The sequence below is a fragment of the Helianthus annuus genome, chromosome 3 (genome assembly GCF_002127325.2).
Source record: "Helianthus annuus cultivar XRQ/B chromosome 3, HanXRQr2.0-SUNRISE, whole genome shotgun sequence".
In the NCBI taxonomy this organism is placed as follows: Eukaryota; Viridiplantae; Streptophyta; class Magnoliopsida; order Asterales; family Asteraceae; genus Helianthus; species Helianthus annuus.
This window is the reverse complement of record NC_035435.2, coordinates 153,961,504-154,033,592: the sequence shown is the minus strand read 5'-3', so window position 1 is coordinate 154,033,592 and position 72,089 is coordinate 153,961,504. Positions and strand designations below refer to the sequence as shown.

Sequence of the window (72,089 nt, the reverse complement as noted above, 5' to 3'; positions counted from 1 at the left end):
AACATGACATACAGTTCGAAGGATCTCGAAACATATCCTTCGATTCGAAGGATCAACTTTCGGTTCGAAGGATCTCGAAACATATCCTTCGACCAAGGACCCTATCCTTCGACATCTTTCGGCCCAGTCTTTCTAATGGGCTTGGCCCATTCTTGTGATACGATTTAAATACGTGAATGCATGTAAGTCGACAGTTAGTTTCAAAAACCCTAGTTCTATCGTGTGTGTGTGACGGCAGCCTTGTGACTTCGTGACCCTCAAAAATCGATCGGAATTACTTCCTTGTTCATTGTGGTTAGTGCAAATCATTATCCGATTACGTGTTTTAAAACATTTATTTGAATGTTGTTCTTGCGTGTCGTTTGTGATGATTATTGGTATTTGATAATTATTGACATCATAGTATTCGGCCATTGTATTCTTTTTGGTTCAATGACATCGTGTGCAATATTCCTTGATATTATGTTTGCAAGATGTTGTTTGTATGTTGATCGGATATGGATGTTAATCGGATGTGTATGTTAATCGGATCTGTTGTGATGATATTTAACGATAATGTCTTGTGGATCGGCTATGATATTATGCAATTCGGAATCTTTATTGTTTATGGAACCGGAACATAATATGATTAAGTGTTATTATTGTTCATGTGGTTAAATTAGGGTTCATGAGATTTAATATGAAACTCCCTGTTTGATCGATTCTGAAGTAACTGAATACTTGAATTTGTGTTAATTGATAATCGGATAAACTTGGAAACTGTGTGTAAACGTAACTGTTATTTGTCGAAAGATATTAGTTATTCGAAACATAGTTGTGACCGAAAGATACATGTCCTTCGAACCATAGTAGTGTTGACCGAAGGATAGCTTTGACCGAACCATAGTAGTGTTGACCGAAGGATAGCTTTGACCGAAAGATGACATTGGTTCGAAAACATAACATTCGGTCCGAATGATAACTGTGATAACTGTTTGTCGAAAGATCACTAATGTGTCGAAAGATAACCATGAATCGTAAGATGATAACTGTGTATCGAAAGACGTGTCGAAACATGATTGTGATAATTGTGATAATTGTTAGACCGAAGGATGAGCAATGTATCGAAGGATGGGTAATGTGAATCGAATGATAGTTGATGATTAAATGTGAAATGATACGTGTTGTGCCGTTATGCAAACTGACTGTTATGTGATACCTGATTTATGCATGATATTGGCTATCAAGCACTATGTGACATTAGATTGCATGCGTATCATTGCGAACATGAACTGATTTGTTATACGTGCATACAATAGGACGTGATTAATTACTTGTGAGTGCATAACCTAGCATACCGAGCAAACCAAGGTGAGTTCACACTCTTACCAAGGCATGGGATTCCCGGGGTGTTGGGAATGGGATTGAAAGGATAAGGTTGAATAGATACACTACTGACACTATGACTAGACTACCATATTACTATCCTCGGATGTGAAGGATACTTATACTGATCACTATTCTCGGTTGTGAAGGATACTTATACTGATCACTATCCTCGGTTGTGAAGGATACTTATACTGATCACTATCCTCGGTTGTGAAGGATACTTATACTGATCACTATCCTCGGATGTGCAGGATACCTATACTGATCACTATCCTCGGTTGTGAAGGATACTTATAGATACGATAGTCTAGTGGTTATACAACATGGGAAGCCCCCACCAATAGAACGTACTAACGGCCCAGTAGAGCCACCTGTTACATACGAACTTACTATTACGCATTTACTTTCTGTGAACTCGCTCAACTAGTTTGTTGATCATTCTGTTACATGCCTTGCAGATCGTTAGGTACTTGGAGCTTGCACTGGAGAAGCGGGTCGTTGTGGGCAAGGATCGTGGTTTCTACGATGAAACTATTATGACATTTAAAACTATTAACTATTGTTGGTTTATTTACTATGCTTCCGCTACACTTTAAAACTGTGGTTATGTTTTGAACACCTATCATAATGAATGGATGGTTTACATTTATTTTACTTAATATTAATTACATGTTCAATATGATTGGTGGCTTGATCCTGGTCAGTCACGCTCCCAAGCGGTGATACTCCGCGTGTGGATTTTGGGGGTGTGACAATTGTAAGCAGGGACTTAAAGTGATAGAGTTTCGTTTAGCATGGCTAGTTGTGATTTATAAATAATATCCAAACGTATCTCCCCCGGAGATAGTAATTACCCAATCTGTTTTCCCCCGGAGTAATGGGTCAAAAGTGTTTTCCCAAAGTTGGTAGTTTGTTCGTGTCCCTTCGCGGGACGCATGCTTTTAGTGTGTGAACTCACCTTGGGTTGCTCGGCAGATTAGGTTACTTGTCAAACACGTTGGTCACCACGTCCTAACATGGTTACCGGTATAGGTCAGGTTTGGTGTACAAGCAATCACGTAAAAATCTACACTTAACTAACACGTTGCATGCATGCAATTAGACGGTGGGTTATTGGGCCGGCCCTAACATTTACACAGTCAAACAGCAACACATAGTCCAGTCAACAGGTAGCCCATGTTACACACATTATGGCCCAATAACCAAAGTGGACAGCCCAGTCGCAACCAGGTGGTCTCGAGTCGCAACCATGAGGTTTCGGCTTGTCACGCTGTGGTTGCGAGTCGTAACCGCGTGGTCTCGAGTTGTCATGCTGTGGTTGCGAGTCGCAACCGTCGTAGTTTCGAGTTGTCACGCTATGGTTGCGAGTCGCAACCGTGTGGTTTCGAGTTATCACGCTGTGGTTGCGAGTCGCAACTGTGTGGTTGCGAGTCGTAATGCTGTCCTTTTCATGTTCACGTGCAGATTCAGATACATCAGTCCAATTTGTACTATGTAATCAGGCCCAAATCAAGTAATAGCCAATAAGGTTTCACTAACACTTTTCCTAATCTGACCATTAGTAAAAATATATCAAACTTTGCCCTTTTTGAAATCTTCAAACCATATTCAACAAGTTCATCACAAGTTCATAGTTTTCTAGGGTTTTCATCTTAACATAATCATACATTTCTATGAGCCAAAATCACATATTTTAGCAAGATCATCATGCAAGAACAAGAAAACATACACTTTGTGACTTTAAACATAACTCGGTTGGCCCTAATCATTCTTAAACCACTATTCTTTAGCCACTTAAACATGTTATCAAGCTTCCATACATAAGGGTTTACACATATAGTCAAACTTCACAAATCATCCTAAAATCATGCATAACACTCTAAGCAAGCACTTTCTAGTTCATTCATCACACATAAATTCTATACACAAAAATAGAACACTAACCGGTTATGAAGAAGGAGCCGAAACAAAGGAAGGGAACCGAGAAAGTAAAGTGTCCGAATGATGATGATCTTGTCCGAGATTCCTTGACCGAGATCCTAGCTTGAACCGAAAGTTGGAAGAGAATGGGAGGTTGCTTAGGGTTTTCTAGTGAGAGAGACTAGAAGAAGTGTGGGTGTGTTTGTGTAACAAATGAGGGAAATGGGGAAAGGTTGGGATTTTATACAAGGTTCAAAAATAAGCTAAGGGGTTTCGGCCCAAACCGGTTACGGCCCAAGAGGCCCACTCGAAACCGAGTGGCCCACTCGCAACCGAGTGGTTGCGAGTCATGGTCTCGACTCACATACATATATATATAATACATACATACAACACATATCATGCAAAAGGTCACGTTTCCATTTAATAACATATATATACACAAAAATATTACAAGGTGTTCGTTCGGAAAAACCTAGAGTGTCACATCAGATATACCGACGTTGGGAGATGGAACCCCAGATTTGGACGGAGTTGGTGTGTTGAAGGTAAGGAACTCAGGTGTGCTCCCCAGAGTCGAGAAAGATGTTGGTATAGCCACATGAGCTTGGCCACTACCCGGGGTGGAAGTGTTTGGAATCTGATTTACTTCTCCCGGAGATCCACTTTCAGACATGGTGACTTTAAGTGAAGAGAGCTACACTACTAGGTCTTTTTTTGGAAGAAATAGCGGCGTAGCCCCACGGTGGGCGCCAACTTGTTGATGCAACAAACACGAGACCAAAGATAGTAGCTGAGTTGGTTAGGCAAAAAGGTTGAAGGGTTTAACCTTGCCTAACGCAGGTCACGGGGTCCCCCCACGTTTGCAAGACGTGGAAGGAGGTTTACTAGTTCGTAGTTGTTGTTTGCTGAAGATTCTTTCTCTGAGATGTTCTCAGATCCAGAAGTGAGAGCAAACGGAATGTGTGTGGTGGATGTGAAAAGGAGTGACTTGTACGTAAGCAAGTCCTCCACACGAATGACCAGAGATTAGAGAATCTGAGCTGATCAGGGGATGTCTTCTGGAGTAAATGAAGTGTCTTTTTATAAGGGAAGACATCTCCCAAAGTAGCATGTACAAGACTAGTAATCATGCTTGCAGTGGAGGGTTTCCCCTTTTGGGGGTTGAAGGCTTTTGACCCCTGGGTAATAGCGTGCATTGTGCAGACCTGCTTTGCTTTTGCGGCCGTGGGTTGGTGAAGCAAGCTCCGGATGTGATTGGCCACTGTTTCCTCCTCGCTTTTCCCATCTTACCGCTTTTTAACCATTGAACCGTTTAACCATTTAAGCATTTGCATATTTAGTCACTTTATTTAGTCTTGGGCTACCCCCGTCATCAATTACAAAACTACAAAACCTAGGTATATATAAGTTATCAACAAAAAATGAAGAAACCTTTAACCAAACACCAAGTATAAGTAAAAGTTACATTTAAAACAAAACACTTTGTTGAAATATTGATGATATCCACACCATACCCACCACTCAAAAAAGGATTTTTGTATATAACTTGCCAAAATTGTACGTCAAAAGTTGTGTTTCTCACATTAGATTCTACTAAAGTGATCCCCCAACAATTATATTTCCTGTTTTTTTTTTTTTTTTCACATGCGTCACTATTAGTAATTCACTTACTTTTTACTATATAAAGTATAACATTTAGTTTTTTTTAACACGACTTTCTTGTGTTTTGGCCACCGCACTTTCCATATTGAAGAGTCTCGTTGCTTCACTCCAGTCAGACTATGTTATCTTAATCGGACTCATAGCTTCAAAGTTTGGCTTGGACATTCCCTCAAGAAACCATACCACCGGCTGCCACTGGACAGTCGTTGTGTCACCCCAAGAGCAGAACTCTCTGGCGTAACACATGGCGGGTCGAAAACCCGGATGGGCTCGGGATTCGAATTGACAACCTCGCACAAGGCATAACTCAAATTCTTCATTGTCTTAATCCATCAAAAGTGATACAAATAGATATCGAACTTAGGTCTCCATCGAAGAAACCAAGCTCCAACCACTAAACCACATACGTACAACATTTGGTTAATAAAAGGTTCATTCTTAGTTTTTTACCTTAACAACTTATCATATTAATCATTCGAAATCATTTTAACAAAAAGTAAAATCATCTAGCTTTTAATAATTGCATATAAAAAAAGCTTAATAATCTCCATTAGCTAAGAGCATCTATAATGGGCGTCAACAAAGACCATTCGTTAGTCAGTCTAAGAGACACGACATCTTACCGCGATCAATGTGAAGGAGAGAGGATGGGCCACCATCTGTGGGATCAATGCATCCGTTAGAGACTATATGACGAGAAGAAGAAAATGAGACGCAGTTGTGTACACTTGTGTGATACTGTGGCCTGTCCCAGACATCGCCAACATAACTTTAAGAATCCATCAAAGATACTCAAATATCATTGTTCATTGATCAGCGGTACATGTTAGGCATCTCGTAAAATTCAACCCCGTGGTGTCGTAATAAAAAATTACCCCTCGTGGATTGTAATGGTTCTAGAGCTTGAACATTTTACCCGGCCAAAGGCCAATATTCAATGTGTGCCAACGTACTTAACAATGAGAAGTTGACCTTTTTTTCATAGTAAGTAGTAACCCTTTGTGATATAACGACTGTGTTTCTATTTTTCTTTTATTTCTACAAACTTATTATTATCCATATATCAATCGATATTTCGTGTTTCTATTTTTCTTTTATTTCTACAAACTTATTATATCCGTATATCAATCGATATTATTTCTTTACTTATTAGATATTTTATGCTTACAACTTTATTGAAAGAATATTTTAATACCTTTGATGAAGGGGTTGTCACAAATTATATTCCAATTTTCTTTATAAACCCACAAGTTTCATTTAAGCCTTTTGTATTACCCTATTTTTAAGTTTTCTTTTGTTGTCTCCCACGATTTCATTCTTCATACTTTAGTTTTCGGAAGGAAAGAAAAAGTGATTCCATTTAACCAAACACAATGAAGGTAATACTAAATGGGTAAAAATCAAATAAAAATGGGTTTCAACATACATAATACCTTTAACATAAAAAGTGGAGGATTTTTTTTTTTTTTTTGAAATTTTTTCCCTATTATTTAAGAATGATGTTTAATTACGAAACGTAAAAAAAATCGTGATTTTACGGTAGTAGAGTAATTTTTTTTTTTTTTTTTTGGATTTTGGAACTAAATTACATACTTAATAAGTAGTGAAAAAAAAAATAAAAAAAAAATTCATTCTTCACTTCTTACATTAAGGATATTTTGTATGACTAGTGGGTTAACCCGCGCGTTGCAGCGGGAGCTTCTTTATTGTAATCAATTTTACAAATGGCCGTAGTCTTATGTTTATTGCTCTCGAGACATGGTTTCATCGCATTTTCTGTAATATGTCACTAATATTGAGATATATCACAGGAGTTTTAGGCTTTTAATCTGCATCTTTGATGGATAATTGTTTAAAAGAAACATAATACTTGATATACTCTTATTTAATATATCCAATGGGAAAAACATATGTTCCCATCTTTTCTCTTTCTTCATCTATTGTGTTCATGAAGATAAGAACAACACAAGAGTTCTTATTATGGTAAAACCAAATAACACATGAACCATGGATTCTCTAAATATGAATTTTACACAAACCCTCTTTACCAACCAACTCTACAACATCCATATCCCAACCTGAAAGGGTATGGTCCCAGATCTCGCGTCAGCATTAACCACGAGTGACCATTACCCTTATCAAAACCCCCACTAGCTAACAACCTACTTGTGCCCATGCGGGAACGCATCGGCACAAGGGTTGAATCCAATCTATCTAGTAACGAAGGAGGACTTACATGGAACATGAGAACGGTAGAGTGATGCGACATAGCATCACATCTGGTGTATGAAAACGGAAGTATTCACAGCGATGCGGCATCGCACCGCATCCAGTGAACACTTCTATCAATACAGGAAAGCCTTACCTTAGGCATAGAAGAAGATGAACGTAGCGGTGCGGCTGACACCGCGCCGTACGGGCATTTTCGTCACGACAAGGGATGCAGGCAAGACGACGATATGGCTAGCACCGCATCTCGCGTATTCCTTGATCACAAGTAGGAGACGCGGTAACTTCAGATGTTACCGCACGTAGCGATGCGGCTTGCACCGCATCCTATGCACTCAAGCAAGTGGTACTGACACCACAGTGCAAGTGGCACCAATGGCAGTTACCTGTCAGAGCTACGTAAGCAATGGACTGACGTGGCGTAACCTCCATAACCGACAAGCCTGACACACCTGAAAAGGTGCAGCACGTCGTCAGTCCATCCATCATCATCCTCCTTCACTCCTCGGCTATAAATACCAACCCCAAACCAGGTTTGAGGTATCTCTTCACAACTCTCTCACTACTATTACTATCTTACTTTGCTTCCCAAGCAAACTACTGATTCTCACGCCGGAGAGTGGTAACAAGGAGCACCCCCCACCCCATCCTCCTTGTTACGAGTCACGGCTTGTTTCCTTGTGCAGGAGATCAACCACCGGTGATCCAGCCAGCGATCCTCGAGAGGAAGGGATTAACCCTTCTTGACGAGACCAGTGTGTTAACCCTGCCCGGTTAACCATTGTTTCATCATTGGCGCCCACCGCTACTCTTTGCATTTTCTAAACCATCCTTTTTCCTCTCTCACGATCATGACTGATCACCAAAACAACACTGCGGATAACCAAAATCCTCCAATCCCAAACCCGGTAGGGGTCAATGCCTCGACCTCCCAACCCGGACACATCGGCACGTCCACACAAAGGAGCCCCTCCTTTATGTTCGGACATGACTTATCACAGTTCCCATCTGTGATCCCACGAGGCATGACCATTCATGCCTGGTACGAGCAGCAGGCAGCCACGCTGACCGCAGCATACAACCGCGCTTGTACTGAAGCGAATATACGAGCTGGGCTTCCCCCAGCACCGCACACCCCTGTTGAGCGTATTTTACAATACGACGGCAGGATACATTCACGCCCGGCTTCAAGAAGCCGACGTGAAGAACGGGGATCGTCTTACTGTTCGGTCCACACCCTCAACGAGGACGATTCCTCATACGGGTCCCACACCAGAGGACCGGTACATACCCGCCTTAGCCCCCATGGCGAGGACTGGAGGCGATCAACCTCCAGACGCGGCCCAGGCATTCAGAGCCGATTGGGCCCACAACCATACACCGAAGGGTACGGTCATACCGACCCTGACGACCATAGCTACCGCGGTGATTCGCATGACACCAGTAGCAGACCGGGAGGACGCAACTATGTTCCTCCAAGTCACCCCCGCAACACATACCTCAGGGCGGCAAAGCGCCCTGCGAACGAGCCATACAGGCCAAAGGCAGCGGCCGAAAATTCCAAGTTCGGCACGCGGATTGCCAACGCCCATGTCACCACGACAAAGTTCCCATTCAACGTTGGGAAATACAGTGGTTCGACCGACCCGGACGACCACATGAACATCTTCATGGGCGCGGGTATCAACGGCCAGTGGGATGAACCCACTTGGTGTAATTTTTTCCCCTAGACCCTTACGGGCATGGCCAGGGCATGGTTCGATTCTTTGCCAGTGGGATCACTGGATTCATTCGAGGACTTGCGTACCAAGTTCCTCGCCCATTTTTGCCAGCAGCGACGCCACGAACGAGATTCGTTGGACGTCATGAACATCTGGCGAAGGGACGACGAATCGCTGGAAGCATTCGTCGTCCGATATAATAAAGAGTTCCTGGAGATAGGTGACGTGGCAGACCAAATGGCACGAAACCACTTCATCCGGGCCGTCAAAGACAGAGAGATGATCATGACCATCTCTGGCAAGGAGGGCTTGCCCAAAAAATGGGAAGATGTCATGACCGCGGTCAAGACATACGCCCAGACACAGCGGTCACTTGAACCGCATGTGACAAAGGCAAAGCCCCAAGCCGAAACATCCCACCAAGGGTCCAAGCGTAACAATAAACGCAACCGGGACGTTGGAAATCGCGATATTTCCAAACCATACTTCCCGCGAACCAACACGTTCGACCCAAAGAACTACAACCCCGCCCGAGACAGTCGGGCGTCAAAAAAAGAATCTCGGGACCGCAACTGGACCGAGATCACCATGTCGCCAAGTGAGGTCCTCCTTGCGGACCCACAGTTCTTGCGACCGGCCCAACCAATGAAGTCCAAGAAAAATCAGGACCTCACACTCTACTGTGAGTACCACAAGGACTCGGGCCACACCACCAACAACTGCATCAGTCTCCGACTGGAGATTGAGCGCGCCTTAAAAAAGGGGAAACTGCAACATCTTTTGCCAGGTGGGCAAAAACCCACCAAGCGCATTACCCCCCATGGCGAAGGTACCTCCTCCGGGAAGAGAACCATGCACGTGGCCTCCACCCACATGATCCACGGAGGCAAGGGCAGGCCGCGAAAAGCGGCAAGAAGGCCGGAATGTGACTGGAAAGACGAGCAAGTCGTCTTTCCAAGAGTCCGAGGCGGACCGCGCGATAGGCGCGCCGTCGTCATTTCAGGCCAACTGGCACACTACTGCACCGAGCGTATATTCATCGACCCGGGCAGTACATCTGATATAATCTACGAACAATGCTTCAACCAGTTCGACCAGGAGGACAAAGATCGGTTGCAAGCAGTAGATTACCCGTTAACCGGGTTCGCAGGGGAAACTGTCTTTCCCCTAGGCCAGATTACTTTCCCTGTGCGTCTTTCCAGCGGAAACCGCACAAGGACAGAAGAGGTAAACTTCATGGTTTTACCTCACACCTCCAGATATGACGTACTCCTCGGAAGAGAATCCCAAGGAGAGTTCAATATGATTACGTCGGTCCCCCACTCTGCGGTTGGTTTCCCAACCGAATCGGGGGTCGCGATAATCTACGCCCGCAGGGACGTCATGATGTCGGACGAAGTACGTCCGACCAAGGTCGCAAGGCCCACTCCCAACGACCAACCAGAAAAGTGGGTTCTCAACGCGAGATACCCAGAACAAAAGGTCACATTGGGTCACGCCTTATCCCCGACCACCAAGGCGCAACTGAAGCAGCTTCTCTTCAGGAACCAAGACATCTTCGCGTGGACACCCGCAGACATGACCGGGGTCCCACGTGATATTGCGCAACATCACTTGAATACCATGCCAGGTATTAAGCCAGTGATCCAAGGCCAACGCCACCTTGGGTCAGCTAAAAATCAGGCGATGCAAGAGCAGATCGAAGAACTGCTCTCCGCAGGCATCCTGCGGGAAGTCAAATACCAGACGTGGTTATCCAATCCAGTCATGGTAGAAAAACCGTCCGGGGGCTGGCGCATGTGCGTCGATTACAAAGACCTTAACAAAGCCTGCCCCAAGGACTGTTACGCGCTTCCAGAAATCGACGAAAAAGTCGATAATCTCGCACCATTCAGGTGGAAGTGTTTCCTCGATTGCTACAAAGGGTACCATCAAGTACAAATGGCAATCGAGGATGAAGACAAAACGGCATTCCGGACTCCCACCGGAAATTACTGCTACACAAAAATGTCGTTTGGGTTGCGCAACGCGGGCTCAACCTACCAAAAGTTGATGAACGACACTTTCCGCGGCCAAATAAGCAAAAGTGTCGAAATCTACATGGACGACCTGGTCGTCATGAGCATGGAAGAGGATACCATGCTCACAGATATTGAAAGAACATTCCAAACTCTGCGCAGCGTTAACATAAAGCTCAATCCAGGAAAATGCTCGTTTGGAATGGAAGAGGGCAAATTCCTTGGGTTCATCATCACTAAAGATGGATTCAAGGTAAACCCGGAGAAAGTCCAGGCGATCGAGCGCATGCCATCGCCTTCATCGATGAAGGATATGCAAAGGCTAGCCGGCAGGCTAGCGGCACTTAACAGATTCTTAGCCAACCACGCAGCTAAGTCTTATCCGTTCATCAAGACCCTGCGGAGCTGTTCAAAGAAAGAACAATTCCAGTGGACCGCAGAGGCTGAACAGGCCTTCCGGGAAATGAAGGAGTGTTTGATACAACTCCCAACTCTAACCGCACCACGCAAGGATGAGCCACTCATCTTATACCTATCCGCCGCGGATAACGCGGTGGGTGCGGTATTAATAGTGGAGCGAAAGGGGGTTCAAACACCCATCTATTACATCAGCAAGATGCTCAACGACCCAGAGACGAGATACTCAATAATGGAGAAATTGGTGCTAGCATTAGTGCACGCTTCAAGACGGTTGCGACGCTACTTCGTAAACCACGTCATCACAGTGCTAACCAATTACAGGATCGGCCCGATCCTATCCAAACCCGACATATCTGGGAGATTAGCGAAATGGGCAATCGAGCTGGGCGCGCACACGATACACTATAAACCGCGCCCCGCGATTAAAGGCCAGATCTTAGCTGATTTCGCTGCCGAAGTACCGGTGAATCGCATCCAAGAATGCGAAGAAGCACAAACTCCTGCACCAACGCCACCCTCCTCAGAGACATGGGCACTCTTCACAGATGGTGCCTCCAACGACGAAGGGGCGGGTGCAGGTCTGCGACTCGTCAGCCCTGACGGCCAAGAACTTACATATGCAATCCGCCTCGAATTCAAAAGCACAAACAACGAGGCAGAATATGAGGCTCTGTTAGCGGGGCTACGTCTAGCAGTCAAAATCGGCGTGCAACATTTGGAAGCACACGTCGACTCTTTGTTAGTTGCAGGCCAAGTACGCGGCGACTATGCCGCAAAGGGGGATATCATGATCCTCTACCTCGAGCAAGTCCTGCAACTAAAATCCAAATTCGCTTCGTTCAATATTCGCCATATTAATCGAAGCGAAAACAAGTCCGCAGATGCACTATCGAAGCTTGCATCTACCAGCTTCCAACACTTGGCAAAGGAGATACGCATCGAAATCCTGCAAAATCCTTCGGTACCCCTGCGCCAAGTCAACGTCATTCAATACGGTTCAACAACATGGATGACACCTATTATCGCATATCTACAGTCAGGTGTGACTCCCGAAAGCAAATCAGAAGCACGCAAACTACAATACAAAGCGTGCCATTATCAAATGGGAGACGGTATCTTATACCGCAAATCATACCTCGGGCCACTACTACGATGCGTCAACCCCCAGGATGCCACATACCTCATTCGAGAGATACACGAGGGCATATGTGGCATACATGCTGGCCCACGCATGGTAGTGGCCAAAATCATGAATGCCGGGTATTACTGGCCCGGCATGCACCTGGACGCCGTCAAAGAGTTGCGCAAGTGCATCGACTGTCAACGTCATGCTCCAAAAACCTTGCGGCCAAAAAACAACTTAGTCCCCGTCACAACCGCATGGCCCTTTCAGAAATGGGCAATTGACGTGGTGGGACCTTTCCCTGACGCTCCAGGCGCGGTTAAATTTATCATAGTAGCGGTGATCCCCGCGGAAGTAGGTCTCCCCTCTCCTAGAATGTTGGCTATTGAAAAACTAGACAACAACATGGAACGCGTGATCGATTTGGACCTCTTGGAAGAAAGGCGCGAAAACGCTGCCATCAACGAGGCCAAATATAAATCCAAACTTGAAAAGTACTACAACGCGCGCGTCCGCGTTTGTACTTTCAACCCAGGAGACCACGTCCTACGCGACAATGAGGCATCTAATGCCGAGCGCCCAGGCAAACTCGCCCCCAAGTGGGAAGGACCCTACCTCATCAAAGAGGTCTTAGGGAAAGGCGCGTACAAATTGCAAACACTAGAAGGCGAACCTATCGCACGCACATGGAATGCACAACAGCTTCGACGCTGTTATATGTAAGCCATGTTCTTACATTTCTCTATGTAACCTATCGGGCCGCAGGCCATTTGCAAATAAATAAATACGCAATTTTATACATTATTGTTTGTTATTACTATTACAAATGCGTGTTCCACTTTGCGGTATCCCAAAAACAGATTGGCAAAATCTTCATTCGCGATACCCATACAAAGTGGTAACCACACACAAATATTGTAATAGGCCAGCAAAAGGCAAAAAGACTTGCATGTTTATCCGGCCGGATAAACAAGTTTTTGTTAAACACTTACACAATTCCTGAGCCCAAAAAGGCAAACAATGGAATTGACGCGGACTCATACGACAAAGGTATGGAGTACACTTGACCCCATTCACAAATGGGTAGAGTTCCGGATATATTAGCTTTTACAAAGCTTAAGCAATTCTAAAACCCTCACACGGTAAATAACAGAATTGATGCGTACTCATACAACAAAAGTATGGAGTATACTTGACCCCGTTCATAAATGGGTAAAGTTACGCATACATACGTTCAGACATGCAAGAATTAAAAACACTTGTACAAACTGAACAAAGAAACTTTTTATTCAAAAAATTCAAGCACCTACATGATGCTTAAATGAATTTACATAAAGTTCCTATTCTATACAAGAGGAATAAAAAAGGAGGCACAATAGCCAACCTAAACCCTATTTTGTACCGCTGGTTCCCGCATCTCCTCCGGCACCACCAGCAGGTTCTTCCTCTTCCGCATCCGGATAAAGCATCCGCAAGCGGTCAACATAGTCCGCAACCTCCAAACAATCGTCCAGTTCCCCTACACAGGCAAGGGGCGTATCATAAAAGGAGGCTACGGCCGCTTTCAGGCGACCTTCGGTGTCCACATCACGGAACCCGGATCCCTTATCAGTATAACCGCCTGCGGATAATACATTGATATGCCCAATGCAGCGGTTATAACCAGCTTTAAAGCCAGCATCGCGCGCACGTTCCTTAACCAGGTCCAAACCAGATGCGGTCTCAGGGGCATTCATGATAGCCTCAACAATCTGCAATAAAAGGATCATAAGTCTTGAATACTAATCCAAGCAAATGTAAAGGCAACGGATACTTACACGCGCGATGCCGTGAGTCCGCAACCACTCACGGTCAGCCTCTAGCTGGTTAAAAGAGGACACCAAGGCATCCTTGGCCTCAGCAGCGGCGTCAGCCCGCTTCTCCGCAACAGACACGCGGGCAGTAAGGTCTGTAACCGCGACCTCCCGGGCCTGAACCTCAGCCTGTTACAAAAACAGCAAACAGTTCACTCGATAAATATTTTCAAAACAATAAAGGAAATATACAACAGAGGTAACGAAACATACCTGAAGGCTGGAAACAACCTTATCCAAACGAATGCGCTCCGCATGCGCCTCTTCAAGAGCCTTGGAAGAACGGCTCTCCTTCTCTGCGGCCTCTTCAAGGGCCTTTGAGGCACGAGCCCCGACTTCTTTGGCCTCTTCAAGCGCCTTCAGGGCGTCGGCCTTCGCCTGCAGCGCTTTAACAGAAATGGCCTCAGCCGCAGCTTTCTCCTGGCTCAAGGTAGCGTTCGCTGCCTTGGCATTTGTCAACTCCTGCCGAGCATGAAACAGAATGTCATTCTGTTTAGCCCAAGATGCATTCCACTTCTTGCGCTCATTGGACATTTTTTCATTCCAACTCTTGCGCTCATCAGCAAGAAGTTTAGCAAGGGTACGCACCTGTTTCAGCTGGGCAGCGGCAGCCCATTCAGAAGTCTGCTTCTGCTTCTCAAAAGCAGCCTTGTCCTTCTCGAGCTGCTCCGCACCCGCACGAGCAGCCTCGACCAACTTCTCCGCCTCGGCCCGCATGCGAGCAGCTTCTTCCTCGCGGCGGCCCAGCACCTTATAATCTTCCAAAATGGCATTTGCCACAATGGAAGTCCCTACCAGCATTGATGAGAGCTGGTTTATACGCAGCTCTCGGGGTGCGGCACGGGAACGCTCGACTTCAAAAGGGGTGCCCAGACCACCCAGAATCTCCTTGCATGCCGCAGGGCCATTCGAAATATCGTCCCCCTGCATAACAGTCCAGGGGGGTCGGTGATACACCATACTGCGACCCTGGGAGTATGTGCGGTAGTAATACTCCAATTCAGACTCCCCAGGCTGAATTGGAGGCCCGTCATAACCCGCACCACCAGCAGACGAGCCGCTACCCTTCTCACCAGCAGGAGACTTCTGCGGCTCAGCATCCTGCTGCCGCACCTCAGCATCAGACTTCTGCTTACCGGCATCGGAAAACCTCAAGTCCAATCCATCACCCTCATTAGGAGAGATCAGATTGTCCGAGGAATCCACAGTGTCAAAAATCTGGTCAGCAGTCGTTTCCACCGTCTTCTCCAAGGGGGATCGCGAACCGGCCCAACCAAAGGTACCGTAGGCTCCTGGGGCACGACAGTCTCCTTCGATACCCCCGCACCCGCAGCAGCGGTATGCGGAGGAGACGCAGGGAAGTCAAAGAAAGAATACCCCGCATCTCGGGATTCTGCAACACAAAGAGCATTAATGAGTATTCCCACCTATTGTACATACAAAACAAGGAAAAGGGATATACTTACCAGCAGCAACTGCAGGTTTCTTTTGCGCCGGAGCGACTCTCTTGGTCTGCAGTCTCCGACGTTTCGGTTCACCACCACCAGCAGCCCTCTGCTCTGGTCCCCGTTTCTCTCCAACAACGGGGGGAACCACAGCAGTTCCACCCGCAGCCGCACCACTACCTATAACACCCAAACCCTCAAGGGTGTCAGATACTACGACGTAATCGGTATATCCCCGAGAACAAGATCGATAGGTACCTGCGGCTTCAGAAACTGAAGAAGGGGCAGCTGAGCCTTCAGCACTCCCCTTGCCACGACCCCGCACGGTCTTCTTCACAGTTTTCTTCTCCACAGTCTTTTTGGGGACACGTTTCTCAAACTTCCCCAAATCCGCAAGGATACCTGGATTGACACAATCAACAAAACCAGTCAAAAAGATAAACTGAAAAAACTAATGTCACATACGACATACCTCTTGCGTCTCCCGGAACCGGGGCATCCAGCACCGCACGCGACGGTACGCGGAAGTTGCTAAGAATTTCAAGGTTGAAGCCTTTCTTCAGCTCAACCGCAATCAGTTCAACCTGGCCCTTGAAATCGGGCTCAAACATTCTCCACAAGCCAACCGCATCCGCTGATACATGCATGGAGGTTACTACAAAGGTTTAGGAAGTAAGGAAAATAACAAAGTGTAAAGAACTTACCACCACCCTGTTCCCGCAAAACGGGCCTTTCCTTCCTATCTGGTCTCGAGAGCATCATCCGCAATATCCACAGTTGATCATTATCCAACTTCTTGAGTTCAATAGGCCGCAGCCTAGAGAACCAGTCCACGGTCTTTGCGGTAGCAACAGGAATATCTTCATCAGAAACTCCAACGTTGACATTCCTGAAGGACATGGTAGCATAGACCGCACAGGCTTTCACATAGAAGAACCTCTTCTTCCAGCCTGTCACACCCTTAGGGGGCGTCATCAACTTCAGACTCCCATGCCGTTGAGTAAACGAGAAAAAACCGGTGTTCACCGTCAACTGGTAGAATTGCCGGAAATTTTCCACTGTAATGGGCAAGCCATGGGCACGGAATGTGTATTCAAAGTTCCTAATTCGGAACATTCCGAAAGGACTAAGTTGGGAGATATGGAGATGATAATACTCCAATACCTCCGCAACAAACACCGTCACCGGCAACCTAAGGTTGCCGTCGTTGAAAAAATCAGCCCACAAGGTTATGTAACCGGCCGGAGCATCGGCACCGGTGTCCCCCACTTGTGGGTAGGTAGCATCCCAATCTTTGGCCATCTGCACAGTGGCCATCAGGGTTTTAAAACCACCCTTTGACCACTTCAACACCGGTAACCCACCACCGGGAACGTCAACGTCATCATCTTCGTCTTCATCAGCCGATACTACCGGCTGTTCAGGGTTTTCACCCTCCACATTGTGTGGATTTGATGGTTCAGCCATCAGAAAATATCAGAGATATGAAGGAACGTGAGTAGAAAAACCAAAACCCTCACTGGAACTTCAAGGAATTTCGTCGGAGAAGACAAAGAACAAGTTTTCTCTCACCGGCAAATTTTTGAAATTTCAAACAAGTGAGGGGAAACCACGAACGGTTTCCCCTTATATACCCATCGCAATTAATGCGGGGGGAGAAAACAAATCATCACGTTCAAAAAGCGCGAATCATATGACACCACGTGTCGAGCGCCGTTTCCGCTGACGGTTATCACGCGCGCGTGGCCGCCCACGCGCCTGACACAAGAGACGTTTACACTCTTCGCTACAGTGCATTTAATACCTCGGGCAGTGCAAACGTCCTTTCATTTCAGCACATGCCAGGAAGATCTCACCAACTTCCACCAACTCACACGTGAGATCAGCCACGTATGCAACAAAAAGCGACTACATTATCCAATTATAAGCGGCATGCGGTTTCTCTGGTATACCGCACCATAACCCATACCGCATGTCGTTTTTTAACATACCCCTAAAAATAGGTAAAAATATATATCTCTACACTATAAGGGGGTATAATACCTATCCGCACTACCCACGAGCACACGTGGAATATGCGGACATGACACACACGAGCCCGTTCAGGTGTGTCAGATGCTCAGAACCAGCGTTGTCCGTTGGACTGAACCGCATCTCAGATACAGGGGAACCGCATTGCCTTCATTCTCTTCAAGCTTCAAATCCCTCCTGTCCGGTTCACAACCGCAGAGGGTACATGAACACCTTCTTTAACAAAAGGAAGGAAGGGAATGCACGCGAACGCACATCAGCAACCCTGTCTCCTGAACCTTCAAGAGCTACATCCGAGCAACACACCCGCTTCGAGCGAATGTGGTAATGCAAAACCACAGACACTCACGAGGAGCTACGGACATAACCATAGCTTCCGCAGAGTGGTTGCTACGGAAGAGCCAAGCTCACTCCACATCACCAAGCAATGCTACTTCAAGGCAAACTCGCTATTGGAGGGGGAAGGTAAGTGGCTACAAAACGAACGCAGATAAGCACTCTAACCGAGCCCTCGTCGCACAACAAGCGTCCGAACAGCGGTAACAAGTCTGCTTATGACTTTGTTTGCCCGACTATGGGCCGCATAGAATAAACAATGGTGGGCATACCCTTGCCTATGACCATGTTTATTTACCCATAGTACGAATATACATTGTTCGACCAAACATGGCCAACAATGACGCAACGAGGTAACCGCAAAGAACGTGCGGTTACTAGAGAGCTATGACGACAAACACGAAAACCCAACAAAAAAGGGATCGTCGTCTCATAACTAGATGCTGAACATAGAGCTTGAGCAAAGCACTTGCAAGCATCAACAACTTTTGATCCCAGTCTCAAAGATTGGTCCAAAAGTTTCTTTTCTTCTTCATGCACCAATTCAACAATTGGTATGAAGAAAAGACCACCTTTAAAGGATGGGAAACCTCCACATACCTTCAAACCACCATCTCAGAGGTTGGTTCGAAGTTTGTGCAGCATTACTAACAAGGTCTCCAAGAGACCTTCGGCACAACAACAGGTGGCAAACCACCTGGTGACATAAATCGGCTGAGAATCTCGCATCAGACGAAGATTCCTTCACCGATACGGAAGAGGCGTCAGATGACCCTTCCAGACCTCCAACTTGATTTACATACAGAAAAGACCACACATGGTCTAGGATCTTCTCCAGACTCCAAACTACCTTCCAAACACCATAGTCCAGTACTCCTCCCACATACAACTTGTATGTGGCAGCAACACTAGACTGGGGGGACTTGAAGGGGTATGGTCCCAGATCTCGCATCAGCATTAACCACGAGTGACCATTACCCTTATCAAAACCCCCACTAGCTAACAACCTACTTGTGCCCATGCGGGAACGCATCGGCACAAGGGTTGAATCCAATCTATCTAGTAACGAAGGAGGACTTACATGGAACATGAGAACGGTAGAGTGATGCGACATAGCATCACATCTGGTGTATGAAAACGGAAGTATTCACAGCGATGCGGCATCGCACCGCATCCAGTGAACACTTCTATCAATACAGGAAAGCCTTACCTTAGGCATAGAAGAAGATGAACGTAGCGGTGCGGCTGACACCGCGCCGTACGGGCATTTTCGTCACGACAAAGGATGCAGGCAAGACGACGATGCGGCTAGCACCGCATCTCGCGTATTCCTTGATCACAAGTAGGAGACGCGGTAACTTCAGATGTTACCGCACGTAGCGATGCGGCTTGCACCGCATCCTATGCACTCAAGCAAGTGGTACTGACACCACAGTGCAAGTGGCACCAATGGCAGTTACCTGTCAGAGCTACGTAAGCAATGGACTGACGTGGCGTAACCTCCATAACCGACAAGCCTGACACACCTGAAAAGGTGCAGCACGTCGTCAGTCCATCCATCATCATCCTCCTTCACTCCTCGGCTATAAATACCAACCCCAAACCAGGTTTGAGGTATCTCTTCACAACTCTCTCACTACTATTACTATCTTACTTTGCTTCCCAAGCAAACTACTGATTCTCACGCCGGAGAGTGGTAACAAGGAGCACCCCCCACCCCATCCTCCTTGTTACGAGTCACGGCTTGTTTCCTTGTGCAGGAGATCAACCACCGGTGATCCAGCCAGCGATCCTCGAGAGGAAGGGATTAACCCTTCTTGACGAGACCAGTGTGTTAACCCTGCCCGGTTAACCATTGTTTCATCACAACCTGATTGCAAAATTTTGCCATTATAGGAGGCTTCCATCTCTTACTGCAAAAATAGTGAATTGTTACTTTAGGTACAATTGCAATATACAAATTAATAAAAGTTAGCTAGATGGAAAAAAAATCAACATGTCAAAAATTTCCAAAGCGCATTTTCTAAGGTACTAAATCTTTTTATTGTAATCGTAGAGCGTTTATAACTTTCTGATTTTAAAGGCGGACCAAAACGATGCCAGGTCAACTCAACCATATCCCAACCCGATTGAGCCCTCCAGTTCGACACATGTACTAAATCCTATATGTACTGATCCCCATTCCGAAGCATTAATAGACAATTGTCATTACCTTGAGCGATGGCTGGAAGAATGATTCTTTAAAGTATCTGATGTACATACCAGTTGAGGTTCTTTCCCATACTGGCGTCAATCCACAAACAATAAAATACATTTTTCTAATTTATTAACGCGGAAAATAGTATTTAAGAAAATGTTCGGTTTAGGATAACATGCGTCAATATTATAATACCGGGTGTATCATGCATGGATGACAAACTTCATTCATGTTTCAAAACAGATGAGATCCGTAAAATATATTCAATTTAATTATTCACTTGTATGAAGAGCTTTAAATCTGTAAGGAAATAATAAGTTGAAGGAATTATGATATTCTGAGAAGCATACCTTTCTCATGTGTGTATGGTTGTGACTCATCTAATTGAATACATGATGAGGGTGACAACTATGGTTGTGACTCCTCTCAAGAAAATAAGAAACGAAAGAAGGCAATGGTACACTGGAGAAACCAGGAGCAATGATGGTGGTTTGCATAGCTTACGAGAGAGAAGTCGTAAGATCGAAATTTGAGATCCACCAAATGATTTCCTTACGGGTACTTATAGCCACCATGCATGTGAATTTGAACTCTAGATGTATCTGTCAATGATGGCCATTGGACACTATATTTATCTTTCAATGATGGCCAAAGGTTTGATTGTTTCCAAATTTAATTAATTCGGTCAGTTACGAAACATTTGAATTTTTTTTTGTTATCACTACGTCTTTACATTGAATACTATATTTATTGTATTTATTTGCCAATTATGGTCATCGGTTTAACCATTTCGAAATTCAATTGGGTCAATTGGCTAGGAAACCATCCATTAGACAATTCTTTGAATTCTTTTACATTATCATTATGTCTATACTTATTTATCAATTTAATTGTATTTAACAACACTTCAATTATAAATTTATATTTATCAATTAAATACCTATGTAGAAAGACCATTTTACCCGCTTGCTTACCCCATTGAGATCCACCAAATGATTTCCTTCAATTATAAACTTATTACACGGATTCCTTCAATTTCATTTTAGGCATCTTTTAATTAAACAAACATTTCTGATTATTATTACTCTTTTTTTTGAAAAGAAAACTTCATTCATAAAAACAGACCACTCGAAACCGAGCGGCAACCCCCAATTACATATTTACAAAATTACACCAATCGCCCCAAACTATACTTCTATTTTTCGACCTATTTTTATACCAAACAAAACCCAACGATCTAACCTCACTAAAAACCTCATTGCAATTAAACCGCCTACCGGAAAAAGGTAAATCATTCCTAGCCTTCCAAATGCTCCAACAAGCAAGAATAGCAATACCGTGAAACCCTTCCTTGCTGTTGTCGTCCAAACCAACCCAATTATGAATCTCTAAAACATCGCGAAAAGAGAAGAAGACCAACGGAGGAATCTTACACCAAACTTGAATCTTTTGCCAAATGACCGACGAAACACTGCAAGAAGTGAAAAGGTGGTCCACAGATTCCACTCCCATATGACACAACGGACAGCTGCTATCCTCCACCGAAATATTCCTCCTAATTAGCGCCTCTCTGGTAGGAATACGATCCTGTTCTGCTCTCCAAGCAAAGAGGTTGCACTTCTTAGGAAGCCATCTACTCCAATTCCAAACGAACCGAGTGCTGAAATCCTTACTTAACTCGAAAGTTCTTTTGACCGCTCCGATCGAGAACCCATCCGAACCCGCCCCCTCCCAGCTCCATCCGTGACCGACAACGAAAAAGAATGAAGTAAATTACACAGGCGACTCCACTCCGCAAGCTCCGCATTCGAATCCGGAATCGACCTCCATTCCCATCTACCACTCGGATTAGATAACGACCTCACTATACGATCCTTAACCTTACACGATTTGTGAGATTCCAGCCTAAACAAATTGGGGAACTCCTCCTTTAAAGGCTTCGAAAGTAACCATGGATCCAACCAGAACATAATTTCCAGACCGTCCCCAACCTTACCACGCATGAGATTTTTTAAAGAAGCTCCATCCCCCAATTGGCTCGAACAGACCTTATGAATGTTTTTCCACACTCCGGAAATAGAGGACCGAATCGGTAAAAATTCCCAACACCGGCGATGACGATGAATGGCAGAAATCACCTTCACCCAAAAACTGTTCTTCTCAGTCTTGAATCTCCATCCCCATTTGACTAGAAGAGCTTTATTTATGATGTCGAGACTGCACAAACCTAACCCTCCGGCACGAACCGGCGAAGCCACGCGCTCCCAAGCCACCCAATGAAGCTTAGAACCCTCTCTAGATCCACCCCAAAGAAATCTCTTGATTATTTTTTCAAGATCTTTAATCACCTTAACCGGGGCCTTAAAAAGGGAAAAGAAATAGCTCGGAAGACTCTCAAGAACAGCTTTAATAAGAGTCACTCTACCTCCTAAAGACAGCACCGAAGCTTTCCATAACGACAATCTGGATTCAAAGATCTCGAAGACTGGCCTCCAATTGCAGATCCGATTCATATTTGCCCCCACAGTAATCCCAAGATATCTGAAAGGAAAAGTGTCGACTTTGCACCCAACCCGCTCCGCCACCATCTCCAAATCACTAGCATCAACCCCCACTCCATACAAATTGGATTTATTAACATTCATTTTCAACCCCGAACAAATGTAGAAAACCCTTAAGATCCGGATCACAGCGAGGACATTTTCTTCGGACCACTCTCCCAAAATAATGGCGTCATCGGCGTAAAAAAGGTGAGAAACACACGGCCCACCATTAGGCAGAGAAATACCTTTAAAAATGCCCGCCCCCACCGCTTTATTAATGAAAAGAGAGAGCGCTTCCATAACCACCAAAAATAAAAACGGGGACAAAGGATCGCCTTGCCTCATCCCTTTAAAGCAAGGGAAATCAAAGGTAGGAGCCCCGTTAACTAGAACCGAAGCTCTAGCCGAAGACAAAACGCCACTGACCCAACTACACCACCGCGGAGGGAACCCCAACTGCTCCAAGACACCAACCACGAAATTCCAATTCACGTTGCCGTACGCCTTTTCGAAATCAATCTTCAGGACAAAAGCAGGCTTTTTCTCTTTTTTCAACCAAGAATATATCTCATTCACCACCAACGGCCCATCCAAGATGAACTTGTTTTTGAGGAAAGCTGATTGCGAGTCCGAGATAACACTCCCAAGAACCAACTTCATCCTATTCGCTAAAATCTTAGATATCACCTTGTTCACAACTCCCACCAAACTAATAGGCCGATAATCACCTAAACCGCTAGGGTCTTTTTTCTTAGGAATAAGGGCAATAAATGAACCCGCACAGCCACGGTTAATTCTCCCTGAAGAATAAAACTCATCCAAAATACTCCAAAAATCCGACTCAAAAACACTCCAAAAATGCTTGAAGAATCAAAAATTAAAACCATCGGGGCCAGGGGCCCTATCCGAACCACACTCGAACACAGCCCTCCTTATTTCGCCACTCCCAAACTCCTCAACTAAAAGAGCCCCAAGAGAGTCTGGCAACCTCCTCTCACTATCCAAACTGAAAGACGGTCTAACTATGGCCTTCTCTTTGAACTTATCCCTGAAAAACTCAAAGACATACTTTTTAATGCGGTTGGGCTTATCACACCAAGCACCGTTAATAATCATCCCAAAAATACCATTCCTAGCCTTCCTGCTATTAACCATCGAGTGAAAATACTTAGAGTTCTCATCCCCGTCCCTGATCCATCTATCTCGCGACCTTTGCTTTAAATCCTTCGTCTTATTGTCTTCAAACTCTCTGATAATTCTCTTGGCTTCAGACATAGCCCAATCCTCCTCTTCAATTAAATCCCTCTCCTCTAAAATCCGCTCCAACCCTTCCAGCTCGACCCTCGCCGTAGCAATCTCACCCTCCACTCCTTGATACGGTCTCTTATAAATTTGAGTTTTTTACATAACATAACATCAGGAGGCCCCTCCCCTCTAAACGACGCAGCCGCATTACAAACAACCTCCTCATACCCTGCCCGACCAATCCAAGAGTTGAAGACACGAAAAGGCTTAGGGCCAAAATTAGAGCTTTTAATGGATAATAACAAAGGACAATGGTCAGAAAACAAATTGGACAGAGCCCGCAGACAAGCATCAGTCCATTTGTTGAAGAAATCGGCACTGACTAAGAACCTGTCAATCTTGCTCATTTTCCTCCCAGAGGCCACCCATCTCGTGTACTGTCTGTCCTGCATCTTATATTCCAGAAGGCCAGCATTAAAAATGAAAGAGTTAAAGTTACTAGCACAACGGGGTTTAAACATTGAATTCTTCCACTCCTCCGGGAATCTGACCGCATTAAAATCACCAGCTAAAACAAATAAACCAGAAAGACCAGACACAATCCCCTCCAATTTATCCCAAAGCGCTTTTTTCGCTGATATGCCTTGCGGGGCATAAACGTTAATGAAACTAAACGGATCCCCACTCCCCTTCAACACCCCTTCAATCAACAGAAAATTCCTATCCTTGACACAGCCAGAGACCGAGAAGACCGAGGGATCCCATAAACAAACTAAACCGCCCGACTGTCCCGACGATCCCACATAATCCGACTCGAAGCCCCTATCCCCCCATATCTTAGCAAGAGACACATCTTCCACCACAGACAGTTTAGACTCCTGAATCGCGATGAAATTAACCCCGAATTTCGACCGAATATCTCTCAACCATCTAGCCTTCACATCTCCCCCCCAAACCTCTAATGTTAATGGAAATAAAATTCATTGGAGAACAACATTAATACCTTCACCGATGATGGAATCCGTGACCAGCTGCTCTTTATCCTTTAAGTCAACACCGAGCATCGCCCCCACCCTTACAGTAGCCGCCACTTCATCGACCAGTCTGCAACCCGAGACAACTTCGTCAGCCATATTAGGAACCACTGGATCCAAGACATCCTCACATGCCGGCTGCCCATGAGAACACGAGGCCCTCCTATTCAAATCCAAAGAAGCTCCTCCATCCGAAGCAGTACAGACGTCCGCAAAAGGGACCTCCACGGGCGTCACTTTTTGGAAAGGGTATGGGCCCTTACTAATAAGATCGTCCAACCCAAACAAATCTCTCTTCTCCATATGGGCTCTGGAGCGCTTTTTGGGCCTGAGTTCAAGAGAGGAGCCCACTGGGGACACACTCTTTTTTCCTTTTCTACTTTTAAAAAGCCTGGGCCCACCTACCTTTATCTGATTGGCCTTGGAGCTTTGGCAGACAAACATAGGAGACACCGCCGCCGAAGAATTAACATCCTCATCACCAACCCCAAAAAAGGTATCATGTGTCTCTTTCCCAACGTTATCGGAAATAGGAACGTCACCCATGGCCTCATCCACCTGTTCGACTTCCTTAACGTGACTGTTCAAACCCGAGATCTCCTTCTCCTCCTCCGGTGAACTCTCCTTCTCCGCCTCCGATGACCCGAGGTCTACCTTTGACCTACTCAAGCAATCCGGCACCCAAACTTCATCTTCCTCCATAACCCAAACCCTAAAAGATTTGTCTTTCCACCTGAGACACAAAAACTCCTTAATTCTGGCATCATTGCCCGCTAAAACTGCCACCCGATTGAACGACAGGTCTGACTCCTCCCCCACATCCTTAGGAACATACAGAATTTTCCCATATGCTTCCCCAATCTTCCTGAGAATCTCCGAATCAGCGAGATGTAAAGGAAGCCCTTGAACCCGGATCCAAGCAATCCTTTCAACCGCTAGAATCTGACCCTCCCATAAATCGAGATTAGAGAACCAAGGTCCCCAGAGCTTATTATTCTGCAAAAAAGACTCGGCTTCCTCCATGCTCTCGAAAGACACCATGATCGACAACCCACCTAAGTATTGAATTTTCACGAACTTCACCTTACCAATACTCAAAAGACGGTCAAAATAGACAAGCGTGTCCAAATCCACCGTACGACCAACAACAGCTTTGCGATGTAAATCCACACACCCACTAACGTCTTCAGGAACCGACACCACCTTTTCCGACGAACTACCTTCCACTCTAATCTCCGACGCCGTAGCACCATGTCCGACCACATCCCTGAACGACCTACCCCCCCCCCCTCAAACCAAAGGATTTCGGTCCATCATGACTAAAGGAGCCAACACCTTGTCCCACAGTCGTTTTCAACCTCTCCGACTCCCCATCTTCGTTCATTTTCCTCTCTGGCTCCCTTTCGATACCATTATTCTCTACCGCAAATCTGGCTATATTGACAATCAGCTTACAACCTCCCATGTTGACCCCGTTTATCTTCTTTACCAACTCCTTCCAATCTCTAACATACTTGAAGGATACAAAACCAAACCTATTGCCAGCCTTGTCTCTCTTCTTGGCCACATAACTAATAGAAAAAATGAATGAAGTTAACCCAATAGACTAAAATGGCAACGGTGAAACCTTTTTGGAACCACAGACGAAAAATAAAACCTTTAGACTAAACTGCCAAAATGACCCAAACCACAGGAACTAAAATGACATTTAACTCAAAAACAAATAAAAAGTTATTTTTCTCTAAAAAATAAAATTTAGAAAATATGTAATATATAATCTAATCTAAATATTTTTTTTTTGAACGGCTAGGAACGACGTCCCAACCACCGTGTCACTGGGCGCTGTGGCCAAGGTCGACTACTCGACCGCCACCAGCCCCTTGGCTCTCCCAGATGCGCGGAAACTCGACCTCCACCCGCCCGAAGGCACGACAGTGGAATAACCGGTAAAACCTCGCCTCCCATCCAAGACGAACCGGCGCCACCCGTATTCGCCCTTCATCTGGATGCTGCAGAAAATAATGGGGAGAGTGGGAGTCGAACCTGGGTCACAAGGAACACCAAGTTTTTCCCCAACCACTCCACCACTAACTCATTGGCAATATAGCTTAACAATTTATTAATATAGCCTAACATCTTTTTAAATTATACGTCATACATGATAGGTTAATTTGCATTACAAAATAAGGGAAAATAAATTTTAGGGTTATAAAAATATGTTTTCAGTGTTTAAATATACGATGTAAAAATAATTACAAAGCTTCCTTTAGAATTGATGATAAATACTTTAGAAGCAGGTTGAGTATTGATTAATATGAGCAAAAGATTGCAAGTTTGTGAGATGATTATTATGTACATCTACTTGTCTAATTATGTTATGCAAACAAATAGTTTTCATTGTTCAAATCGTGTAATACACGAGACTTTAATCTAGTACTTCATATATATATATAAATATATATATATATATATATATATAGGGTAGGTTAACATACAAAAGGGCTTATCATACTTCACGTACGCTACGCTTCCAACCGTCCGATCAGGGGAATAATCACGCTTTGGACATGTAATCACGCATGGGGGTTAGTTTTTTTGGGAAAATCACGCATGGAACCAAAAATAACGCACGTTATTTTGCTCAAAAATGTAATTACGCACGTTATATCCTTTGTCGCGTACGATAATGTAGGATAAGGCCTTTTGTACATTATACTTATTTTATATATATATATATATATATGTTGTCAAAGACGCAAGGCGCAGGCGAGGCGCATCGAGTGATTGTAGACAGATTAACAAAATCTGCTCATTTCTTACCAATGAAGGAAACTTTCAGTATGGAACAGTTAGCCAATCTATATGTAAATGAAATAGTTTCATTACATGGAATTCCTTTATCTATTGTGTCTGATAGAGACAGCCGTTTTACTTCTCATTTTTGGACAAGTTTCCAAAAGCAATGGGAACCAGATTAAATCTAAGCACAATTTATCATCCTCAAACGGACGGACAAAGTGAAAAGACAATTCAGACAATGGAAGACATGCTTAGAGCCTGTGTAATTGATTTTGGAGGAAATTGGGACGATCTCTTACCTTTAATAGAATTTTCTTACAACAACAGTTATCATACTAGCATCAATGTTGCACCATTTGAAGCACTTTATGGACGAAAATGCCGAACACCAGTGTGTTGGGTAGAGATTGGAGAAAAACAACTGTTCGGACCTGAAATTGTGCAAGAAACAATGGACAAAATTATTCAAGTCAAGGAAAGACTGAAAGCAGCACGAGATCGTCAAAAGAGTTATGCAGACAACAGGCGAAAACCATTGGAATTTCAAGTTGGAGAGAAGATTTTGTTAAAAGTTTCTCTATGGAAAGGAGTTGTCAGATTCATTAAAAGAGGAAAGCTAAGCCCAAGGTATGTTGGACATTTTGAAATTATCAGAAGAATAGGACCAGTAGCATATCAGCTACAATTGCCAGAGGAAATGACAGGAATACATGACGAATTTCATGTATGTAACCTCAAGAAATGCTTAGCAGATGAATCATTGATAATACCTCTTCAAGATATAGAGGTAAATGAGAAACTTAAGTTTGTAGAAAAATTGATTCAGATCGAAGATAGAAAGATTAAGAATCTCATACACAAGAGATTAGTTCTGTTCAAAGTGAAATGGGATTCAAAGAGAGGACCAGAATACACCTGGGAGTTGGAATCTGAAATGCAAAGGAAGTATCCACACCTATTCTAGTGAATCTCGAGGACGAGAATTAAAACAAGGTGGGGAGGGTATAACAACCCTCGAAAACGCCTTAAATAAACCCGTATATTCGTAACCGAAACCGTATAACATTATTTTTATTAAAAATCAAATAAAATAATGTTTTTATGTCGCTCGCGGGCCGCAACAGGATCAAAGGGGTGTGTCGCGGGGCGCGACATGCCCATTTCTTGGCGGACACCCAACATGCCACGTGGCATAACACGTGCGGAACCTAGGGCAAACTCAGCAACCCTAGCTGTAGCTAGGGGTGCTCTCGCGGGGCGCGACAAGAGCAAAGGGAGGCTGTCGTGGGGCGCGACGGACTCCGTTTTCACGTATAAAAATAGTAGTTAAGGCACTTTCAATCCTCGTTCAGTTTTCTTTTCTCTGTCTCTATAATAGCTCGAGAATACCAGTTAAAATACCCCCTAAAACATGAAGCTCTGCTCCGTTGTAAGTATTTTAACCCCCGATCACTAGTTCGTTACCCTACTCGATTGATTTAGGACCCACCAACGCATGTCGAGGCTCTGCCTGACTAAGTTCGTTGGGGTTCTGTCTCGTGTTGTATGGCTAATGTGATTTGGGTTATTTTACTAACACATGTGCATTGTATGTTTTTAATAGAAACTCAAGAAAATAATCAAGAAATATTGCCAGGAAGCCCGTAGAAATACCTAAGTTTATAATGTGAGTCATTCTCTTTTTCTCACAGTTTGTGAGCCAATATTTCAGATGTTTTACAAAACCTTAAATGTTTATCAATTATAATTACGAGGATTAAGTCTTTGTATTCTACAATTGCTGCCAGTATTATGGGGTTTGTATACAGTACTTGATAACCTTCACAATTGGGCACGGGTATCCAATGTGTGATATGACCTTAGTCACAGATCCGTCGAGTGACAAGTACTGAACGAGTAATTGGGTAGATATAAACATTGTAATCGCCCTTAATATTGTAATGTTATAACAACTGATGCCTTTATAAATTGGAATGTACTCGCCAGTATTTCTTGCTGATAAAATATTTTTAAAACGCGTTTCAGGTAACTTGATGTGAAAGCTATAAGAAGCCAGCTATGGAGCACTGAAGGCTTAAAGAAAGTGGCTATAAAGTTACCTAAATAAAAAGTTTATGTTTTCAACAATTAGGGTCTATCCCTATAAAGATGTTATGAATAAAACATAGGTTTTATCCCATTTGTTTATTATAAAAGTTTGGTTTTTCGAAACTCTGAAATATATTTTCTAATTACGATCCTGATGTCTCATTTCCGCTGCCAAATTAATAAACACCGATACCACCGACTGTTGCTCGCGGCTCCCGCTCCCGAGGTGGGGTCGGGGGTTGCGACGTTATATACGTCATTTAAGATCATGTAGCTAATAGTTAGTAGCAAAAGTTTAGGACTTATATGTTGTATGTTTTGGGTGTGTGAATAAAAGTTTCAAAAGGTGGTTAATACTTTGTCCCACATTGGTGGGGAACAAAGTGAGTGGTTGTTTATAAGGTAAAGCATTTACTACTTTATTGTAGCTTTATGACATGTTTTACCACAAGTCCTTCCCACGCGTAGGGGGGGGGGTGCAAAAATGAGTTTCTGAATTGCAATTTGGTTGAACTTGTACGTGCCCGCGCTTGATGTTTTGTAAAATCTATATAAATATTATAAGGGGTTATTGGACACCAAATGAATATAGCTACCGCTTGTTGTTTTATTATTTAAGCTCATCAAGTAGTATATATAATCATATATTAAACCTGTCACTTGTGAGTGGCCCAAAGCTCATTTGCGATTGAATAACTGCACATGATGAAATCCGGGTATATACCTCAAATCTCAACGATCAGATACAGATTGCTTATTTAATGTAACTAGTCTAGTCTTTAAATTTTAAAATTCATCTGGAACCATTTAATGTTTAATTAATGGGTGGAGATGCAACTGAGATAACTAATCACGTGTTAATCTTATGTGATTGTACAATATCTATATGAGCAGAAATCAGTGGTTGGTGTGATTTATCCCCCGTCTGTTGCAATACTGTTGCTGATTTGGTGTAAATTAATGTTTAACTAGTAAATTTCTCCCGCACGTTGTCGCGTCATCGAAACGTAAATTAACTCAAATTTATATCGTCTAATGAAAACGTATTATATTTGACTGCACACGTTTCCGAACAAAATTTACGTCAAAACGTACACAAACTGAAAACACATATAAAAATAAGCATGAAAACGTATTACATTTAATACGACAGAATTTACGTCGAAGTGTAAACCAACTTGAGTTTATATCGACACGTACATACACAAAAATAAGCACTTAAGACTTGAGGGTGTCAAAATGACATTTCATAAAGTTTTTAGAAAGGTAAGAGGGTCTAAGTCTAAAAACTAAAAGTGAAAGGGTTAAAGTAAAAAAAAAAGACCAAAAAAAAAATGTTATTTTAGTGCGATATGATGGACGCTACATTAACCTTCAAGTTGTTCTTTAATATTATTGGTAATGGTAATGGTAATTAGTGGGTGGAGATGAGACTAAAATAACTAATCACCCATCTCATGTGATTCTACAAAATCTATATGAACAAAAATCAATGCTTGGTGTAATGTATCCCCTCCCTGTTGCAATACGGTTGCTGATTTGGTGTAATTTAATGTTTAATTAATAGGTGGAGATGCGACCAAAATAACTAATCACCTATTGATCTCATGTGATTCTCCAAAATCTATATGAACATAAATCAGTACTCGGTGTAATCTATCCTCTCCCCGTTGCAATACAATTGCTGGTTTATTAGCCATCCCTAGTCAAACGTCTCATTCCACACTACATAAAAGGTCCTGTGACTATCTTCTTGATTACTTGTTGGTGTATATGGAGAGCTCAGAATGATAAAACTTTCAACATCAACGCAACATCTACCTACATCTAAGATAATTAAAGAAATCAAGTCATATTGATTCCTATGGATAAAAAAGAGAACGAAACTCCCATGATTAGAATGATCAACATGGTGTCACTCAACTTTGTTAATCTCATGATCTCTTGCAATAATTGTACACTTGACTCTAGCTCCTGGTCGATTTTTTTTAATCGAAACAACCAATTAATTTAAAAATACAAATGGTAACTTAACTGTTACAAATACTTGTTGCGTGTTTACTTGCCACTCTTACGTAATTTTTCTATCACAGCAATATAACGTGGTAATTTATTATAAAAAATAATTTCATCCAATCAGAATTTGCAACATTGACCTGAGATCAAGATAATAGATCTCGAATGGCACGGCATGGACCTAGTATATCGCAAAATAGCATGGTTTAGCGAAACATTAGCGACCAAACCACTTGTTATCTATTTTTTGAGATAAAAATTGTGAGATTGTGTCTAATATTATAAATTTGAACAAACTAGTATTAAGCACCCCCCGCGTTGCGGCGGGGACGAGCACTAATGGTACACTACTGTCAACGACCACCGACACTAAAGTTGCGGTGTTAATGCGAAGAAATTAAACCGAAACGTAAAACATAGAATAAAATAACTAAGTTGATCTAGGACTCGCGCGTTACGATGAACCGCGTCAATTTTTTCTCGTTTGACAGGTTCATCGTAATCTATATATAATATATATCATTACCACTATACAAACCATAATGCATACATTACAACAACCATTCCATCAATATGTTGCAAATTATATTTTTACAAGATTTTGGCTAAATTAATTAGATTATTATAAATAATAATAATTTACAAATAAAACAACACAACTTTGAATGGATCAAACCGATTGAATATGGTAAGATAATGAAACCATTATTTGATTAGGGTACAACCACTTAAGCATGATTTACAACCATACATGCATACAAAACAGATTGAATATGGTAAGGTAATAAAACCATTATTATTTGATTAAGGTACAACCACTTAAGCACAATTTACAACCTATATTTGATTAAGGTACAATCATTTAAACACAACTTACAATCAAATATGCACACAAATGTTTCAAATAAATAGTATATAAATATAAATATAAATGATTATAGTGATAACCGGTGTGATTTTCCTGTTAATGACACTTTTTGTCCAAACGAATATATTTTGTTTTTTAGTCCTGTTTTATGCAATTGTCTAATTTTGGAATAAAAATATTCCTAACAATCTCCATGTGTAGCAATCAATTCTTGTGACCAGTCCACGTGACTTTCCTGTTCCACCCTCACTCCTACAGTGAATCTTCACAACTACCCTTTCTGGCATTTCCGTAAATACCACCACAAACTCAGCCCCATTTCAACACCCACTTGTCACTCCATCTCTTCACATCTAACAAAGTCGGTCACCCATCCACAAAATAACATCCTCAATCACGACCGCTCTGATGACCTGATTCGTCACTAATATCATAAAAAACCTAATGCCAGAAGGCCTACTCTAATAAAACCTCTAACTCATACATAATATTTTCTTACAAACAAGACTCTACCCGATAGGGGTGAGCAACAACTGACAAAACCAAACCGAAATTGACCGAAACAGAATTGACCGAAAATCATTTATCGGATATTTATTTGTCATCGGTTAACTGAGCCATTTAAATCAAAAAAATGTTTCTAGTTTTATACCTCTATTTGATGTTTTATACTTCCATTTCATGTGTTTATATCTCCATTTTATTTATTTATTCATCAAATTCATGTATTATATATCTATTTCATATATTTATACATTCATTACATGTATTTCCAAACAAAAGTTTTAACCAATGTTTAATTAGGTTATTAACCAAAATTAACTAAACCGGACTGAAAACTAATAAATTAACCAAATAAACTGAACCGATTAACTGATGACTTCAGTTACAATTACTGATAATGCTAATAAGTAATAACCGAACCGTAAACACCCCTATCTCCTTCCACTTCACATGTTTGTAAAGTTGCACCAATCTTTGTATCTTCAATCTTCCTCCACGTGGCGTCACTTGATTCGTCTGTGACCTCCATAAGTAACCGCCTTCAACTCCCTTACAAGAGAATCTCTCTCTAAAAGCTGTCAAAGATAGGGTTTTAGAATTTTATTCTCTCTAGAAAGTTTGAATTAACATGACATACATGCAGAAGATATAGATCTATATAGATATAGATACATAGATTGTGTATCTATATCTCACTTTATTGTGCTTATCTGTCACGGCGGTTTTCCGATTCGCTTGGTACAGGTCGGGAACAGATTGTTAATCGGAGAATATAGTTCCCGCCTTGTATCAACTGAATCAGAAACTGCTGTGAGTCACTTCTAGGATGTTTCACCTTCAATTTGGAAGAAGATTCTGGAAAGAGTGTTGTTCATTTGTTTATAAATTTAATTAATTTAATTGTTTGTTAAATTTGTTTGTGTAGGTATGGATCTGCAGTTTCAGGTTTGTTTTAAAATTGATTTGATTTACTGCATTTGCTATTGAGTTCTGATTCTAATGCTGTGATTAGATGTTAGATGTAGATCTCTGTTTTTGTAGGTTATTTGGTTATTAGTTATGTGAATAGTGGATTAGATTGATTTTTACTGTTTAGTTTGTGTTTGTGAGGTGTTAGGGTTGAGATTGTGGATTTAGTTGTTTGATGTTAGCTGATTACAAGACATCTGTGTTATCTGAAGTTGTTCTTCAAGCTTTTTGATGTTGTAGAGGACAAACAAGTTTATTAAAATTGAGTTTTAAATCTATTATTAGCAATTTCTGAATAAGATTCAGCTGTGTATTTTACTTTAGAGACTGAAAAATGACATTAGTTTTCCTTGTTAAAGTTCTGTTTTTTTTTTTTTTTTTTTTTTTTTTTTTTTTTTTTTATAACTTATGCCATATGCCCATAAAGTTCTCTAGGTGCAACTTAGGTCCTGGACTCGTGGTGCGAGACATTGCTCTATCTACAACCAAATAAGTTCGTTTCCATAAAAAAAGTATCTTTACTATCGTTTTTAAACCGTGGTAAGCCATTTATAATCTCGTCATACTTTTGGTCATTTTGATGTATTAGCCTCCAGACCCTATATTTGGCCGATTTTGACCCACGTGTACATGAAGCACCGCCTCAAGGCCCTGAGATGTTTTAGTTTTTTCCAGTTGTGTCGAACCGTTTTAAAATTGAAGCCGTATGATATGCCTTTGGTTGGATTCGAATAGTAATGGTAGTATATGTTGTTCATTAGCATGATATCTATTTTGTTGTCTATGTTTGGAATTCTATTGCATAAAGGTTGGTGTTGGGCACTGTTAGCATAAAAAATAAATCTTTATTGTATTTAAAAGATACAGTTCATGTGATTATAGTGAATAGTACTCAATTAGCTTTTTATAATTCTTGCATTTATGCGCCATTGTGACAATGTCTTCCCCAAATTGACTTTCTATCCACAAATATCGTGTTCTTATGTTTGATACTTGCAGTTCGAATACATGAATTCTTTAGGTCAATAGTCGTATGTAGGCTGTAAACGAACATGAACAAGGCCTTGTCCGTGTTCGATCATTAAGGAATTAGCATGTTTATGAATAGTTCACGAACGAGATTTCTTGTTTGTGTTAGTTCATTAAGGAAATGAACATGTTCATGAACATTATTGAACGTAAATAAACACAAACAAATGTTCATGAACATAAGTGAACACAAACCAACGTTATATATTCATATTGATATAAAATATGCATTTTTTCGTTTTTTAAAAAATAGTTTACCTAAACCCCATTAGGTAAACCACCGCCAATGTTTTTGAGCATTAGGTAACTTATTTAGGTGAATTGACATGGCAATGTGTGATTGAGTGAATTAGGAGTTTACCTATTTGGAATAGGTAAACACTCCCTTCACCCTAAACATAGTTAACACAAAGATTAAGAAGTGTGTCAAGCTTTAACACAAACTGAAATTCAAATGGTCAAATGAGGGATGTTGGCGGAGACGTATAGTATAACGATGGTTTCAAATTTTTAAAAACTAAAACCAATAAAATATAAATTAACCTAAAAAAGCTTTTAAATGAATGAACACAAATGAACATAAACAAGTGAACATAAATGAACACATTTCCGAACGTTCACGAACATAAAGGAACGAACGCAGCCTTTGTTCATGTTCGTTTGTTTAACTTATCGAACGAAATTTCGTGTTCGTGTTTGTTCATTTATTAAAATAAGAACATAAACAAACTTCCCGCCGAACGGTTCACGAACTATTTACTAAACGTTCGGTTTGTTTATAGCCCTAGTCTTTTGTTTCTTTGCACCGGAGGAATTAGATAATTTGATTCTAATAGTTTGATAAGATGTAGACCTCTGTTTTTTTCTTCTTTTGGTTTTTAGTTATTAGTTTTGTGAATAGTGGATTATATTGGTGTTTAGGTTGTGTTTGTGGATTCAGTTATTTAATGCTAGCTAATTACATTTTTTTTAATGGCAAATGTTACTTCTACTATAAATTATACCAATAAATCTACGTTACACCATTGCCTAGATTTGAACCTAGGACCTCCCCTCCAAGAGACACAAGCCTCTACCAAGTAGGCTACCCCACATTGGCGCTAGCTAATTACATGATATCCGTGTTTTCTTAAGTTGTTCTTAGTTATGCAGGACAAATAAGTTAATGAAAATTGACTTATATCCGGTTCTGAATCCATCTGCAATTTAGAATACGATTCAGCTTTGTACTATACTTTAGAGACTGAAAATGACTTTGGTTTTCCTTGTTAAAGTTCTTTTTTTGCAACATATGTCATAACTCTGTATAGTTCTGCAGGTGCAACTTAGGTCCCGAACACGAGTTCTCTAGCTGTAACTTAGGTCCTGGACGCGTGTCGCGTGGTGTTGCTCTATGTACGGCCAAATAAGTTATATATGCAACAAAAAGTTGTATCTTTGCCATCTCTTTTACGTATCAGGTATCGGTCTTTTAATCACAATAAACCAATGTATCTTTGTCCTTTTGGGCATTTTACTATAAATGATCAATTTTGACCCGCATGTTCCGCCCTAAGGCCTGGAGATGTTTTTGCCAATTGGCTCACGCCATTTTAGCATTTAGCCTAGTAATGTAGTATATGTTGTTCATACGTATGATGGCTGTTTTGTTTTCAAGCTGCTTCGGGAATTAGCATTTATGATTCTTACATTAAACACCATTGTGACACGGACACCGTCTTTTCCACATAAACTTTCTATCCACAGATATTGCATCCTTAAGTGTTATACTCACAGTTTTAATTACATCAATTTTTTAGTTCAATAGTCTAATGTCTCATTGCACTAAAGAATTAGATAATCTGAATATCTGATATTTTATGACATGACAAAAAGTTTTGCATATTCATTCCCACTAATATACAAAGTACATGTCTGTCTTTGCGCCATAATCTTATCCAGATTAGAATCTAATCATACGGTGCATTTCTCCGTTTTTCCCAGATGGAGCATTTAACTTTATTGTTGAAATTTGGAATAATGGATTTTAATAAACCCAACTATTAGTTGTTGGCCGACAACGGTCTCAACTTCAAAAATAACTAGTGGTGGTCCCACCTTTTCACATATTGAAAACTAACGGACTTTTGCTAAAAGAACTTTAATTTATTTTTGTCTCCTTTTCCTTTTCTATTAGCAAAGGTCCATTGGTTTACAATATGGGAAAAGGTGGGACCACTACTGGTTATTTTTTAAGTTGGGACCGTTGCTGACCAACGGCATATAGTTGGGATTATTAAAATCCATTATTCCTTGAAATTTCTAAAGAAACAAGTGCAAAAGTGGAGGTTGCTACTGATGAAGTATTCGCCCTCATTAAGCAAGATACCAAAAAAAGGGAAACTTAGATGCTACCCGTAAGCTATTCATTTTTCGTATTCGTAATTTCATAATTCCTCCGCCATGCAGTGACTTTTGTTGCTTATGATCGATCTTGTTTGTGTTTCTTCATTTAACCTTCTCTTTGCCATTTTCAGTCACATGGCTAGAGTCTTGGTTTTAAAAAGCGTGCCTGAGGCGCGAGGCGCACTAAGGCGCAACTTCTAGGGCTTTTTCGCTCAGCGCCTTGTGTAATTACAAGAAGCGCCTAAAAGGCGCAGATTTTTGGGGTTTTTTGGGGGCTTTTTGGCCTGAGGCGCGCGCCTCATGTATCTGAGGCGTTTTTCTGCAGATAAAAGTTGTACCTTGTTTTTTTTACTTGTACATGTAAGTAAAATGGTATAAAAGCCTTATTTATAGCTATATTTAGGTTAAAAGAAGCTAAAAACCTATGGGATATATAAAAAATTATATAAACACCTTGCGCCTCGGGTACGAAATTAGTCAAAGACCACCGCTTTTGCGCTTCGCGCCTGAATGTTAGACCTCGTCGCTTTTGTGCACCTATCGCTTTTTAAAACCAAGGCTAGAGTGCTACAAGAACTTGATCGGAAAGGGTTTAACGTTATCATTTATTGTGTTGTGTATGCGGCAGAAATTCTCTATTAGTTTTCCGGATTAAATCACCAATGCGTTTTGAGCGTATTGGCTGTGGAGCAGAAGTCCACAGTTAAGCGTGCTCATTGGGGCAAAGCGGACGATATTGGTGGTACGAGAGGCAGGTATGTTACACAAGAACTCTTTTACTTGAATTTGTTTTTATATGGCTCACATTTTCTAACCCATGAGAAAACACTTCGTATGTGGTTCACATGTTACATCATTTCGTTCACATTTTTTCTCATGTCATACGAATGCAGGTCAAACCTTTGGAATCTTTTTTCAATACATGTGGTTCACATGCCATCCAGATCTAGGCTTATATAAATTCTTTTCTTTTCTAGTATGTAAGCAACTCAAATTACTTGGATACATGTAAAGTGATCGTTAATTCACAGTGGTCTCTGGCTTGCTTGGTACAGTTCCGGAATAGTTCAGCCTAACTAGTCCCGGGATGTACCAAACAAGTCTGAGATACCAGTGACTCAAGTTCTATGTCTCACGAGTTGGGTCTGAGGCGGTTTGACATGAGTTGGTTGGTTTTGTCGGAATTTAACATTTTGGGAAAGTTGAAAGTTATTGATGTTTTCTAGACATGGTAATCAGATTTTTTGCATGCTCTTTATCATGTTGCGTCGATGTTTTCCATATATGTTAATAAGATTTTTTGCATGTTTTTTTATTATGTTGCGTATATAGTGATTTCGCTTGTTGCAGGTCATTGCCGCCTTCTCATTATGTTGATTTCTTCTTGCATGTTGCTTGGTCCAAAATATCATGCGGTGATCATCCAACGGTGCGTTTGGTTGGTGAAACTTTTTAAAGGGGTTGGACTTGGAATTTAAAAACATTCCAAAACGAATTGGAATTAAAGGAATTGTGATCATAAAAGAAATTTGAATGTAGAATAAATTTGGACAATCATAAAGGAATTGAAATCTATCATGTGGCCAGCGTTGGCCCCGACTTGATGACAAACGTAATTTATCTGTAGACTGTAGTTTTTTGAACGGCCAACAAACTCAATCCCGAGCACTCTCAGGGCACCCACTGGACAAACAGAGTACTCCGAGAGTAACCCGAGTCCACCACCAATTCCGGGGAAAACCCGGTAACCCACCCGTCCGTAGGCACGACGATGAAATTACCGGTAAAACCCGTTTGGCTCAAGGATCCAACCCAAGTTTCCCTGGGTCTCCTATCATTGCCCACCAATGCCTCACTCTGCACCAAGTGGGAGTCGAACCTGCATCTCTCAAGAGAAATGCAAGCCCTTCACCACTTGATCTAGATATAATTGGCTGTAGACTGTAGTAACTAAGTAACTACTAACATAAACAATTTAAAGGTCAACTATTTTTAAACGTCAAGTCGACACATTTTCCAATGAAGCATATTGTTTTACCAAATCGTTGATAGTTCACAACCCCTATAGAATGGACATTTTGATTTATTTTTGGGCATTGTTTTCCTGACAAAGAAAATACATATTTGTTTTTTTTATCTACGGAATTATTCGATTAAGATTTTAAAAATATTATCAAAATATTTTAATCTGACAATACATAAACTCGATTCAAAAGAAGTATTTAGAACATTGCAAAATAACGAAACCTAACACATATATAAATTATGAAGAAAAAACGAAGAAACCTCTTAAATAAACACCAACTACAAGTAAAAGTTGTCATTTAAAACAAAATACTATGTTGAAATATAAATTAGGAGAAAAAACGAAGAAACGTCTTAAATAAACGCCAACTATAAGGGTGAACGGAGTGGAATAGGTAAAGGGTTCGGTAAACACCTTACCGATCGAGGAAGCACCGCCAACCTTTGGTTTACCGATCGTGAAGGTCAATCTCGGTGAACCTTTACCGACTCGGTGAGAGGGAGGGAAAGGGGAGAGAGATGGGTGTGTGATGAGGTCCATTCCTTCTCAACCAATCACACATTTTTTCTTTTTTTTTTAAATAGTTTACCTAAACCCCATTAGGTAAACCACCGCCAACGTTTTTGAGCATTAGGTAAACAAATTAGGTGAATTGATGTGACATTGTTTGATTGAGTTAATGAGGAGTTTACGTATTTTGAATAGGTAACCACTCCCTTCACCCTAAGTAAAAGTTGTCATTTAAAACAAAATACTATGTTGAAATATTGATGATATCCACACGATACCCACCACTCAAAAAGGAATTTTAGGTCAAACCGAAAGCTTAACGGCTAGGAACGGTTTTCATATATCAAAAATAGAAACTGAACGTTGAAATATGTAGTGACATTTGTTGCTTATGATCAATCTTGTTTGTATTTCTTTATTTTATCTTCTTTTTGCCATTTTCAGTCACACCACTAGAGTGCTACAAGAACTTGATAGGAAAGGGTTTTAACATTATCATTTATCGTGTTATATATGCTGCAGAAATTCTCTATTAGTTTTCCAGATACCAAATTATTCTAACGCACAATGCACATAGCACAATTGATGTCCGTTCAATTTATCCAACCTTACAATATGTATCGCTAAGTGACACATACACTTGTAGAAGTTTTATGGGATCAAGTTTAACGATACTAAAAAGATTAATATGGACCATTGTAACACCCCAGACAAATCCCATATCAGATTATCAGCCGTACCCAGGAGAGATTCTTAGTTTATTAAGAAATGCCTTGCCACTTAATCATCAACACGTTTTAAGCGTATTGGCTGTGGTGTAGATGAAAAGTCCACAACCAAACACGAATTTGTGAGTTATTGGATGAGCAACCCATCGGGGACAAAGCGGACAATATTGGTGGTACGAGAGGCCAGATGTTACACAAGAACTTTTTACTTGAATTTGTTTTTTAATGGCTAACATTTTCTAACCCATGAGAAAACACTTCGTATGTGGTTCACATGTTACACCATTTAGTTCACATTTTTTTTCTCATGCCATATGAATGCAGGTCGAACCACTGGAATCTTTTTTCAATACATGTGGTTCACATGATTCTCATGCCATCCAGATCTAGGCTTATATAAATTCTTTTCGTTTCTAGCATGTATACAACTCAAATTACTAATATACTTATATACATATTGATCGTTAATCCACAGTGCTCTCTGGCTTGCTTGGTACAGCTCGGGATTAGTTCAGCCTAACTAGTCCCGGGCTATATCAAACAAGTCTGAGATACCAGTGACTCTAGATCAGTTTGGACCACCATTAAAACAGGTGGCTCGGTGAGCTTGACATACCTCTCATGTGATGGGTCTGAGGTGGTTTGACATGAGTTGGTTTGTTTTGTTGGGATTTAATATTTTGGGAAAGTTGAAAGTAATATTGATGTTTTCTAGACACGGTAATAAGATTTTTTGCATGCTCTTAATCATTTGGAATGATGTTTTCCAGATGTTAAAAACGTTTTTTTGCACGTTTTTTTGTTATGTTGCGTATATAGTGATTTTGCTTGTCGCAGGTTATTCCCTTCTTCTCGTTATGTTGTTGATTTCATCATGCATATTGCTTGGTCCAAAACATCATGCGGTGATCATCTAATGGTGCGTTATGTTTGTGGAACTTTTTGAAGGGGTTGGATTTGAAATTTTAAAAGGCCCCCCTTATTCCCACACCCCCTAGATCTTATTTTCACATCCCTAGTGTATACGGGCCGTATACAAACTATACGGCCCGTATAGAATGTTTTTGAATAGGAAAATGCGCAGAGAATTTTTTTTGATTTTATTATATACGGCCCGTATATAGTTATACGAGCCGTATACAAGTGTATACGATTTATAAAAAGTATACGGCTCAATGGATTTATTTCTGAGGTTTTTATGTTTACCAAATGTATACGGGCCGTATAGATTGATGTTTTTCAATTATCACGTTTTTTCCCGTAAAAACACCATCATTCTAGGGTTTCTAAACTCTTCATCACCTTTAAACAACGTTGATCGGAACACGCCGCTTAAATCGGAGCACAAGTAGAGTAACGTTACCGATCAGTCCGTTGATCAAGTAACTAGCAGAACAACCCGACACAAACAAGTTCTCCACAGTTTGTTATTCAGATCTCTATTCGGTCATCTTTCCAAACTACAACACACGATAACTTTAAACTTTATAGTGTGTGATTTGACCAGGAAATGATTGGAGGTGATTGCTACTTTTAATAAGCTGTCATAGTTGTCAAATTCGATTTCAACAAATCTTTTCCTTTTCCTTCAATTTCTAGAACATTCTCCGTAACATGAAGACGTGTCGGGTTCTTCTACTAGTGGTATTTTAATGAAGTATTGAAGATTGAATGTGCAAACCCAACCGTTTTTACTACGGAAACGGTGGCTATGCGAAATACAAACCGCAACCGTTTTTTACTACGGAAACGGTGGCTATGCGAAATACAAACCGCAATCTTTTGTGACTATGGGAAACACAAGTTTTCTTTTTGAGCTTGATGGATGTCCGTTATCTCAGTTGAGGCGGGCATTGTTTAAATCTGAATATAAGTAGATGTTACGTGTAACTTCATTAAACCAATAACAAAGCCTATTTCGAAACACATGTGTTCGTATCGGCGTTGTTTATCACCCTGTGTGAGCATTGGAAACCCGACAAACAGTCTTCACAACTGTGACAGCTTATCTATCTGTGTGTGTCACATCCATCCTGTTATAGCAATCGATATGATTAATTTTACAGATTTTTTTCTAATTAGCGTTGTTAACTACCAAAAGAATGCATACACAAATAGTTCTAGTGGACGAAGCAAAGAGACCGTTGTGTATATGAATCACGTTTTTTTTTTAATTAGCGTTGTTAACTACCTAGAAATTGATATGGTGAGTTGGTAATCAAAATCAAGATGTCAGACAACGTGCCTTTCGAGATCCAAGAGGAAATAATCAAACAACTTCCAGTAAAATCACTGATTCGATTGCGATCAGTCTCCAAATCATGGAAAGCTATTGTTGTTATTGTGCCTATCTCGGTTGTTCAGTACTTTCGTGATAATAAAACAAGAAATAATCAAACGGCTTCCAGTAAATCACTGATTCGATTCCGATCAGTCTCCAAATCATGGAAAGCTGTTGTTGTTATTGTGCCTATCTCGGTTGTTCGGTACTTTCGTGATAATAAAACAAGCAGACATTGATTTTGCCAAGATTGAAGGAAAGAATCTGGCCATAAGCGTTGTGGATTCTCAGCGTTATTCGAATGTAAGTGGATCGGGTTCTGCTAGTTATTCGGAATGTTTCGAATCATCACAGAAGACGTGTCGGGTTCAACTCTCCTATATCAACATACTCTTCTCCAGACGCTTAGTTGTTACGAATGACAACTTGAGGGGTCTAGTTAACTTTCAGATTCAGATTCAATTCAGGAAGCAGATGATTGGAGCGCATGAATCAATGCAAAACCCTCACCCTCAAAATCAACCAGAAACCAAAGGAAAAAGGGCAGATAATGGCTGATGGTTCTTCGTTGAGGAAACCAAACGTAGACGGAAATGATAGGCCTGGTAACCAGAAGAGAAAAACCCTAGTGCATATTCAATCTTCATTGCTTCATTAAAATTACAACACACGATAAAATGCTTGGAACTCACCTGATAACAAATAATCAGTTCAAACTTTCAACAATCGACATCTGGTCCTTGTTTTTCCACATCATTCTGTCACTTTGTGTGTTGACGAAGCTGACAAACACATTGGTATTTTCTCAAAATGTGCAAACTTGAAGAATCTCACTTCATTGTGTATGTGCTTGTGCTGTAGAAACCGGTGATGAATTTGTGTATCTAAATCAGGTTCTCTGCCTTAGATCGGTCATTCCTTGTGATACATGAACGTTGTATTCTTGTCTTTCAAAAGAGTTGGTATTGAACCAAGAATACTTCAAACATTCTAAACCCTACTTGGAAACAAACCAACAAAATCCTTATACTCTTCTAGCAGAACCCGACACGTCTTCTATCATGTGACGGACACAGATGCAAGAAAATGGCGAGTTATTTTTAGTTATTTCTATTGATCCACAAATTCCATTGTTTAAATCAGAATCAGGTTCTCAAAACAAGGATCGTTCTAATAGATTAAAGAGAATAAACCAATTTTTACCATTTTTTACCCATAGTATACGGGCCCGTCTAACAATATACGACCCGTATACATCGTTCGTATACATTGTATACGATCGGTAAAAAAAATTTACCGAGAGTATACGGCCCGTATAGATATGGTAAAAACCTCTGTAATCTTTATATAGTGTGTGATTTGACCGGTTATATTAAGTTATCTCTGTTGAATTTGATTTCAACAAATCTTTTCCTTTTCCTTTTCCTTCAATTTCTAAAACATTCTTCGTAACATGAAGAGAAATCAATTGTATTTTTTTAGTTGCTTCTCTTGTTAAGTTTCTGAACCAACCGAAATCCACATATTACAACAGTTACTTCGTTTTTACCGTCCGGTTTCCAAACTCTTTCACTCAAAGTTAATATTCACTGTGGTGGATGCAAGCATAAAGTTAGAAAAATACTCAAGAAGATTGAAGAGTACACAACTGAAGGTTCAGTGCACGAAAAGTTTCTTACGAATGATATGTATCAGGAAGCTCAGTATCAACAACTTGTGAGTGGGAATATGGCTATGAAGAATAGTATGGATAAACAATCACCGGTACGGATTTTGGTGTTTTGGTAGGTTGAAAGAGGTGAATGGTCCTTGTTTTTCCATGTATCAACAATCACCGGACGTGTCGGGTTCTTCTGCTAGTAGTATGAGTCTGAGTCCATTGTGGTTCGTGAACGTATTGTTGAAATCGTCCATCACTTAAGACCTTGAAAGATTTGTTGAAATCGAAGAAAAGAGTAACTAGCAGAAGACGTGTCGGGTTCTTCCAACAAATTGTGTATGTGCTTGTGTTGTAGAAACCGATGATGAACTTGTGCTGTAGAAACCGGTGATGAACTTGTGCTGTAGAAACCGGTGATGAACTTGTGCTGTAGAAACCGGTGATGAACTTGTGTTGTAGAACGTTGGAAACCCGACAAACAGTCTTGACAACTGTGACAGCATATTCAATCTTCATTGCTTCATTAAAATTACAACACACGATAAAATGCTTGTAAAATTGCATCAACTCTCCTATATCAACATACTCTTCTCCAGACGCTTAGTTGTTATGAATGACAACTTGAGGGGTCTAGTTAACTTTCAGATTCAGGAAACAGATGATTTGTAAAAAAAACTGGTTGATGAAACCGAAGCTGTTATTTCTGTTGTTCAGTACTTCCGAGATCTGATCCAACCGAAATCCACAAATTCCAACAAATTGCATCAGGAAGCTTAACTTTAACGGACGATATGTATCTTCTATCATGTGACGGACCCAATTTTTGCAAGTTAAATCCACAATCAACGTATACAGGTGCAAGAGAATGGCGAGTTATTTCTGTTTAATCTATTACAAGCTACAACACACGATAACTTTACACTTTATATAGTGTGTGATTTGACCGGTTGTATTCAGTTATTTCTGTTGATCCACAAATTCCAACAAATATTTCACTCCAGTAGCTGAAGCCAAACGTAGACGGAGATGATAGGCCTGGTAACCGGAAGAGAAAAAACCGCAGTGATTCGGAATGTTTCGAATCATCACAGAAGACGTGTCGGGTTCTTCTGCTAGTGATTCGGAATGTTTCGAATCATCACAGAAGACGTGTCGGGTTCTTCTGCTAGTAGTATGAGTCTGAGTCCATTGTGGTTCGTGAATGTTTCGAATCATCACAGAAGACGTGTCGGGTTCTGCTAGTAGTATGAGTCTGAGTCCCTGCGACGGACACAATTCTTGCAACTTAAATCCACAATCAACGTATATAGATGCAAGAGAATGGCGAGTTATTTTCAGTTATTTCTGTTGATCCACAAATTCCATTGTTTAAATCAGAATCAGGTTCTCAAGACAAGGATCGTTCTAATAGATTAAAGAGAATAAACCAATTTTTACCATTTTTTACCCGTAGTATACGGGCCGTATAACAATATACGACCCGTATACAATCATGTATACATAGTATACGATCGGTAAAAATATTTTTTACCAGTCGTATACGGCCGTATAAACAGTATACGACCCGTATACGCATGGTAAAAAATGGTAATAGGTTGTGGTTCAACCAAAATGATATCTAGCATTACTAACGGTTCAAGTAAGTATCTAAAATTTTGAAAATTCAGGTTTACCTTGTTAGTTTCTCAAACACTAATAAACATTTGCTTCCTGAATCTGAATCAGAATGTTAACTCTTTCACTCATAAACATCTGCTTCCTGAATCTGAATCTGAATGTTAACTCTTTCACTCATCAACATCGAGGGTTGTATCGGAATCAGGCGTTGGAAGGATTGTAGTAGTAGGACATTGGTACCACTGTGAAAGTTGCATCAGGAAGCTCAACTTTAACGGACCGGTTATTCGACCGAGTAATCAATTGTATTTTTTTAGTTGATTCTCTTGTTAAGTTTTTCTGACCCAACCGAAATCCACAAATTCAAGTCAAGGATCGTTCTAATAGATTAATGAGAATAAACCCTCGTTTCTTCATCTTCATCTTCATCTTCAAGAACAATGATGAACAGATGATGTTGGGAATTAAACGCATGTACGTGACAAAACAAGGATCGTTCTAATAGATTAAAGAGAATAAACAAGGATGTTGTGAATTCGCATAAACATATATTCGTTTCATAACCTCCTGCTATAAATCAACCACAACTGACAAAGAGCCTGTATTAGAAACCATCCTATGTCTTTTACCAACCGAAGAGGCAGCAAGGACAGATAATACTTCATTTGTCGAGAAACCATATTGTCAAGAAACTAACATCTTTTAATACTTCATTTGTAACCGTAAGGATAATGCAAATTTGTACGTAAAGATCTCTACACAAACTGTGTATGTGCTTGTGCTATAGAAACCGGTGATGAATTTGTGTATCTAAATCAGGTTCCCTGCCTTAGATCGGTCATTCCTTGTGATACATGAACGTTGTATTCTTGTCTTTCAGAAGAGTTGGTATTGAACCAAGAATACTTCAAACATTCTAAACTCTACTTGGAAACAAACCAACAAAATCCTTATACTCTTATAGCAGAACCCGACACGTCTTCTATGATGATTCGAAACATTCACGAACCATAATGGACTCAGACTCATACTACTCACCCTCCCCTGAGGAAAAGTTTTCCCGACGACTCAAGACAAAGCAGTTGGTTTGGGTTCATATCAGCGTTGTTTATCACCCTGTGTAAGCATTGGAAGCCCGACCACTAGCAGAATCATTGCATTACATCCCCGTTAAAAACAAGTGATTAAAACGCTTCTCCTTACAACTCTCATCAAATGCCTCATCCTTCCTTTTTATTACAGTCATACGACACGTATTTTTGTTTTTAAGTCTTTGTTACTTGTTAAAGTTTTATTTTTTTCTACTTTTAGAAAGATTTGACCACCTAACGACTGTAAAATGTCTCGTGTGATTGACACCTTAAATCCATTAAATACTTTGGGTAAAATCTAACTTTCTTTTCATACGGGCCGTATACAGTTATACGGCCCGTATACATTATTCGTATCTATTGTATACGACCAGGCAAATTCTTTACACATGGTGTATACGGGCCGTATACAGTTACACGGCCCGTATGGAATGAAAAAAACTGACAAAGTCTGAAGGCACAAACTTTGTTAGTTTTATTTTATTATATACGGGCCGTATAACTGTATACGGCCCGTATACACCATGTGTAAATAAGTTTTTGCCATGTATTAATATTAGGACCCTTTTAAAAAATCTTTAACGAATTGGAAAAGAGAAATGTAAACGTCTTTAATGTCTTACGTGGCGCTCACGTGACGCCTACATGTTGATACTTTTTCCCCTTGAAGCCCTAATAAAACTCCCCACAAAACTTAGGTATTGTTTGTTTTTAAGAGGTAAAATGTCTACAGTCTGCGGGTCACATCTGCAGACATCTGTAGAATAAGAGGTGGACCAAACTTCTACAGTCAGCAAGAAGAAGGCTGTTTGTTTTTTAACGTACGTAGAATTCTAAAATAAACTGGTGGTGGTGTACGAACGGTGGTGGTGGGTGGTGATAGACAATGGTGGTGGATGGTGGACGACGGTGGTGGTGGTGGCTGGTGGACGATGATGGTGGAGGTGGTGATGGACGGTGGTGATTGGTGGTGGACGGTGGTGGTGGTGATGGACGGTGCTGGGTAGTGGACGGTGGTGGTGATGGACGGTGGTGGTGTTTAACCCTCTACAGACCTTAGAAGATCTTAGAAGTGGCTGGGCCAAGTTTGCACCAAGAAGAGCTCGTACAGACGTTTTTAATGAAACGTCTTCGGAAAAACAAACAGTCTGCGCGTGGTCTGCACGACGCAGACAGAAGAGCCTGCGCAGAGCTTTTTAGAAAAAACAAAAACACCTTAGTGTAATGGTTGAGGCCCAAGTTCCAATATTTTCATTTTTGTTTTCAGTGGTCTGGAATTGTGTATTTTCATTTGTGCGTACGTTATATTAGACTGCGGGGTATGGGGTGGGAGTTTGGACGTGGGTAGGGGAAAACGCCCAAGCCACCACCCCGGGTGGACATGGGTTTCGGCGTGGCCCTTGGGGCATGGGTTTTAAGCCGGGCGTGGGGCGGTTTGGCCATCCTAGTTGGCTGAATATCATTGGCTCACCCGCCACGTCATAGCGGGCCATCCCAAAAGTTTTGAATTTTTAAATTCAAACCGTTGGCTTGGCCAAGCGGTCACCCCAACCGGTCACCCAAACCCCAACATCCTCTATAAATACCCCCAAACCCCAACCGGGTGGTCCATCCCAACCCCCACCGTGGTCCCAAAAATTCGACAAAACCCACCCGCTGCCCCAGCCGGTCACCACAAACCCAACATCCCACGAACCCGCTATGGCATCCTGGACCCACCACGAAGAACTTGCCCTAGTCACAAGCGTCGTTGACGCTATGAAGGGGCGGCCACCGGGCCAAACCAAATATTGGCCGGAAGCTTTCGCGGCCTACCGACTAAACGTCGGTAACGACCGCCACAACATGAACGCGTGCCAACATAAATGGCGCGAGCTACGTCCCAAGCTCGAGCCTTTCAAGGCTTACTACGAAGCCGTTCCCGGGGGCGAGTTAAGCCACGAGGACCGGGTGGCGGTGGCGAACATAGAGTTTCGCGGCAAGGAAAAAAAGGCGTTCGACAAGATCGACCTTTTTGAAATTTATTTAACGCTTTAGGTTTCTTATTTTGTAATTTTTAGGTTTATGTAATTTTATAAATAATGAAGTTGTATGTTTTTTTTTATAAATGTTTGTGTGATTTTTTTAAATTTTGTATATATATATATATATATTTTTATAAACTACCCTGCCACGTGGTGCACCCAACCAAGCCCAACCCACGCCCCACCATACCCCGCGGACACGTACCAGGCAGTGGGGGGGCTCCCATTCCATGTGTCATCACCCGTCCCAACCCACGCCCAACCCAAGCCCCACCATACCCCGCAGTCTTAGGTGGTAAATTTAAATTATTTAGGTAAATATAAAAATAATGATTTTTTACCACACCTACATCGTGTTAAAGAACCTATCTAGAAGATTAATTAGGAATATATATAATGAACATGTGTTTCGTTTATGTACACTCATCTTGTGTTAAGGAGTTTCCCGCTTCTTTGAGGGTTCATGTATAGTATGCTAAAAGGTGGTTCATAAACACATATTAAAAATAGACTAGACTAGGTTGGCTTGCTTTGATTCGTGCTATCATAAAGAGTTAATATGTTAAATATGATTCTAAAAAGTATGTTATTGTCGACTAAAACTTGTAATAGATTGCAAGTATTTTAGTACATTGTTGTGGACTTTTAACACTTCTAACCTAATTTACTCATATCTTTTAAATCAAGTATTTTATTGCTCCCCATTTGACCGACGAGAAAATTAAAATAATAAATATTAGTTTTATTAGCTTTCTTTTAGTAAAACTAGGATGAAGTGGTCATATAAGGAAGCCAAAAGTGTCACATTCCGCAAGTTTCTATATATTCCTGAAAATCCACAAATTTCTCGATGCAATTCCTTTTGGTTTTGACATTATTAGAAACAAGACAAATGAAGGAATAGTGAGGAGACAAAATGAGGTGGGTACGACTTTGTTTCTTGCAAAATTATATATATGGAATGTGCCACAAAGACAAAACAACATTCTCTCTCACCACTCGAGATATCTCGAGGGTTGTGTTTGTTCATATTGTAATAAGAGTGAGAGGGGCACTCCCCTCTTAGGGGAGTCCCCTCTTTTACACACATCCAATCAGGTTATGCCACGTTAACTCCCTTCTTAAACTCCTCTCACACCCTCAATTTGATGACGGCACTCCTCTTTTGGGGGAATTGTTTTTTTATTCAAAATAATAATAATAATAATAATTGATTGGTTGAAAATTAGGGTGGCCCACCATCTCCTCTCTCCTTCATGCGATGAACACTCCCCTCACACCCTCCCCGATTTGCTTCCCCTCTTGGATGGCGGCACCCTTCCCGCACGGCAAACAAACTCCCCGCATGGGGTCACCGAGGGTGCTGCCGACACCCTAACACTTAGGGGCAGGGGCGGACTTACGTATTAACATCGGTTCCCAGGAACCCATTCGATTTTTAATTTTTAGCATAAATGTATAAGACAAACTGAAAAGGAACTCATAAGTAAAATATTGGGGAACCCATAAAACAAATGCTTTAGTGTTCCACTGGTTAATTGTGCACTCCTTTACCTTGACACCCCAAGTTCAAATCCCGCATTAGCCACTTTCATGCGTTATTTTTTATCTGATTTTTTATCTTTTTTTTTTTTAATTTAATGGAACCCATGGTAGTACTATATACTGCCATTAATCCGATGTTCATGTGATATGCATTGAATGGCGTGTGCTATTAATTCAAATAAACTTCTTGGCAAACTTTATTTTAATTTTGAAAACTGTTTAGTGTAATTCTATGTATGGGGCTTTTGCATAATCATTGTATGTTTAAATGTTAATATATACTTGATGTTCACGTGTATGTTTTAAACTATCATACGAAAAAAGTGACTTTAGTGATAAAGCCCGATCCGACCCGGACGGAAATTCTAACGTCAAGTTGATGGTATTTAGTGCACCTAAAAGTGAACCCAGTGAAAAAAAATCCTGGATCCGCCACTCCTTGCTGTTTGGCAGCCTTTTAATGACCATTCAGATGTTACCTCTTAATGGTTTAAAACCTCTGAATAAATAAGAGGTGACCTCAAGTCTGAATGGTTAAGAGGTAACATCTGAATGGTAAATCATCACATGTCACATTCTTCTACCTTCTCATTGGTAAAATTCTTAATGGTTCCATTAAGAGGTAGCCTCTTAATGATCATTCAAAGGCTACCAATAATTTGAGAACTTGCCGTTCAAAAAAAAAAAAAAAAAAAAAAAAAAAAAAAAAAAAACTTTGAGAACTATTCTTGTAAACCAAAATCAATTTATCACCGTTACATATTTTATATTGTAAAGAATCACATGATGGCAGTATTATTAGTATTATAATTAAGGGAACTATCATGTATTCTAGTGTAACTTAAACTTATTGAGGCATTAATTAAACAAATTAAATGGTGACATTATAATGAGTAAAGTATATCGTGCATATTTATGTTACTTTAATTTAATGTATTAACTGATAATATTTCTATTATTTAAGTTATGCATGTGATGAAAGGAAAAGACGATAAAGCTAATAATGAAGAAAAATGGTATTCAATTTGTTATAATTAATTAAAAGATTTGTACAAATAAGGGTAGATGCAATTAATTAAATGATTCAACTTATATTCATAAACTAGTTTTTTATATCGCGTGTCGCAGCGAAACCGAGCAAATGATAATGTAAAACAAACGTGATTTGAAAATAAAGCATGTTGTTCATTTTGTTTCATATTGTTTGTGTATTCTTTACATAAGAAAAGGTAAAATAGGCCTTTTAATGCTTAGTTAACAAATGCAAGTTAGTAAAAAGAACCAAAAATATATTACCGATAAGACCATGCGTAACGCTCATTATAGAGGCGGAGCTTAAAAACGTCCTCAACACCGCCTCTTGGGCGTTATAGGGAGGACGTGAAGAGGAAGGGGTGTTGTTAGTATAACGCTAAATGAGGGTAAACAAAGTTGGAAAACAATGATTAAAAGGGCATTAAGAGGCGTCAACTATATATTACACATTTTTTTTAAAAGAGCGTTATGATGTTGACGTGACAGAAACCGACCCTTAGAACTAGGCCTGTCAATGGATGGATATGGATCGGATAATGATCCGATCTATTAATGATCCAACTTAAATGTATCATGATCCGATACAACATCCAACATAATGGATCGTAATCCGACCCATAGCCAAATAATTTTAAATGGACGGATCACTATCCGAATCGATCCATATTAAAAAATCTTTCTATACTAATAAACAAAAATCCTTTTTGGACACGTGTCATTCTCTGGTAATTTCTCACCCTTATTTTCTTATTTATCTCTTTTATTAAATAATAATAATATTAAACATCAATTTAACTAAATCTATTTATCTCTTTTGTTTAATTGATTTCTTTTTTAACTCTAAAGTTTCAATCTTTGGAAATTTAAGTCTAAAGTTTCAATATTTGGTATTTTAACCCCTTTGATTAATTTGAATTTTCACTTCTAATTCAAAAGTTTTCATCTTTTGCAATTTAACCCCTTTAATTTTTTTACTTTCAATCCAAAACTTTTCATCTTTTGCAATTTAATCTCAACATTTTTTTTACTTTCAACTTTAGCCTCTTATATATTTCTCTACTTTCATAAGTTCTCTGTTTAATGTGTCGTTCTAAATTTCCGACTTAACACGCCGCAACATGCGTGTGGGGTTCAACGTTTTTCATCTATTTTTTTCCTGTTTGACATGTCCATCGCAGCGCGTCTATTTTTCCCCCATTTGATAGGTCTGTGGCAACGTGCGAGTCAGAGATCGACTTAGTTATTTTTTCTCGGTTTTACACACAGGCTCGTGGTCATGTGAGAAACATTTGCCTTTCATCTAACATGATATATAACTATTGAATCCCCCGCCGCATTGCGGCATATTAAAAAATATATATAATAAAAAAACTCTAAAAAAAATCATAAAATAATTATAAAAATTCTAAAAAAACAAAAAATAAAAAATGGTAAAAATTCAAAAAATTAAAGAATTCAATAAAGTTCATAAAAATCAAAAAATTCAAAGAAACAAAAAAAAATTCTAAAAAAATTCAAAAGAACTTCAAAAAAATTAAAAAAATTCTAAAAAATCAAAAATATTAAAAAAAAATCAAAGAAATAAAAAATTCAAAAAAATCCATAAAATTCTAAAAAATCAAAAAACTGTAAAAAGTTCAAAAAATTAAAAAAATCAAAAAATTTATAAAAAAATTAAAAAATAAATAAAATTCAAAATAAAAAAAATTAAAAATATTTCATAAATTTTAGAATTTTTTATATTTTTAAATTTTAGACTATTTTTACTTCTGAAAATATTTTTTTAGAATTTTTTTAATTTTTTGATTTTCTTTTAGATTTTTTGAATTCTTTACAATTTTTTAGTACGTTTTTGGATTTTTAAGGAATTTTTTTTGAATTTTTAGAATTTTTTTAAATTTTTTTAATTAATTTTATTGATTAGGTTTTTTTATTTTTATGGATTTTTTGAATTTTTAGATGTTTTTGATATTTTTGAATTTTTATTTTGTTTGATTTTTTTACAAATTTTTTAAGGCTTTGAAAGAAATTATCCTTTTTCTTTTTTTTAATAGAAAAAAATTAATAGTGGATCGATCTGGATGAATCATGGATCGATCTATATAACTAATTGGATAAATGAATCGATTTATTGGATTAATTAATAGACTAGTGAGTATTTTTTATGATACAATAACTGTTTAAAATGGATTGGATTGGATATGAATCAATATCCAATCTATTGACAGCTGTACTTAAACGCATTAAGCATTACTAGGAAACCATATAAGCAAGTTATTAAAAGAAACCACAAATATAAATTTACAATCGTTCGAGTAATTTTGTGTCCTTATATTTAAATAGTAACCGTTTAAATACAAAAATAAAACTTTTCTATACATATTTAGCAAAAGAACATAAAATGTTGTGGCAGTTGCCTTTAATCTTCAAGTGACAACTCGTGTCACGCCTTATTTTACCACCTATTTGTCACCAACAAAATTATATTTTATACATGTATTTGAACTTTTCGTAAAAACCCAAAATGAATACTGTGTGAAGCCAAGACTGGCAAGACAGTCACCTCCCATACATGTCCCTTAGACCATGTGTAGTGGTATAACACTATAATGCCCCCACCATGGGGCGTTTTACGCCATGTGGCGTCCTAGTCAGCAAGAGAGCATTATAGCAAAAGTGGTGTAGTGGTATAATGCCCCATTCAATCATTTTACAATCATTTCACATTTATTTTTTTTTTAATTTAAAACATAAAATAACCTTCATTAATTTAAAAATAAAATTACATTACTTGAAAAAAAAATAAAAAAAAACTTAAAAAAAACCGAAAGTAAAAAAAAAAGCAGAAAATAAAAAAAAAACGAAAAAAACTGAAAAAAATAAAAAAAAAACATAAAAAAAATAATATGATCTAGAGTCCATATTTTTCTTTAATTTTTTGGCGACGCATTTGCGCAAGGATCAACGCATCGCCTTGTAGGTGGTCGATAGGTTTGGACAAAAACTCGATGTCCTTTTCCATTTGCCTCGCCTCTTGCATCTCGTTAAATTTTTTTGTTTCGGCCATTCGTTCCTTCATAATTTCATAACGTTGGTGGCCGAGATCTCGAATGTCTTGGAGACGACGGTTCATCTCCTCGAAATCATCCTTTAACTCGAGATCGGAAGACGACTCGAGCGTTTTTTTCCCGGCTCCCTTTCTTCTACCGCCGGGTCGGGCCAACTCTTCTTGAATGCCCTCGTCCACCGCCTCGTTTAAATCAACATTGCGGGCATCCGATGTCGGAGTTGACGGGTCAACGGAGGATGATGTTTTTGACCTTTTAGCCCGACGTCTACTACTAGACGTCATTGGGTTAACTACCGCCCACTTTGGACTTTTTCGAAGTAGCTCCCAACACTTGTAGTACGTGAAAGGGCCTTTTGTCCTCTCGAACTCCTCCAAACTCTTCGTTAAAACCCCCACGTCACCTTCACCGCTCGGGCGATCATCGTAGTTACGTTGGAAGACTTCTTGAAACCCATGACACTTGTTGTTGATGTCGGTCCATTTGCTAGAAATTGAGTCTTTGTCCCGATGTTCGCCTTGACCCCACGTGCTAAAGAAGAGTGCACGAACCCTATCCCAAAAAACCGGGCCCGTTTGAAAGTTTGCTACAAAAAAAAAATAAGTTGTTTGTTAAAAAATAAAATAACAAAGTAAGTAAAATAATATTTATATAAAATAGTTACCGGTCTCTTCGTCCTCCGAAATGTCGACATACGCCCGAGTCAACGCGTATTCCTCTTCCTTCGTCCATTTGATTATATTTTTTGTACGCCTCGGTGCGTCCTTATCTTTCTTCTTATGCGACCTTTTGCCGCGTTTCGATGTTTCTTGCACCGGTTCGGGTTGCGTCTCCGGTACGACTTCCACATCGGGTTCGGCTTCGGGTTGTGACGGTTGAGACCCGCCGGCTTGACCATAGCCGAAAGTTGGAGGAACAAACGGAGGGGCGCCACTTAAGTAAGCCGCGTAAGTTAAAAAGCTCGGGTCCATTTCTTGAAGGTTGAATGGGGTTTGCGGTTGGGTTGTGTTCGGGTTTGCGGGTCTAGCGGGGACACCAAAAGGAGGGCGGAAAGGATGCATGATTGTATAAAAATAAGAAGAAAGAGGGTTTTTTTTATAAAAGTTGGAAGAAAGTGGGAGAGATAGTGAGTTTTTGTATAAAAAATGGTGTGAATGTGGGGTAAATATATATAGTGGGAATTATTTTAAATTAAAAAAAAATAATAAAGAATATTACCGTTTGAACAACGGTCGGATTTTTGGTGGCCCCACATGTTTAGCGTTATTTTTAAAACGCCGGCCCCCTTTTTTTCGAAAATAACGCCTGAAAACGCCCCCTGTAATGGGGGGTTGGGCGTTATAGGGCGTTTTCGGGCAATTTTTTAAAAAAAAAACGCCCCATTACGCTTGGTCTTAAAATATGGGACAAGGCGCCCCTCCAATTTTACTTTCAGTTCTTGAAATATATTAATATGATATTTTTAGCTACAGTATCCTAGTTTAATTAAAAGAAAAATGTCCGAATAGTTATGTGGTTTGCTTTGTTTACACCTTGATATTGAAGGGACTAACTGTGTAATAAATAAAACATATTCTCTCTCCCTCTTCCTCCCATCTCTCTCTCTCTCTCTCTCTTCACCCACTACCACCACCTCCACCTCCCACCACCAACACCCACCGCCGCAACCTCCCACCACTACCCTTCAGCCGTCGCCACAGCCTCCTACCACCAACCTTCAGCTGCCACATCCCATCTCCCACCACCAACACCCAACCACCACCTCCATTGCTCAGAGCTGAACCGCCGTCACCGCAAAAAATTTACATGCTAAGTTTGCACCCCTCCATAACCATACACAACAAATGCAAAACATACATTCAAACAAATCATACACCACTACCAAAGTATTACTATAAAATTATCCAAACTGAAAACCTAAATACAATCATGAACCGAAACCATAAACAAATCTGAACCACTTTCACAAGTAGATTCAAAACATCAAATCAAGTATAGAACAAGAGCAAATCACCTGAAACCTGCATATATAATAATCATTCCCAAACATCTTTCGCATCGATTCAATCGGCTTCCAAACCGGATTCTTAGGGCTAAACACAACACTCATCTTTCGCATCGATTCAGCGGCGGAGGTAGGTGCGTCGGTTCCGCCATATCCGCGGAGGTCCGAAGCGATTGTCCGGTAGCCAGAGGCAGAGAGGTGGAGCAGCTGGTAGCGCCACGTGTACCAGAGCTCCGGGAAACCATGTAGGAAGAGGATTGGTGGACTGGAGTTTGAGATCTGTGTTACGTGCGACGGGAGGAGGGGTGACCGGTGGCAGGGTGTTGGTGGTGCTCTGAAGGTTAGAGAGAGAGAGCGTGTAGGCTGGAGAGAGAGAGAGAGTACATGTTTTTCAAAATTATATATTTTTCATTATATTACATAATAGTCTCTAGACATTAAGCATTTACACAATAATCCACGTAATGGTCAAAAGACAAATATGCCCTCATGTGCAAGGCACATGACCATATTTAACTAAAAAAATCTAACTAGGTTTGGTCTAAAGGTTAAAACGTGCAGGATTTTGAAACGTTAAGGACAAAACTCGTCAAATTTAAAGGCAAAGGACACCGCCTGCAATTTGGTACAAACATAAAGGACAAAACTTGTAATTTACTCTTGTTTTTATTGAAAAAGTAAGGTGATGTTTGTTTTGCTAAAAAAGATTTGCGCAGGCTCTTATGTCTGTGCCGCGCAGACCACCCGCAGACATTGCTATATGCAGATTGGTTGTTTTTCCAAAGACGTTTCATTAAAAAAAACTTATGCGTGAGCTCTTCTTGGTGCAGACTTGGCCCAGCCACTTCTAAGGTTTTCTAAGGTTTGTAGAGGGTTAAACACAACCACACACCACCACCACTGTCAACCACCCACCATCGTCCATCACCATCACCATCACCATCACCATCACCACCACCACCACCAACGTCCACCATCCACCACCACCGTCCATGTAACACCTCGAAATTTTTGCGTCCTATAAAGTAATGACACGTGTCATAAGTTTGCACGTGGCAATAAATACTACAGAGGGACTAAAGTTGACAAACATAGAAAGTATGTGAATTCAAGGGTTCAAGATGTCGACAAGGGATAAATATACTTTACAGTAACCCTACATGATGCTCGTACCTTCGAACGAATGAATCATGGATCATACGGAACGAAATGTGGAAGAAAGTGAGAGAGTACAAGCTACAGGGGTTAAATGTGTCAACATGTTTAAGTTGTACCTCTGAGTGACCCTTTAACAAACCCGGGGCTTTGTAACGATAAAATATGCTCACTAGAATGCACGATATAAATTTCATCAAGTTCTGTTATAAAATGAGAAAGTTATGATCAAATTCGTATGCGAGGGGTGAAAAGCGTCAAACATTGAAAGTTATGACTTTTCGGGTAATAATAAAATAACCGAGGATTAATAAGTTGGGTAAAAGTCCCGAGGCCCTTATACGTAAATAAGAAAGGCCCAAAATGCAAAGTTACCCCTTCGAAACGCCAAGAGCCGACTATAATAATTGAAAAAGATTTGAAAATCTTACAGCAGGTCTCAGGCGGGCCGCGTAAAGGTTGCAAAGGGCTTTACGCGGGCCGCGCTAGCAGTAGAAGATATGGGCTCTGACAAGGAGATTCATACGGGCCGCGTAAGTGTTGCGGAACCTCTTACGCGGGCCGCGTCAATGGCCCAGATGCAGAAAACGTGCACAGAAGCACTGTTTGGTGTTTTAACCGACTCTAGACATTATTACAAGAGCATGGGCGCCCCCCAAACGACCCCTAGCACTCAGGGACACTTGTTGGTGATCTGGTTACACTTGTAGCCTTAGTTGTAATGATCCTAAGCTCACAAATTCACTATAAAAGGCCATGAGATGCACACTTTGTAACCACACCTTCATTCAACACTTCTGATCATTTCTGGAGCTCAAGTGTTCTCTCTACTCATCTCTGGTCGTGCATAGGACTTTAGTAAGTGTGCCTAACCCTTCTTAGTTAAGTTTTTGCTTAGTTATAGCTTAAAAGTCAATCCGTCGTAATTAACGATTGACTTAACGATTAATCACAAATGGTCCAGTGATTAGTCGAATCAAAGGTAGTTATATGTTGGTAATTATGTGGGCATTAAACCCTTAAAAGGGCACCCCCTGATTCCCACTCTAACTAGTCCAAATGTCGGGTCAAAGTTGCTTAGAAAAAGTCAACAGAATGCCAATTTTTGATTTAACACATAATTAACAATGTAGATGGCATGTAACCTGTTTTATCACTCATATAACTTGATAATAAGTATTATAACTGATCTAAGTTTGTTTGATCCGACCATTTACTGTTTTGACCCGGTGCGGAACCGAAAGTCGCAAAACTTTGACTTTTGCTTTGACTTCAGTTCTGACCCGATTTGGTATGTTTTCTATATGCCTTAAGACTCTCTTAGGACCAGGTTACATGATGGTTTAACCTCTGTGGCTGGTTCGTTGTTTGTCCGAGTCGTTTGCACATTTCCGTTATATGCCTAAAAGTTGACCATAATGCCCTTTTGATCTTAAAACGAGAATTTTGGATATGTGAAAGGACGATAACTTTAGTTACTGATTTCTAAACATGTCCCTAAAATTTCATGTCAAACCGAGGTCTAGAATAGGAGTTATGCTAAATAGCGCAATTAAGAAAACTTTGTTAATTAAACGGCGCACTTAGCATAAAGCCTATCTAAACCCAAATTTTGACACCAAACCTTTTACACACTGATGTAAAATAATATTTTGGGATTTTTAAAGGTTTTTAATTATTTTTAACCTGCTCATAACCTGCGGTTATGGCGTTGGTTCGGTAAATACCGAATATATCCTTTTCGGACCTAAAATGAGTTCTACATGGTATTTTGACCCGAATCCAATTGCTATTGATTTCATATATTAAATAAAGTATTTTGAACTTTATAACCTGTTCAGAAAACTCAGATTTCCTGTAGAACCCGGAAATCTCTTTTATAACCTTTAAAATGATCAAAATACCCCTACGGGGCGTATATTGGGATTAAACTCGTTATGGGCATAATGGAAGGTATCCTACTGATACCACAACCTCTTCGGAGCATATTAACTTAGCAAACCTATGTAGGACTCTTACGTTTACCCGTTACGCCATTTACGCGTTCGGTCCGGTTTATGTAACTAGTTTACATAAATTAGCCGAAACGGGTCCAACCTTGTCGTTTTTACCTCAAAATCCAGAATGTGTTTAGTTTACCCATAATATACAAGTTTCCGAACTTGTTGGGTCCAAACCACATTCCATTCCCGGTTTTCGCCTTTCATGCGACTACCGTATTTATCATTTGAAACTAATCGGTCTAAGCTTAGGCTAAATTAAAGACCCGTTAGGATTCTAATAGGTTATTATAAACCTTCGTTCCAGAATAGGAGACCAGTAAAAGATACTTGCATTTGCTTTTTGTGGTTATTACTTGCTCAGGTAAACACTTTTAACTTATTTTCCCTTATACGGGCTTGGGGTACGGTATATAAAATACCGCTTGGTCGGGTAATTGACCCTAACTCATTAGTAGTTGGGTATTATCAATGTGACCCGCTTAAAAACTGGTTTTATTTGTTTTACGCCTTTGGGAGATTAATGACCATGTCCCGGATATCCTTGGCATCATTTTACGAAATGGCCACGACCTTGACACGCGGGTGTAGGCGTACACCCGACAATGTGTCCATACTTATAAAGGTATAACCGTTGGTTTTCCCGCCGCGGTTTTGTACTATGTGGTGTGTCAATTAACCTTAAACTCGACACGAACCGGGCGACTGAACGCATAACGAACATGTAATTCTTTTACAAGATTAGATTTGATTAATTATCCCAAGTTATAAAAGTTTGTGCCTCGTGCATTCAAATCAATTTTATAAAACATTTTACGAAAGTGTCGGTTGAATGTATTTACCAGTGTAAACTGACGTATTTTCCCCAAAAAGATTAAATGCAGGTTCTACACAAAATAGGCTGGCCACTCCTTAGCATCGTTAGAGTCTCGCAAGCTCGGATGCCATTATCTGTTGAACATTATTTACTATTTTATTTTTGACCCCTGTGGATTATTTCGACTACTTGTGATACTTGGATATTACATTTGTTGGTTGAAATATATCTATCTTTATGTTTCTGCTGTGCATTTAAATATTGTGTTGTTTGACTATATTGTTGTCAACTACGTCACGGTAATCCCCCACCGGGCCCACCGGTGAATCGTGTAGAAATCGGGGTGTGACAGGTTGGTATCAGAGCCAACGTTGAGTGAATTAAACACTATCCTTATGTGTTTAATCTAAATGACACAATTGCACATACTCGAGTCTAGACAAGAACATAGGACGAATTCGAGTTGTTGTTCTATTTGTCCTTTATTGTTTGTTGTTGATTTAAAATTGTTTAAGCAGGAAATATGCCACCAGCAATTAGAAGAGGAGGAAGGGGCAAAGGGCCGATCACTACTCACAATGATCACGAGGCCGGACCTTCACACATGCGAGCTCCTTCCAGCACAAGGAGTGAAGAACCTTAGAGGCATAGGAGGAACCTCTTTGAGCCCGCTAGACGGTCTACCTCACACAGTTCGACGCCTTCATACCGTCACTCTTTTGGGCCGAACTCGGAAAACGAGCCCGGTAACCCTCAACCTTCATTCATACCTCTCCAGCGTTCTGTTTCGCACCGTACCTATGGCGACCCCACTCCTTTCTTCCAAGGCCAGTTCAACCCGGCAGACTATGTCCAAGAACCAGTAGGTTTTAACCCTTTAGGACCAGAGGACCATTTCTCCGAAGACAATGCGGTAGACATGGACGAGGACACGGATCCCATCGAACCTGCAAGAGGCACCTCCAACCATCCAATCGAGATCTCTGATGGGTCATCCTTCCACGGAACACCTTATCAGGGTCCCGACAGTTATCAGGCGAGGTTCAACCAGTGCGAGTGGTACTTTACACCCTCTCACCATTCTTCACCTCACCAGCAACAACAGCAGCAGCAGGATCCTTCCGAGGATTCGCGTTTCGTGGCAGTTACGCCACCGCCTCCACCGCCACCAGTTCAACAAGCACCTCCGGATCCGCCAAGGCGTAGGAGATCAGGCGCGCGGATATCTGCACGAAGAGGGGATTTTCATTTCAGCACCCCTCGACACTCCAGTGGCAGTCATTTTCCGCCACTACCAGAAGACCCACAAATGGGTGGACCTTCGAGTCACCCTGCAGAGGTGAATTCTGCACAGTTGCACCACCTCCGCCACCATTTGGTTATGATAACCCGATACCTGCGTACGCCGGTTCCACAGCGTACAACCCGTTTGAGCAGCCAGCTCACACTCACTACAACTATACGGGTGGCGACCCATACATAGAAGCGGCGGCAAATTACCACGCCCTTCATCCTGAAGTACCATATGAAACACCTTGGGGAATGGGATACTCAACTCATGGGTATCCAATACCTGCTAGACCTCCGGCTCAGCACTTATCGCAGCAGCCGCGTTTTTCCCCACCAGAACAGGAAGAAATCCTCCACCGTTTGAACAGAGTGGAACGAGACTTTGAGCAAGAGCGTAAGAACAATCGTGGATTCCTCAAAGGCCTAGCAAACCTGTTAAAAGGGAAGAAGAAGCGAGATCATTAGTCTCTAGATGTACTATTGTATTTCCTATTTTAATCAAGTCCCTGTGAGGACATTTATTTGCTTTAGTCCCTGCGTGGACATTTATTGTGTGTTTAGTCCCTGCGTGGACTTGTCTTTCAGTCCTTGTGAGGACATTTATCCTAGTATTTGGTACCTGCGTGGACTTGTTTTCTGCATAACCTCTGCGTAGGTATTTCGTCTTCTAAAAGTCCCGTTTAGGGCAGTGTGTAACTTTTTATATATATTGGAATGTTAAGTTTATAAATTTCATCTCTGTCATTATATGCATTATATATGAAATAAATAAATCAAAAAATCATTCCTTTTAAATAAATTTGCCTACCAGTTATTAAATAAAGAATCTTAGTGGTGAAACCTAGCCTGGTGTCGTTATAAGACCCGGCCAAGACGGTAAGACCTGATTAAAGGATTCAGATTTCGGTTAACCTCTGTAAACATGTTAACACTCCTGGCAGACGTGATTCGTTAAAATCACACGTGTCATTTTACACAAGGATCCTTCTAAGGATTCCAAAACCTAAATTTATGATTTATAAATCATGGGTGTACATCATCAAGTAGATGATCACTTATCAAACATCCATTGGTAATGTAGTGCCTACGGGCTATACTCATTTCCATATAAGACAAAGGACAGCATGCCTTGATTCTCTGAAATCCTGGCTTATAATATAAAATGTCCTTGTGACTAGGCTTCTGTGCCACTAACAATATTGTTTGTAATTAGGATAAGTTATATTAAAATCCTAAATAAATATGAGTAACAAATTAACCAGATATGGTCTATGTTTACCATGGTTGATGAATTACCCAATAAGGGTAATTCCATAATAAAATCCCGAATAAGACTTCTGTTATTATCTTTTGTAGCAGATCAAGATTTCAATGGTGACTCGGACGAAAATAACAGTCATCCAAAGGAGAATGAGAATGATAACGCCCAAATTAATATAACGGGTGCGGAATTAAAAGCGTTAGTAGACGACGCTGTTAAAACGACCTTAGAGTGGCAGTATGAAGATTATAGCGTATCTCGAAGTAGGACCCGATCTGCACCACACTCTAAACCAAGAACCCATTCTGAATCTCACAGCAAACCACCCTCGACCCAGTCTAAACCTAAGAAAGATGATGATCGGCACTCATCAAATGAGAACAGTGTCCGCCCCAAGAAAATAGTGTTCGATGATGCACCTCGCGCCAAGGGTTGCACATATAAGTATTTTGTTTCCTGCAAGCCCCGAGATTTTACTGGGGAAAAAGGCGCTGTGGATTGCATGATCTGGCTGGACGAAATGGACACTGTTGTGGACATTAGTGGTTGTGCTGAGAGGGATGTGGTGAAGTTTGTATCCCAGTCATTTAAGGGTGAAGCCCTAGCGTGGTGGAGGTCATTGGTTCAAGCCTCAGGAAAGGTTACTTTGTACAGCATGTCATGTGAGCAATTTGTTGCTCTCATCAAAGAAAACTACTACCCTCAACACGAGGTCGAGAAGATAGAATCTGATTTCCTATCACTGGTCATGAAGAACTTGGATTGCCAGGCATATCTTACAAGTTTCAACACCCTGTCCAGATTGGTTCCGTACCTTGTGACCCCGGAACCCAAAAGGATAGCGCGCTTCATTGGGGGTCTGGCCCCAGAAATCAAAGCTAGCGTGAAGACCTCTCGGCCCGCTACATTTAGATCCGTAGCAGATATATCTCTGTCTCTCACACTGGATGCAGTGAGACAGAGATCATTAAGAAATGCTGACACTGAGAAAAGGAAACGTGAAGATGATAATTCACGTCGGTCAAACAAGAAGCATCGGGGGAATCGTGACCACAAAAAGGGATCTGAAACCAAGAAGAATGACCAACAGTTGGGCGATAGGCCCAAGTGAAAAGTTTGAAAAAAGCACCATTTCGGGAGGTGCAGGTATGAACAGAAATCCCAGCCGAAGGCATGTGGGATTTGCAAGTCCTCTGAGCATAGGACTCTTAAGTGCAAGAAACTAAGGATGCAACTTGTTATAATTGCAATGAAAAAGGGCACATCAAGACTAACTGCCCAAAGCTGGTGAAGAAGGCTGAAGAAGGGAAAAAGACCAATGCCAGGGTCTTTCAGATGAATGTTCAAGAGGCTATCCAGAACGACAACGTCATAACTGGTACGTTTCTCATTAATGATGTATTCACAAGAGTATTATTTGATTCTGGAGCAGATAAATCCTTTGTGGATAGTAAGTTTTGTGAGTTGTTAAAATTGCCTGTTAAAGCCTTGAGTGTGAATTATGAGGTAGAGTTAGCTGATGGGACTATGGAAACAGTCTCAACTGTGTTAGATGGATGTGTCATATCCATTAGGAACCACTCATTTCCTTTATCCCTGTTACCCTTTAAGCTAGCTGGTTTGGACATAGTGTTGGGTATGGATTGGTTATCGCATAACCAAGCTCAGATTGTGTACAACAAGAAACAAGTGGTGATCAAGACTCCGTCTGGAGAACCACTTACCATTCAGGGGGATACTCGGCATGGATTGCCTGCGCAAGTGTCTATGCTAAAGACATCCAGATTATGGCACAGGTGACCATTGGTGAGGAGAAACCCAAGATTGAAGACATCCCAGTCATCTCTGACTACCCTGAAGTTTTCCCGGAAGAACTGCCTGGTTTGCCACCAGATAGGCAAGTGGAATTCAGTATCGACATCATTCCAGGAGTAGCGCCTATTGCAAGAGCGCCTTATAGATTGGCACCAACAGAAATGAAAGAATTGAGAACGCAGCTAGATGATCTGATAGCCAAAGGTTTTGTTAGACCTAGTTCGTCTCCATGGGGAGCACCAATCTTGTTCGTCAAAAAGAAAGATGGTTCGATGCGTCTATGCATCGATTACCGTGAGCTTAACAAGGTTACTATCAAGAATAGGTATCCTTTGCCCAGGATCGACGATCTGTTCGATCAGTTTCAAGGAGCAAGCTACTTTTCCAAGATTGATCTAAGGTCAGGCTACCATCAATTGAAGGTCAAGGACGAAGATGTGCACAAGACTGCATTTAGGACTCGTTATGGTCATTTCGAGTTCCTAGTGATGCCTTTTGGGCTCACTAATGCACCTGCCGCATTCATGGATCTCATGAATCGTGTCTGTAAGCCTTATTTGGATAAATTTGTCATTGTCTTCATTGATGACATCCTCATATACTCAAAAAGTCAAGCTGACCACGAGAAGCACCTTCGATGTATTCTTAAACTGCTTCATCAAGAAAAGCTTTATGCGAAATTCTCGAAATGTGAATTTTGGCTACGAGAAGTTCAATTCCTTGGACATGTAATTAGTGAGTGTGGTATCCAAGTGGATCCCGCCAAGGTTGAAGCCGTCATGAGTTGGCAGGAACCGAAGACGCCTACGGAGATTCGCAGCTTCTTAGGGCTAGTGGGATACTACAGGCGCTTCATCGAAAATTTCTCAAGGATTGCTGCACCCCTAACTTCTTTAACTAGAAAGAATATAAAGTTTAATTGGGGCCCTAAGCAGCAAGAAGCTTTTGATATCCTTAAGCAGAAGCTAAGCAATGCTCCCGTGTTGACATTGCCGGACGGAATGGAAGAATTTGTAGTATACTGTGATGCATCACACACCGGGATGGGATGTGTGCTTATGCAGAGAGGCAAGGTCATTGCCTATGCTTCACGTCAGTTAAAAGTGCATGAAAAGAATTACACCACCTATGACTCGGAGTTAGGTGCCGTTGTATTTGCACTAAAGCTATGGAGGCACTATTTGTATGGCATTAAATTCGTGATCTATTCGGATCACAAGAGCCTCCAGCACCTGTTTAATCAGAAAGATTTGAATATGAGGCAGCGACGTTGGATGGAAACTCTGAACGATTATGACTGTGAAATAAGATACCATCCAGGCAAGGCCAACGTAGTCGCAGATGCCTTGAGCAGAAAAGAAAGAGTGAAACCAATAAGGATCAATGCCAAGAGCATTGAAATCAAGAACAGTCTGAATGAACGATTGTTAGCTGCACAGAAGGAAGCTGTGTCAGAAGCTAACTATCCTAACGAAAAGCTAGGAGTAACTGAAGAACAGTTATCCTATGGCAAAGACGGAATTCTGAGATTAAATGGAAGGATATGGGTTCCTGTTTATGGAGGTCTTCGAGATGTTATCCTTCAGGAAGCCCACAATTCCAGATATTCCGTGCATCCTGGAGCGGACAAGATGTACCAGGACTTAAAGGCAAACTTTTGGTGGATAGGCTTGAAGAAGTCTATAGCCACCTACGTAGCAAAATGTCTGACTTGTGCGCAAGTAAAAGCTGAACATCAAAAGCCGTCAGGCTTGCTGCAACAACCTGAACTTCCCGAGTGGAAGTGGGAAATGGTGACGATAAATTTCATCACCAAGTTGCCAAAGACAAGGAAGGGAAACGATACGATATGGGTAATAGTTGATAGACTAACTAAGTCAGCACATTTCCTACCCATTAAGGAGACTTGTAGCTCCGACATGCTAGCCCAATTGTACGTAGACAAGATTGTATCTCTACATGGCGTGCCTGTGTCTATTATCTCTGATATAGATACCAGATACACGTCACATTTTTGGAAAAGTTTCCAACAATCTTTGGGCACGCAGCTAAACTTCAGTACGGCTTACCATCCTCAAACGGACGGGCAGAGTGAGCATACAATCCAAACGCTGGAAGACATGCTTCGTGCATGTGTGATCGATTTAGGTGGTAATTGGGATAACCACCTACCATTAGTCGAGTTCTTATATAACAATAGCTACCATACGAGCATTAAGGCTGCTCCTTTCGAAGCCTTGTATGGTAGAAAGTGTAGAACGCCCGTTTGCTGGGCGGAAGTTGGAGATGTCCAGATGACAGGACCTGATATAATTTTTGAAACAACGGACAAGATTGTCCATATTCGCGACCGTTTGAAAGCTGCCCGAGATAGGCAGAAAAGCTACGCAGATTTGAAGTGTAAACCTTTTAACTTCGAAGTAGGTGACAAGGTACTGCTTAAAGTATCACCCTAGAAGGGAGTGATGCGATTCGGTAAGAAAGGCAAGTTAAGCACGAGATACATTGGACCCTTCGAGATAATCGAACGTGTCGGATCGGTTGCCTACAAGTTAAACTTACCAGAAGAGCTCAGTAGTATTCATAATGTTTTCCACATCTGCAATCTAAAGAAGTGTTTCGCTGATGAATCACTGGTTATACCGCATACAGATGTACACATCGATGAGATCTTAAAGTTTGTTGAAAAACCGGTGTCGATTGAGGATCGACAGGTTAAGAAGCTTCGAAGGAAGTATATACCGATTGTAAAGGTAAAATGGGATGCCGTAGAGGTCCCGAGTACACGTGGGAGGTAGAGTCCACGATGAAAGAAAAGTATCCTTATTTGTTTCAATAAATCTCGAGGTCGAGATCTCTTTTAAGGGGGTGAGGATGTAACACCTCGAAATTTTTGCGTCCTATAAAGTAATGACACGTGTCATAAGTTTGCATGTGGCAATAAATACTACAGAGGGACTAAAGTTGACAAACATAGAAAGTATGTGAATTCAAGGGTTCAAGATGTCTACAAGGGATAAATATACTTTACAGTAACCCTACATGATGCTCGTACCTTCGAACGAATGATCATGGATCATATGGAACGAAACGTGGAAGAAAGTAAGAGAGTACAAGCTACAGGGGTTAAATGTGTCAACATGTTTAAGTTGTACCTCTAAGTGACCCTTTAACAAACCCGGGGCTTTGTAACGATAAAATATGCTCACTAGAATGCACGATATAAATTTCATCAAGTTCCGTTATAAAATGAGAAAGTTATGATTGAATTCGTATGCGAGGGGTGAAAAGCGTCAAACATTGAAAGTTATGACTTTTCGGGTAATAATAAAATAACCGAGGATTAATAAGTTGGGTAAAAGTCCCGAGGCCCTTATACGTAAATAAGAAAGGCCCAAAATGCAAAGTTACCCCTTCGAAACGCCAAGAGCCGACTGTAATAATTGAAAAAGATTTGAAAATCTTACAGCAGGTCTCAGGCGGGCCGCGTAAAGGTTGCAAAGGGCTTTACGCGGGCCGCGCTAGCAGTAGAAGATATGGGCTCTGACAAGGAGATTCATAAGGGCCGCGTAAGTGTTGCGGAACCTCTTACACGGGCCGCGTCAATGGCCCAGATGCAGAAAACGTGGACAGAAGCACTGTTTGGTGTTTTAACCGACTCTAGACATTATTACAAGAGCATGGGCGCCCCCTAAACGACCCCTAGCACTCAGGGACACTTGTTGGTGATCTGGTTACACTTGTAGCCTTAGTTGTAATGATCCTAAGCTCACAAATTCACTATAAAAGGCCATAAGATGCACACTTTGTAACCACACCTTCATTCAACACTTCTGATCATTTCTGGAGCTCAAGTGTTCTCTCTACTCATCTCTGGTCGTGCATAGGACTTCAGTAAGTGTGCCTAACCCTTCGTAGTTAAGTTTTTGCTTAGTTATAGCTTAAAAGTCAATCCGTCGTAATTAACGATTGACTTAACGATTAATCACAAATGGTCCAGTGATTAGTCGAGTCAAAGGTAGTTATATGTTGGTAATTATGTGGGCATTAAACCCTTAAAATGGCACCCCCTGATTCCCACTCTAACTAGTCCAAATGTCGGGTCAAAGTTGCTTAGAAAAAGTCAACAGAATGCTAATCTTCGATTTAACGCATAATTAACAATGTAGATGGCATGTAACCTGTTTTATCACTCATATAACTTGATAATAAGTATTATAACTGATCTAAGCTTGTTTGATCCGACCATTTACTCTTTTGACCCGGTTCGGAACCGAAAGTCGCAAAACTTTGACTTTTGCTTTGACTTCAGATCTGACCCGATTTGGTATGTTTTAGATATTCCTTAGGACTCTCTTAGGACCAGGTTACATGATGGTTTAACCTCTGTGGCTGGTTCGTTGTTTGTCCGAGTCGTTTGCACATTTCCGTTATATGCCTAAAAGTTGACCATAATGCCCTTTTGATCTTAAAACGAGAATTTTGGATATGTGAAAGGACGATAACTTTAGTTACTGATTTCTAAACATGTCCCTAAAATTTCATGTCAATCCGAGGTCTAGAATAGGAGTTATGCTAGATAGCGCAATTAAGAAAACTTTGTTAATTAAATGGCACACTTAGCATAAAGCCTATCTAAACCCAAATTTCGACACCAAACCTTTTACACACTGATGTAAAATAATATTTTGGGATTTTTAAAGGTTTTTATTTATTTTTAACCTGCTCACAACCTGCGGTTATGGCGTTGGTTCGGTAAATACCGAATATACCCTTTTCGGACCTAAAATGAGTTCTACATGGTATTTTGACCCGAATCCAATTGCTATTGATTTCATATATTAAATAAAGTATTTTGAACTTTATAACCTGTTCAGAAAACTCAGATTTCCTGTAGAACCCGGAAATCTCTTTTATAACCTTTAAAATGACCAAAATACCCCTACGGGGCGTATATTGGGATTAAACTCGTTATGGGCATAATGGAAGGTATCCTACTGATACCACAACCTCTTCGGAGCATATTAACTTAGGAAACCTGTGTAGGACTCTTACGGTTACCCGTTACGCCATTTACGCGTTCGGTCCGGTTTATGTAACTAGTTTACATAAATTAGCCGAAACGGGTCCAACCTTGTCGTATTTACCTCAAAATCCAGAATGTGTTTAGTTTACCCATAATATACAAGTCTCCGAACTTGTTGGGTCCAAACCACATTCCATTCCCGGTTTTCTCCTTTCATGCGACTAAACCGTATTTATCCTTTGAAACTAACCGGTCTAAGCTTAGGCTAAATTAAAGACCCGTTAGGATTCTAATAGGTTATTATAAACCTTCGTTCCAGAATAGGAGACTAGTAAAAGATACTTGCATTTGCTTGTTGTGGTTATTACTTGCTCAGGTAAATATTTTTAACTTATTTTCCCTTATACGGGCTTGGGGTACGGTATATAAAATACCGCTTGGTCGGGTAATTGACCCTAACTCATTAGTAGTTGGGTATTATCAATGTGACCCGTTTAAAAACTGGTTTTGTTTGTTTTACGCCTTTGGGAGCTTAATGACCATGTCCCGGATATCCTTGGCATCATTTTACAAAATGGCCACGACCTTGACACGCGGGTGTAGGCGTACACCCGACAATGTGTCCATACTTATAAAGGTATAACCGTTGGTTTTCCCGCCGCGGTTTTGTACTATGTGGTGTGTCAATTAACCTTAAACCCGGCACGAACCGGGCGACTGAACGCATAACGAACATGTAATTCTTTTACAAGATTAGATTTAATTAATTATCCCAAGTTATAAAAGTTTGTGCCTCGTGCATTCAAATCAATTTTATAAAACCTTTTACGAAAGTGTCGGTTGAATGTATTTACCAGTGTAAACTGACGTATTTTCCCCAAAAAGATTAAATGCAGGTTCTACACGAAATAGGCTGGCCACTCCTTAGCATCGTTAGAGTCTCGCAAGCTCGGATGCCATTATCTGTTGAACATTATTTCCTATTTTATTTTTGACCCCCTATGGATTATTTCGACTACTTGTGATACTTGGATATTACATTTGTTGGTTGAAATATATCTATCTTTATGCTTCCGCTGTGCATTTAAATATTGTGTTGTTTGACTATATTGTTGCCAACTATGTCACGGTAATCCCCCCACCGCGCCCACCGGTGAATCGTGTAGAAATCGGGGTGTGACAGTCCACCACCACCCACTCACCGTCCACCACCACCACCACCCACTACCACCGTCCCGCAGCACTGCCACCACTATTTTATTTTTGAAGTGTATATACCAGGGCCGGCTAAGCCCAGGTGCAGAATGGGCCTGTGCACAGGGCCCAAAC

At 40.8% G+C, this 72,089-nt stretch overlaps 1 protein-coding gene and 1 long non-coding RNA gene across 5 annotated transcripts; one reads left to right on the top strand and one right to left on the bottom strand.

The window, feature by feature from the left end:
* The first annotated feature begins 34,801 nt into the window (after positions 1 to 34,801).
* On the top strand, positions 34,802 to 39,408 carry LOC110930190. Of its 4 annotated transcripts, XR_004888674.1 has the most exons (5): positions 34,802 to 36,881; positions 37,405 to 37,817; positions 38,435 to 38,561; positions 38,700 to 38,782; positions 39,157 to 39,408. It is a non-coding gene; the product is annotated as an uncharacterized LOC110930190 (long non-coding RNA). The 4 variants fall into 4 exon arrangements; XR_004888673.1 differs by having other exon boundaries at positions 38,435 to 38,782; XR_002587683.2 differs by lacking the exon at positions 39,157 to 39,408 and having other exon boundaries at positions 38,700 to 39,055.
* A 9,828-nt stretch (positions 39,409 to 49,236) lies between these two features.
* On the bottom strand, positions 49,237 to 56,452 carry LOC118490536 (glutathione S-transferase T3-like). Its single transcript, XM_035988228.1, has 3 exons — positions 56,056 to 56,452; positions 55,688 to 55,977; positions 49,237 to 49,428 (listed from the first exon to the last, which is right to left on the bottom strand). Exons 1-3 carry the CDS (start codon positions 56,450 to 56,452, stop codon positions 49,237 to 49,239), a joined length of 879 nt encoding a protein of 292 aa, XP_035844121.1.
* Between the last annotated feature and the right edge of the window lie 15,637 nt (positions 56,453 to 72,089).

Bases quoted from the DNA above. Each gene is read 5' to 3' on its own strand.
- LOC118490536 (XM_035988228.1), bottom strand. From the start codon at position 56,452: ATGCATCCTTTCCGCCCTCCTTTTGGTGTCCCCGCTAGACCCGCAAAC. The intron at 55,978-56,055 runs GTAACTATTTTA...TTTTTTTTGTAG, and splicing joins TTCGGAGGACGAAGAGACCG to CAAACTTTCAAACGGGCCCG. The intron at 49,429-55,687 runs GTAGTTAACCCA...TGGTGGGTCCAG, and splicing joins GAAAAAGTCCAAAGTGGGCG to GATGCCATAGCGGGTTCGTG.